This window comes from Tenrec ecaudatus, chromosome X (assembly GCF_050624435.1).
Source record: "Tenrec ecaudatus isolate mTenEca1 chromosome X, mTenEca1.hap1, whole genome shotgun sequence".
Taxonomy (NCBI): Eukaryota; Metazoa; Chordata; class Mammalia; order Afrosoricida; family Tenrecidae; genus Tenrec; species Tenrec ecaudatus.
In genome coordinates, this window is record NC_134548.1 from 57,256,041 (window position 1) to 57,328,129 (window position 72,089).

General features: G+C 40.1%; 1 non-coding gene across 1 annotated transcript; it reads left to right on the plus strand.

The window, feature by feature from the left end:
- Positions 1-28,099: 28,099 nt before the first annotated feature.
- On the plus strand, positions 28,100-28,225 carry LOC142435305 (small nucleolar RNA SNORD22). Its single transcript, XR_012781384.1, has one exon. It is a non-coding gene; the product is annotated as a small nucleolar RNA SNORD22 (small nucleolar RNA).
- The last annotated feature ends 43,864 nt before the right edge of the window (positions 28,226-72,089 follow it).

Consider the following 72,089-nt stretch of genomic DNA (forward strand, 5'->3'; position numbering starts at 1 on the left):
ACCACCTCCTTTCCCCCAACTCCCCCTCTCCCCGCCACCCCCCAAACCATTGGTTCCTTTGTTTTCTCCTCCGGACTATTCATTCAGCCTATGTTATCGAGATAGATCTGCAGAGATAATAATATGCACCCAAAAACAAAACCTAACAAGACAAAGCCACAAAAGAGAACACATGATGACAACAAAATAGAAAACCCGCGACCCAGAAAAGAATAAATTAATTTAAAATATTTTAAATAAAAAAAATGAAAGAGAACCCTGTAAATAGATCAACGTCTGATTTTTTTTACCTCTAGGCATGTCCTCCAGTCGAGCCCGATGGGGTGCCCCTCTCTGGCCCCAAAGTCTATACTGTGCACTCCCTCGGGAGCTTCTTGCTCTGTCCCTCATAGGGCCATGGATCAGGGAGGGACATCATGTCTCATAGTGGGTTAAGTCATATGGTCCACTCTGTTCATTGGCTGTTTGGAGCAGGGATATCGTCCTCCAGGCCGGGTAAGCCAGCATGTGCTCCACTCTCTCTTCCTCCCCAATCATTTGCTCCTGTGTGCTCTGATCAGACAGGTCCCTCTCTTGCATCTGCAGCTTCAGTGCCATTCTCTAAAGTAAATTATTCTGGGGTAAGGGCCAGTGGTCCAGGTAGCTTGTATTGGGACCAAACCCTCAGGCCCCTCCACTGACTTCCCTCTCCATGCTGGCACGCTGAATTCGCATCCTGGAACACCAGATTTAAGTCTGGTCCCTCTTTCCCTGCAGAGACACAAACAATACCCTCCCCTTGGGTGGATTAGTGCCCTATTCCCCTGCCACACATCTCCTTTTTCCCTTTCCTCGCCTCCCCTCTTTTTATTTGGCTATGATATGTACCCCTGGATTTGGTCTGGCCCCTGCCATACTACTTGGACCTCACCCCTGGAGTGTTTGTATACAGTAGCTTTTCCCCTGTGCCCCGTTTGCATTTTTCTTTTATTTTCTTTTTTAATAAACTTACCTCAGCGGACTCATGTTGTACTTGTCCTTCCGTGCTTGGGTTACTTCACTCAGCATAATTTCCTCCAGTTCCTCCCATGCAGCGATATGCTTCATACGTTCATCACTGCTTTTAAGCGATGCATAGTACTCCATTGTTATGTATGTGTGTTAGACAGGGTTCTCTAGAGATAAAACCAGATTGCTGATCATTTTTTATATATATATATATATATATATATATATATATATATATATATATATATAAAGATAGATATATAATACGCAAAATGAACAGTTAAATTATAAACAGATAAATATATAATACAAGAAATTAACAGTTAAACTATAAAGCAGTACAAATGGCTCTATGCAACTCACTCCCGTGAGAGAGTTGTGAGACACTGGCAGTCCTTCAAGTCTTGAAGGCCATCAGGTAGTCCTCTGTAGAGAGAGCTAGGCTATCCCAGCACAGGCAGCAAAACAGCAACTGTCAGCCAGGTCACCAACTGTCAATCCCCAGTTCAATCATGTGGTCTTAAAGGGACCTCAACTTACAGTGACACAGTCCACAGGCTAGGTGTCCCACAGGTAGTGTAGCCTGTAAATTGAGGCACAGAACAAGCAAGGAAGCCGCACACTGGTCCGATGATCAAAGAGTGAGAGACAAGAAAGGTGACGCTCACCCAGCCATTTATCTCTCCACCCTTCAATTAATCCCACTTGTGTTTATCAGCCAGGCTGGCACAATAAACTAACTATCTTAGTATATACAACAGTTTTTTAATCCATTCGTGCATTGATGGGAATTTGGGTTATTTCCACCTACTTGCAATGGTAGACTGTGCTGTGATGAACACTGGAACACAGATGTCTGGTAATGGTTTGTTTCTTTCCTCTTGTGGATATAAGCCCAATAGAAGGAATCCTGGGTTGTATGGTAGCTCAATTTCCATTTGTTTTAGAAATTGCCAAATCGATTTCCATAGTGGCTGTACATACCTACAGGTCCACCATCAGTGGATGACAGTTGCTATCTCACCACAGCCTCTCCAACACTTGTTGCTTTCTGATTTTTTGCATTGGGCTATCTTTGAGGTTGTTAGTTGTTTTAATTTGCATTTCTCTTATGGCTAAGAATCTGGAACATATTCTCACATGTTTATTGCCCATTTAGATTTTTGCCCTTGGGAAACTTCTGTTCAGGTCCTTTGCCCACCTCCTTAGTGGGAATTGTTGTTTTTCTTTCTTATTGTAAGCAAGCATAGTATTGTAAGTTTTACTAATAAGGCCTTTGTCCGAAGATGTTTTCTGAGTCTGTGGGCTCTCTCATTACTCTCTTGGCAAATTCTTTCCATGTGCTGGTCTCTTATTTGCCCTGTGTGAATGTTGATCTTCTGCCCATACTAGATTGGCAAGGATCTTTTGTAGGGCTGGGTTTCTTTTTATGTATTCTTTGACATTTTCCATTTCTTGGAAGGCTCTTATTTCTCCATCTATCTTAATAGATAATTTGGCCGGGCAAAGTATTCTTGTGTTTGCGTTGCTTTCCTTCAATTTTTGGAATATGTTACTTCATTCCCTCCTCTTCATCATTTCAGCTGATAGGTCTGAACACACTCTTATTGGGGCATCTTTATACGTGACTTTTCCCTAGCTGTTTTTATGCTCTTCTTTCCCTCATAGTTGGATAATTTGACTATCATGTATTTTGGTGACTTCTTGGGACTCAGTATGGCAGGTGTTCTTGAAGCCTCCTGAATGGTTGTCTAATTTTCATTTATTAAGCTAGGGAAGTATTCCTCTAAGAATTCACTTGCTATCTTCGCTGTTGACTACTTTGTTGTGTCTTGTTCTGGTAGCCCAATTATTCTAATATTCTTCCTTTTGCAGCATCAGACATGGCTCTCAGGTTTTCTTCAGCTTCTCTGACTATCTTATTTCACTGCTCTTCTCATTTGCTGAGGTCTTCTTGGTTATCCTCAAGGTCACTGGTGCAATTCTCTGCCTCCTCAAGTCTTTTGGCAAAACCTGTCAATTTGCCACTGGATTTTGTTATTTCATCTCTTGAGTCTTGTATTTCCCTTTGGTGCTTTGCCTTTATTTCCTCTATCATTTCATCCTTTTTCTGCATTTCTTACCTCATATCCTGTATGACTCCAAGCAGCATTCAGAAAATTTCTTTCTGTGGCAGGTCAATATCTGCTTCTTCTATGCACATCATTAGGTTCATGACTTTTTCCAGCATTGCTTTCTGTTTCTCCTGATTTTGCTTTGAGGCTGTTAGGACTGGTTGCTGTTTGTGTGTTGTTTTAGAGGAGCCTAGAGCCATCTTCAAGTCAAAGAGCACTGGGCTCTCTCTTGGGGGACTTGTATGAGTGCTTTTATGAACTACCTGCTGGTAGCTGTACTGAGGGGTTAGGCTACTGATATATCTTCCTGTGATATCCCTCTTACTCTAGCCGACCAGTATTCCGTTATTTGGAATGTGAGTTGGATAATCCTCTCATGTGACACTGGTTGGGTGTGTTGTGGGCCCACGACGGTGTTCCTTCACTGGCTGATCTCTAAGTAAGCCTCATGGTGCTTGAAGCACCTTGGGTGGCATGTGGTGTTTCCCTCTGCAACTGGAGTGCTGAGGAGGGTGTGTGGGTGTACTCTCCTTGGTGTAGAGCCCTATAGCTGGCAGGGGGGAATCACTGTAGTCAGAGAGATCACCTTGGAGGTTGGGTGGATGTTCCCACGGTAGCATGGAGCCCCACCAGTGGTGGGCAGGAGTTTCCCCAGTCACTTGTAGGGCTTTGGTGGTTAGGATGGAGTTCCCCGCAATATTTGAAGGGGAGAGCCCCCTGCTGCTTGGTGTATGGAAGAGAACTAGCGTGATTTCCCCAGCTGCATGTAAAGTCAACAAATGGGGGTGGGAGCTCCCCTAGTTGGGCCTTCAGAGTTGCCCTGGGTGGAAGGATGTGACCTAGAGGCCACTGGTGGCTTGTGAAAGGAAAGAGAGGGAGAGAAGAATAACAGGGGAGAAAGAAGGAAAAAAGACCGGAGCAACAATGCCAAGCAAACTAACACCACTGACACATACACACACACAAAATGCACAGACTAAACAAAAGTGAAGACAAGTAAAAAAAAAAGAAAACAACAACAAAAAAGAACTGAATCCACTGAGACCGTGGCAAGAAAGAGAGAAGAATAGAAGAAGAGGGGCAAAGAAGATAATTTGAAAGAAGAACAAAGAGAAAGAAAGAAAAAGAAAAAAGAAAGCAAAGGAGAGAAAATTTTAAAAATAGATAAAGAGATAGCCGAACCCCATGCCATGCTGTGTGGAGCACTGTGTAGGGCTGTGTGCAGCACTGTCTTGGAGGGCAGGCTGTAGCTCTCCCCACTGGGTGGGCAGAGTTGCCCTAGGCAGAGGGTAGGGGTCTGGAAACCAGCAGTGGCATGTGGAAGGAGAGAGAGGGAGAGGAGAGACTCATAACAGCAGAGATAAAGGAGAAGAGAACAAAGAAAGAGAGAATAAAGAGAAAGAAGGGGGAAAACCTCAACTGTGCTCACTAAGATTGGCTGTGATGGTAAAGAGGGAGGAGAGAGAGAAGGAGGGAATAAAGAATAAAGAGATAGCTGATCCCTGATTGCCTGAGTGTGGGGTCAGAGGGGTTTAAACCCTGCCCCACAATGGCAGGTTGGTGTGCCCTTTTAATGCAGGGACCCAGTAGTGCTGTGCAGAATTGCCCTAGTTGGTGAGATCACCTTAGAGGTCTGACGGAAGTTTTCTCAGCAGTGTGGTGCACTGTAGATGGTGTCACAGCTGCCTCGTGTGGTATACAGCACTCCCACAGAGGACAGGCTGGAGTTCCCCCTGATATTTGGGTTGATTTGCTCTAAGCAGAGGGTAGTGGCTTGGAAGCTACTAGTGGCATATGATAGGAAAGAGAGGGAGAGAAGAAGAAAAAGAGGGGAAAAAAGAAGAAGAAATGGGAAAAAGAAGAAAGAGAAAAAAACAACACAAACCTGAGCTTGTTGAGACCGACTATGGTGGGAAAGATAGAAGGACAAGTGAGTAAAGAGTAAATAGAGTGGTAAGTTAGGAGATGACTGAGACTTGATCACCTGTCCATGGGGCTTGAGGAGTTCCAACTTCTTATGCTGATTTACGTTAAGGGACCCCTTCTATGTGCTCCTTGGAACTAAACAATAAGGCTGGGGTTGAGTTTTACCAATAATATATATTTCACTCTTTTTTATATTATACATATGAGGTACTCTGATTTGGGGGCTATCACGCTGACCCCCAGAGGGGGAGATCCAGCTTATCAGGGGGGTTGTTTACTTCTTGGCCATTTGGAACTGAATTTGCCCCCTGGACTATGACTATCCACTTATTTTCTCCCACACCATGATCTGCCTCAGGTAAATTTCTGCTTTTTCTTCTACTCCAAATTATGGCTACCCATCACCCCAACTCCCCAGGCTATGAGCTCAAGGCAGCTAACAGCACTGAGAGCTCTGGTGTGGGCTTCTCCTTGTGTCTGGGATTATGTCCCCTTTAGCATGTCTTGGCAAAAGAGCGGGAGGAACTTTTCAGCTGGAGCCCATGAGCCCAGCTTGCCAAACTTAGAGCAATTTGGAGCATTCTTGGTTCACTTTGTGAGTGAAAATCACAAAAAAAGGGGGATCCAGGAGAGACCCTACCCTAATTCTAATTTCAGGATTCTGCCTCCCAGTTTCCTTCACCTTACCTCCCAATTTTGTGGTCTGGCAGCAGGAGCTCCAGACAGGTGAGTCTTAACTAGTTGCCATTTTCCCTGAGCCAGCAAAGAGTTTTTATCCAGAATTAATTCTATATCAAGGAAACATCATAACCTAGTCCAACTCAAGTCACACATTCAATACTGGTCTATAAATCCCTCTTCAGACTCACAGGCAATGCTGCAGAATGTAGAAATGTCACAGGTCAATGGGTGCAAAGCCATGGGAATTCAAGGGGGTGGAAACATGGCAGGGCTCGGGCACCTCTCAGACTGACCAGCAAGCAAGACAGTGAAGGCAGAGAGGGAGTTTCCCCAGGCCTTCCTTATGTGAAGGCAACACACACAAGGAAGCACCATCAGGTTGGAAACCGTAGACTGGATACCACTCCTACATGTTTATATATCTTCAAGTTGACATGAAATAATGCAACTACCACAGACCACCAACTTGTCGTACACAACTCTGTAGCCATACATAATTTTTAAACAAAATAATAAAATAATACTTGTGCTAGATATATTAAAATTTATACAAATAAAAATTCACCAGCCCCATAAGTGAACAACACAAAAATATTCTATACTTTACAATGTGAACACCTACACCATAATCCTATAATCCTGTGAATATGTTCCCCGACCTGTTAAAGTTTGTAAGCCAGTCACTTCATGCCTTTATCCCCCTATTTTGGGTATACAATTTCTATACTGCCCATTTATATCAACCCAGTGCTCGGAGGAGACAAACATGTTCTTTAATGTGAAGAATCTTAATTCAAGTTGGAACCTTGTGAGTCTGCATCCACAAATAAAGTCAAATCAGGGAAGCCCATCCATAAAGTCAGCAAGCAATGTGCACCAATTCACAACCTCAAAAATCTTGCTTTCATCTGTTCAGATTCTGGTCAACTCAGTGTGGGTCGCCTCTATTAACCTCAGCAGGGTAGCCATTCCTCACCTCACCTCTAGACCACGGGCCCATTCACAAATTCTCAACAACACTAGCCCCCTTGAGCTAGTTCATGCCATAGGCTCAGGTTTTGCAGACGTCTTTAACTTCAAACCACTCAGTTCACTCTCGCCTCGCCTCTAGTCTTTGTGAACCAGGTCCACGGGTGTCAGTGGACAGACTCAACCCATCTCTCTATAGCTGCGTTTCTCCCACTTCCACCCAACAAGTGGATCCAGGTGGTCACCTAGTGAACATTCCAGGCTGCCTGCAGGCTCCCTTTAGTTTTCAATCCAAGAGGGGAGAGTTCCTTCATGACTCCAGATTATTCCACCTTCAGGGGAAAACCCCTAGTTCAAAATTTTAAAAGCTGAAGTTACTGCCCCCCCCCCTTCAATCTGTCAACAGCTCTAGAGGCAAGTATTTTCAAATACAAATACCTAGAGTACTCAAGGCATTGGGTGGGGTTTACCTTTTCTACACATTCTTTGCTGTCATTTCTCATACCCATTTACCAGATCCATTTACAAACTCTCCCTTTTCTTATTTCTCAATAATCTTTTCTATCACCCGTGATATTGGTAACAATAGGTAGAATAAATCCATAGAATCGTAGTACAATCAGATCCTAAATACAATTTTTTCCTTTTCCTTTTTGCTTTTTTTAACAGTTTTATTGGCAAGTAATTTGCCTGTTATATAATTAATTAGTTCAATCATATTATGGGGAAGTGTACAATCACCCCTGCATCAATTTTAGAGCATTTCCCCTTCCCCCATGGTTAAATAGCCTTTAAGATGATTTACGCAATCACAATCTGTTCTAGTGTTCCCTCCCTGCTCCCTTCTTCATTAGCTACTTCCCAAATCCCCTTGCCTTCCCTGTCTCCCCCACTCCACCTCTGTGTTCTCTCCACTCCCTCCAACAGACACACACCTAAGTTTGCCCAAACTTAACCATACCCTCTTCCCTCCCCTGTGCTTCCCCTCCCAGTAGGAAGGCTCATCACTATGACAGGACCACCTCCCTCTCCAGGGACTTCACCCAAGATCCACATGGCTACCACTCAGTAGACAGCATCCCTCATTTTCCCCTGGCCATTTGATCCCAGCTGTCATGAGGTGCCCTCTGGACAAGTATCTACACTATACTTACTCAGGGCTGATGATGTCTAAACATAATTCTTAAAATGATCAGATTCAAGCATTTCTTATTTAAACTATCCCATTCATATGCGATATGGCCTTAGGCCTGTGACTGTATCGTCCAGAACCAGGCCTTCCTTCAACCATTTCTACTAAACACTATGGCTTTTTCCTCAGAGAAATTCAAGAGGTGTTTCAGTGCATGCGCGCACACACACGCACACCTTTCTAGGAGCAATTTAAAATTTACCTTCATATGTGCTATTTCAGTTAGGAATAACCAAGGACAATTTCTAAAAATTAAAACCTTTACTTTCCATACCCTTTTCAAAAAAGCAACCAAGTAAATCATGTGACGACAGCTGACCTCTCGCTAGTCAAAGAAGAAAAACTCTCATAAGGCGGAGGTCAGACAAGCCTCCACTCTCCATTGTCATGATTTGTTTCTCTAGTACTCCAGTCCTCTGGTACCATAATGTGTTAGGCTGGAAGGACCGAGAAACAAATCCAGTGACACTCATATATGTGTAAGAAAGAGCTCAATATCGAGAAATAATTATGTATAAAGAACACAGCCCAGTCCAGTCCAACTCCAGTCCTTAAGTCAGGTACTAGTCCATAAGTCCCTCTTAGACTTATACAGCCACATGCAATGACGCAGAATGCAGGAATGTCACAGGCCAGCGGGGCAAAATAGTGTGGGTCCAAGGTTGGTGGAAAGGCTGTGGCAGTTCTCAGAGTGGCCAGCCAGACAGCAGGAAGGGAAAGACCAAGAGACAGAGAGGTTCCCAGGGCCCTTCTATGAGAAAGCCACGCCCACAAGATATACCATCATGATGCACCAGCCTGATCAACAGGTTGGATACCATCTCTACACTTTTATATATCTTCAAGTTGACAGAAAATTGCATAGTACAACAGTATTGAAGCTTAAGTTATGAACACCTGGTTTGCTGAAGGCTATGGATGACTGTGATATGCTTGCTGGGTCCCTACAATAGTGAAGCCTCCAGTGAATCCCCTCTGACCATTGACCAGGGATGTGAGTAGCCTTGCTGTCAGGCAGAGAGCTTTGTAAAGTGGATTATGACAGATGGAGTCAGGTTAAAATGCAACCCCTTATCATTTGATGTCTCTTCTGACCCATTCTAAATTTGTTTCAATTTTTATTATTTTCTGCTTTCATTTGATTGAGGTTTTTCTTTATTTTGTCATTGTTTTGTTGTTGTTGTTCTTAGTCTTTGTTTTATATGTTTTTCTGTATATGAAATCTAGGCTAGGTAAATCTCTAGAGATGGTAATTGGGTTAATAAATTCCTAGGAGCGTGGCAGGATGGATTGGGGGAAATGGGGAGCCAACAGCACTGAATACAAGAAATAGAAAATGTTCTAACGCCCATTGTGGTGATGATTACATAACTCTTCTTAATATGATGCAACTATTGAATTATATGCTTTGTAAATTACATGCCATTAAAACTATTTTTAAAATTTGGTAATTCAGAATAGATGGCTTTAAAAGATCCTGATTGTGAAAGACCTACTACAAAGGCAGTGTTACTCTGTCCTATAAGACCACTATTAATCAGAATTGAATCAATGGCAAAAAAATCCCCACTAAAACAACAAAGAAAGATCCTGATAGTAAAATCTTACAGTGACCATACTAAAACAACAACAAAACCCACCTCCATGCATCAATTCTGACTCAAAGTTACCATAAAAGACAGTAGGAATTCCCCTTCACGTTTCCATGGCTTTACATCTTTACAGTAGCAGAAAGTCTCATCTTTCTCCTGAAGAGAATCTAGTGGGTTCAAATTACTGACCTTGGAATTGGTAGTCTACCTCGTAATGCGCTTTATCACCAGGGTTCCATACATTAACATAATCCAATGACTGTTTTCCTCCATAATGGCAAATGATTCAAAATGTGAGAAAGAGTTGGGCATATGAGGAAGATCATATTGATTGCGTATAGTATGAGCTGTGGTCTGATGGTGAGTACGGAGCAGAATACACGTTAGATTCTTTCTAAATCAGATCTACTGGTAACAGAAGCAGCATGACAGTTTAACTCTAAAGATCATGAGTTCACCAAACTTCACAGACCCTAAAGGATGCCTGAAGGAGTGGGTGGGATACAATTTGTCACAGATGACCTGAGCATACAGACAGGTAACAGCTATAATGAGAAGCAAGTTCTGCTCTGGCCCTTTGGGCCTCAACTTTGTCAATATGTCACTCCATTGGATTTATAGCTAGAAATCAAATGTGTTTCCTTCCTGGTGTGTAATGTATCTAGCACAAAGCTTAGCAAACAGTGATATTTTACCCCTTCTGCTGATATTTCCCATAATAATATTGGTAGTTCAGTAAGGTGGCTAAGATCTAAAGCAAAGAAAACATTAATGTCCCAGGAAGCCACCATTCAGAACCCTGAGCATGCCACCTCATACCTCCTCTATGTACTTCTGTCCCTTTGTGCATAATATGAGGAGAGTGACACTTTCTCTGTAAGACTATTATGAGGACTGAACAAGCTAGTGAGAATTAAAAGTGACTGGGCATCGTGTCTTTCTCAATCCTGGTGAGTATTTCTTCAGCTTATATTTGAGTCTTAGTCCCTATCTGTTAGGTACCCTGAGCTTTGGTTCTCCATTTCCACTTGATTTATTGACTACTGACCGAACTGCCTTTACTACCAAGCCTGATGCTAAAAACCTGATTTTGTTGGAGGAAGCAATATGAAGGCAGTCATAAAAGTATTGCTACAAAATCATAGAAATCCTTATTAAATAAAATTATCAAAATATGGAGGTTATGATTATCATAATAATCTTCATGCACGTCTGTACACTTCTGAAACAGTTCTCGAAAGAATGGTAAGCAATTCGATTTACATTTACACCACCATGTTTCTTTTAAATATTCTTTTGAGATGTGAGGATGAGACCAAGTGTGAAGGGGAAAAATCAGTGCAATAGAGTGGATGTGGGTAAGGCTTCCCAATGAAATTCTGAAACGAAAGCCTTTGTTGTGAACAAGTGCAATGTTGTAATGGGGGAAAAAATTCTTTGTTGCAATTTTCTTGGCATTTTTCTCACTGATGCAATTTTTCTATTTTCTTAAAATATCATAACAAGTCCCATGATCATCCTGTATCTTTTGAGACAAACTATCAAGATCACCCCCTCTGGAATTCTAAAAGACAGCTGCCATTGCTATAATCTCTCTGCCTTGAAGTTAACTGACTTAGCAGATCCCTAGAAAGCTAATACTTTGATTAGTCCCATTTTTAAAGAGACCCTAATGAGAATAAGACAAGCTTATTATTGAAAGAAATGGTCTATAGCTATCAACTGATTGTGGAGATACGTTTACACGTATTTTGTCTGGAATAAACCCATGCATATATGAACTAAAACCCTAGAAGTAATATTTTTTACTTACCCTCATATGTCCTAGAAAATATTCTAAACAAATAAATAGAAATAATATTCATTTTATATCTACATAATACTTTACTTCCTTATATTTCAAGTTGTCGTGTACCTTTAATTATTCAAGTTTTTGCTATGCCGTAGCAAAACTACAATAAAACTATGTTCTTACCTTTGCAGTGATCCTTTGATACAGATTTTGAGAACTGGAAATTTGAAGTCAAAGGGCCTATGCTGCTGCTGTTGCTGTTGCTAGATGCTGTCGGGTCAGTTCTGACTCGTGGCAAACTATCTACAACAGAACAAAATATTGCTTGGTCCTGGCCTATCCTCACAATTGTTGTGACGTTTGACTCATTATTGCAGTCATTGTGTCAGTACGTCTCCTTTTTTTCATTGACCTTCAACTTTACCAAGCACAATGACCTTTTCCAGGTGTTCCTGATAACATGACTAAAGTATGTAAGACAAAGTCTAACCACCCTCTCTTCTAAAGGTCATTCTGGCTGTACTTCTTTTTGGTATAAGCTAGATATTGCTAAATTCTCCTCCATAAGAATTTTGGCATTTTTCAGGAAGCCTGTCTTTTAAAAATTATTATGAATATGAACATCATATTTTATTGATAGTATATCTTCTTAATATATTTTATTAAAATTATATTGTTCGTATCATTTAGCCCATTCATAGATACATGTACATATTTATAAATAACTTTCTGTCATAAGATTGTTCCTAATTATACTTTCTTAACTGTTTTATTTGCATATAATTCACATGTCATACAATTCAGTGGTTTAAAAATGTGTTAGTCCAGGTACACTAGAGAAACAAATCCATAGACACTCCTATGTGTGTAAGAAAGAGCTTTATATACAAGAGCAGTTGAAAATTGAGAAAACATCCCAGCCCAGTCCAGATCAAGTCCACAAATCCGATATTAGCCCCTATGTCCAATACCAATCTATAAAGTCCTCTTCACACTCATGAGACACATGCAATGACTGTGAATACAGGAAGATCACGGGCCAATGGGTGGGAAGTCTTGTGAATCCAGTGGTGTTGTAAGCATCTCAGTGCTGGCAGGAGGCTCCACATAGCTTCTCTGGCTCTAGAGGTCTGTCTCCATTCTCTCCATGTGTCTTCTCCACAGAGATGTCTCACAGGGAGTGAGCCTGTCTCCTTCCTCCAGTGAGCTATTTATCTCCTTCGCACCTCCAAATGAGACCATCAAGCTACTACCTGATTGGCAGGCTAGACTCCACCCTTCACTCTTAATCCTCAAATTGACACCAGATTATGTAACTACCACAAAATATATTTTAAAGGGTTGTGCAGTCATCACCACAATCAATTTTGGATCATTGTCTTCATTCTTGTACCCATTAGTGTTAGCTCCCAATTTTTCGCCCAGCCTCCCCTACTTATTAATCTAGTTACTGCTTGGGTTACCAACCCTGTATTTTATATTTACAAAAACATACCCCCAAACCCCAACAATGAAAACAAAATGAAACACAGAAAAATCTCATCCAAAAGAAAGCAGAAGACAATATAAACAAGAAAAATTTAAAAATGAGTCCAAAGGAAAAGCAATTATATTTGCAGTAGTCCACTTTACAATGCACTCTATCTGAAGGCAAGACTATTCATATCCCTAGTCAATGGTCTAAGGGAGTTTATTGGAGGTTTAATCTTCATGGAGACTCTGCAAGTGGATTTTGACTTTTCACTGCCATCTATAGCCTCTTGCAAACTGGGTACTCAGAATTTAAGCTCTAATACAGTTCCCTCCTTGGATCTTCAATTTTATTATTTATAATCCTTGGATTATATGAACTGGTGTGCTCCTTCCTTGTGGAGTTAGCAGACACCTCACTTAAATAGCTGCTTGTTTTATGATCCACCCCAAACATATTCTTTCTGATAACCCAGCACTACGTGATTTATTAACTATACTGCGCTACAGTACTCCAGTCTTCAGAGAGCACATTATAAGGACAATTATTGAGAAAGGCCACCTTTTAGGAAAGCATTGAAGGTTAGACACAAGGAAAAATTTTCAGTAACACTCATTTATTAAGGCAAAACCATGTTTGTAGGACATGTCACAAAAGAAAAAAAAGTGTGAAAATGGGAAGTGTATGATAGTCTTAAGTTGTCAATTACTGGGCACCTTCAAAAGCAAGAGATTTGAAACAAATTCTACTGACTTCCAATTCATGATCTTTGGATAGCAGTCTTCTTCTCACACTGGTATTGCAGCTTTAAATCTAAAGGTGTGCTTAAGGTAAAGTCTGGTGCCCTTCATGGGGTTTCCAAATAAAATAATTCTGGAGTCGTCTTTGAAGAATACTGTACACATTGAAAAGACAAAATCTAAAATCCAGGTAGACAATAGCACATAGCCTCTGTTACTGAAGGCTAAAAAGAAACTTGATAAAATACATTGTTAGCAAGATAATACCGGGTGGTTTCTCCCAACTGGAATCCATATAAGTAATGTTAAGTATTTTCCCATATGGACAAAATACTGAATGGTACAGAAAACATCAAAAAAGATGGGGAAAGTACATAGAGTAACTGGAACAAAAAAAACTGGTCCACACTCCACCATTTCAGGAGGTAGGATATGATCAAGAAACAATGGTCCTGAAGGACGAAGGTCGAGCCGCACTGAAGGCATTAGCCAAAAGCAAGGCTCCAGGAATTGATGGAATACCAATTGAAAATTTCCACAAGCTGATGAAGCAGTGGAAGCATTTGTTCATCTATACCAGGAATTCTCTAAGACAGCTACTTGGCCAACTGAATGGAAAAGATCCATATTTGTATGCATTCCAAAGAAAGGTAACCCAACAGAATACTCATATTGTAGAAAAATATCACTGATATTGATAAATAAAATCATGCTGAAGATCATCCAACAATGGTGTAGCAGTACATTAACAGGCAGCTGTTCAAAGCTCAGGCCAGATTCAGAAGAGGACATAGAATAAGGGATTTTATTGCTGATGTCAGGTCTATCTTGGTTCAAATTAGAGAATACTAGAAAGAAAGATGTTTACTTGTGTTTTCATTGACTATGCCAAGACATTTGACTGTGTGGACCATAATAAAGTGTGGATAACCTTGAGAAGAATGGGAGTTCCAGAACATTCCATTGTGCTCATTTGGAACTTGTACATGGATCAAGAGGCAGTTGATCAAACAGAACAAGGAACTACTGCATGGTTTAAAATCAGGAAAGGTGTACAACCTATTAATAATATTAACAATAAGGTCTCACCACATTTATTCAATCTGTATGCTGAGCATATAATTAGAGAAACTGGATTATATGAAGAAGAATATGGCATCAAGGTTAGAGGAAGGCTATTAAAAACTTGGAACATGAAGTTGACTCATCCTTGCCAGCTGAAAGTGAGGAGGACTTGAAGCACTTGCTGATGAAGAACAAGGATTGTAGCCTTTAGTACGGATGACGGCTCAATGTAAAGTAAATCCAAATCCTCACAACTGGCTCAATAGGTAACATCATGATAAATGGAGAAAAGATTGAAATTGTCAAGAATTTTGTCTTGCTTGAATCCATAATCAATATTCATGGAAGCCACAGTCAAAAGGTAGATCAAAAGATGCATTTCACTCAGTAAATCTGCTGCACAAGACCTCTTTAGAGCATTGAAAAGCAAGAATATTACTTTGAGGGCTAAAGTGCTCCTAACCCAAGCCATGGCATTTTCAAATGCCTCCCGTGAATATATTTGGACATAGGATAAGGAGGACAGAAGAAGAATTGTTGTGTTTGAATTGTGGTGCTGGCAAAGAAAATTAAAAGTATTAGGGACTGATAAAAGGGCAAACATTTTTCTTGGAAGAAGTAGTGGCAAGTATGACAAGATTTCATGTTACATACTTTGGACAGTGCTGTCAGGAGAAAGCAATCCCTGGAGAAGGACATCATGCTTGGTAAAGTGGGGGGGGGGGCAACAACAAAAAGGAAGGCCCTCAAGGAGATGGATTGACACTGTGGCGGCCACAATGGGCTCAGGCACACGAACAGGTGTGAGGATGGGTGCAGAACTGGGCAGTCTTTTTTTCTGTTGTGCATAGGGTTGCTGTAATTCGAAATCCACACCATGGCCCCTAACAGCAGCAAGCATTTCCCCAGGGGCTGCCTACCCCTTCTTGGTTTAATTTACCAACCAACAGTAATTAAATCACATTCTCAGAACAGACATATCCTCCCTCCTCTGGTTATGAATTCTCATTGAAAGTCACTGATCACCAGTATAGGAGTGTCTATAAATTTGTGGTGATCATGGAACAATGCTATAGAGCAGGAATTATTTGGGCCTGTCTCTCTCCTCTCTAAATAAAACTGACCCCAGCCTCCTCTGGAGAAGTGGATTTTCAGATGTACAAATAAAGGGATAACGAGTGGATCATGGGCATTAGACTCATGCACCACCACATTGTTTGGGAGACTGGATTAAATTATTACATGATCTGAGAACAGATGGCTGTCTTTGATTTCAAGTATGTATTTATAATAATGGTCTATGTGTTAGGCCGGGTTGACTAGAGAAACTACCCCAAGGACATTCATATATGTATAAGAAAGAGTTTTATATCAAAGAGTAGTTGTATATTAAGAAAACATCCAGTCCAGATCAAGTCAATAAGTACAATATTATCCTGTAAGTCCAATACTAGTCCAAAAATCCTTATTCAGACTAATGCTATCACATGCAATGATGCAAAATGCAGGAAGATCACAGGCCGGTGGGCGAGAAATCTTGTGGATCGAGGGGCAATAGCAGCATCTCAGCGCTGGCGCAGATTTCCACATGGCTCTTCTAGCTCACAAAGTGTGGCTCGTTGACAGAAAGGTGAAACAGGGAGAGAGGGCTCTCACAGGGGCCAGCAAGTCTCCATGTGGCTTGTCCACAGAAGGACAAAGGCAGAGAGAGAAAGAAAGTTCCCAGAATTCTCCTGAGAAGATCACGCCCACAAGGAGGCATCATCAGGCTGTGACCTGATTGACAGGCTAAACTCCACCCCTACACTTATTTATCTAGTTGACATGTAATAACACAGTCTCATGTAATGTTTGTCCTTTGGGATTGACTAGCTTTGCTCAGCATAATGTTCTCCAAGTCCATCCATGTTGAGAGGTGCTTCCTAGTTTCATCAATGTTTTCAAGGATGCATGATATTCCATTGTCTGTATGTACCAAACTTTCTTTATTCGTTGTTTTTTGATGGGCTACTTCCAATGTTTTGCTCTTGTGAACAGTGCTGTCATATACATGGGAGTGAATATATCTGTTTTGTTATGTCTCTTACTTATTTAGGATCTAGACCTGGCAGAAGTATTACTGGATCATATGGCATTTTCATTCCCAATTGTTTTAGGTAGTACATCACTTTCCACATTTATACATGTTTACAGGCCTACCAGCAGTGTATGAGTTTCTTTACACACTTTCTACAGTATTTGTTGTTTTCTGTTTGTTTATTTTTAAATCAGGCTGTCATTATCAGTGTAGGATGATATCTCATCATTGTTCTGATTCCTGGTTCCCAGGTGACTAGTCACTGTGAGCATTTTTACTTGTGTTTGCTAGCCATTTGAATATCATTTTGGGTGAACTGTCTGTTCCTTTATTTTGGCCATTCTCTAATTTAAATTTTGGATTTTTCTTAGTAAAATCTTGCAGTATTCTATAGATTTTAGAGATCAGTCCTTTTTCCGTGATGTCATTGGGCTTTCTTTTTATTCTTTCAATAAAGTTTTTTGATGCATGTGTCTCCCAGTCATCAATTTCATCTTCTACTGCATGTGCTTCCTTCCTTATGTGTTATAGTATGTTTATTTCCTGCAATAGAACCCTGAAGTTAGTCTCTGTTTTCTCATTGATGATCTCTATAGCTCTGGGATCTACATTTAGGTCTTCAATCTACCTTAATTTTATATTCTTCCATTTGTATAGGTTTCCTTTGTTTTCTTAAAATAGTGTGAGGTATAGGTCCTTGTGGTGGTTAGAATTTATGCCAACTTGATGGTACCTATGTGGAGGTAGCAGTGGAATGCAGCCTGTCAAGCAGGTGGTAGTCTGGTGTTTCTTTGGGGAGACAATGAGAACTTCTCTCTCTTTTGCCCATTGACTTACTCCTTGCTTGGATTCAGTGTCTGCCTCCAGGGATGGTCCCATGTGTGTCATTGACTCTTGGGAGCTGTGGGTGCTCTACCATGCTCCTACAAACCTTGGATCCACACTACTCTGCACCCACTGGTCTGTGATCTCCCTGCTTCTCCCTTCACCTTTCTGCACCATTGGCCTGCAATTACATGAGTCTGAGAAAGTCTCCAGCTAGCATCAGACCCATAGACTTAAGTTGGACTGGGCTGGAATATCTTCTTGACAATAAAATTACTTCAAAATTACTTCTTGAGATTATATATATATAGATTATATATATTATATAATTGAGATTATATATATATATATTATATAATTGAGATTATATATATATATATATATATATATAGCATGTGTGTGTGTGTGTTTTACTGGTTTTGTTTTCCTAGACATTCCAGCCTCACACCGTCCTGTTTCATTCTTCTGTGGATGGAGATTCAATGTTGACAGCACCATTTACTCAGGAGAGGGTTTTTCCCATTTAATGTTTTTTGGCCCCTTGTCGAAGATCAGTTGCCTCTAGCAGAATCTTATTGGACTACCAATAAGATTTAAGTGGTTCCTCTTGATGGTATCCCATATCATTCATAGACTTTCTTTAGATCCCTTTGCATTTTTTCTTAATTGTTTAATCACTTGTATTTAAAAGAAATATCCTTGAGCTCACTAATTCAGTTTACATTTTCTTTTATTCTATTACTCAGCTTTAAAAAAACATGTCTAATTCTGTTATCTTATTGTTTCTTTCTGGAAGTCTACTTGCTGAAGAGGAGCCCTGGGTGGCATAGTAGTTCTGCATTAGTCTGTGATCCGCAGGGGTAGCAGTTTGAAACCACCAACTACTCCATGGGAGAAAAAGGTGGTTTTCTACTCCTGTGAAGAATTACAGTTTCAGAAATTCACAGGAGGCAGTTCTACCCAGTTCTACAGGCTGCTTTGCATCAACTAAATGGCAGTGTTTGGTTTTTTTGGGGGAAGGGGGTGGGTATATGGTTTCTAACTCCTCCATTCATTGAAGGCATCATTCTTCTGCATTCTATTTCTGGTACTTCAAGAGCCTCCTCTTCAGAGTAATACTTTGAGTCTGGGTGTTGTTGTTTATAGCACTTTTTCTTCATTTTTTTATGTGTACCTCAACTGACTGCTCTTTTCCCAGCTTCATGGTTCAACTATTAATCTTGACTAGGCTGCTGGGTCATGTGGGGGCATTTCGCTCTTGCAGGGTTACTGGGATGGCTGAGGCTTTCCTTGAATAGGGTTGTGGATGGCTGAGGCTGTCTTGCTGCATTGCTGTGATGTCCAGGGCCTTCTGTGCTGGGTCTCAAAGACAGTTAAAATCTTCCTTGCCAGGATGAAGAGACAGCTGGGGCCTTCCTTGTTGGGTCAGGGGGGTGGACATGACTTTCCTTTCTGGGCTGCTATGATGACTGTGGCCTTACTTGCGAGTGGGTGGGGACGATTGGGGTCTTCCTTTCCTGGGTGCAGGGATAGCCATATTCTCCCTCACTGGGTGACAGGGATGGCTGGAGCCTACTTTGCAAGAGGGAAGGGATGTCCAGTACCTTCCTTATTGGGTTGCTGGGATCTTCTTTGCAGAAGAGGGGTACTGGATCTTCCTTACTGGACTGCTCTGCCCACAGACACAGTGAAGCAGACCCGTTCCACACCAACTCACAACACAACATTTACACTGTTTTGGTGCTGGCGTGACAGGGGGATCTTGATGGAATTTTGTCCATTTTCTGTCACTCTCCCAGAGATCATCTGTAAGGATGAGTCGCTAACTTCCTCGAGGAAGAGACACCAGAAAGAAAATGGACATTCTGAGAGGACAGGGCATGGAGAAGTGTACTAGTAGGGGAACACAAAAGCGAGAATGCCAAGAAGCAGAAAGCAGTAAATACGGTTGGACTTTGTGATTCGACTGCATATTTGATAGCTGAGCCAGGTGACTCTGGTCTGGAGAATACACGGTATGGTGATGCGGGTACCAGAGAGAGCCTTCATGGGATAAGGGGTGGTGGTGGTGGTGGTGGTGGTGGGTGTGTGTGTTTTGGGGGTGGGTGGGGTGGGAGCATTAGAAGGTAAATAAAGGGAATACTTAGATTGCACTGCATAGCAGGAAGGATAAGGTGCTCCAGCAGATGTTCTGCTAGTTGGGGGCCTACCTTGCAGTGGGTAGGGATGCCTGGGGACTTCCTTCCCGTAGGGCTGGGACTTTCCTTGCTGGGAGGAGAAAATGGCTGGGGATTTTTTGTCAGGTCGTAGGGGCAGCTGAAGCCGATTTTGCCTGTCGGACGGAGGATGAGCAGGGCAGCTGGAGCCTCCCTTGCAAGGAGTCTTCCTTGTTGGCCTACTATAATGACTGAGGCCTTCTTTTTCAGGTCACAGGGACAACTGGGGCCTTCATTGCTGGGGGAAGGGCCAGCTGGAGTCTACCTTGCTAGGGGGCAGGAATGTCCAAGACCTTACTCATCAGGTTGCTCTCCAGATGTTTATTCTATATATTTCTACCACAGTGAAAAATATCTACAATGGTCCTTCAAGGATTGATAACCATTGATTTTAATAATTATTAGTTGGTATTTTTATTGTTGTTATAGGTACTAAATATATAACAAATTAGTGTAAAATTCATACTTGGTATCTCTATACTAGATCCAATATTAGTAGACATCAGGGACCATGCTACATTAATCTCTACATCTAAGAGGATACTAAAGAGCTAGGACACACTGACATTTACTAAAAGTGTTGAATGCTGTATGAGGTGGTTAAGTATGTAGGCATCATATTTGCTTGATTTCCCATGATAATTTTTATCTTAGCATTATCTTGCTCATATTCACTTATTATTTTCTTTAATCCCTCTTCCCACTAAAATAAAAATTTCAGAAGGGTACATATTTTTGCCTTTTTTCCTATCTACTATAACCAGAATATTGCAGAAGGTTTATAAAAAAGTAACTATTCACAGCCTGACAAGGTAGAGAATGTCAATAAAAATGCACAAGACGAAAAGAGCTGTTGATAATTGTTATAGCATATATAAAATTGTAACACTGGCAAACACCACCACAATATCAATGTGTGTATATGGACAGATGTGTATTAATAGCCATATATGGTGATGTGTATGTATATGTATAAGGGTACAAAATTATAGAAATGTATTAAAAATATATGATCTTTGAAAGATATGTTTCTCAATAGAGTTTCCATTTAAGTCTATAAACTTCTGTAAGTGAGGTTTATTTGTCTCTAATCTTTTACTGAAGAATTCTGTGCTCTTTGAAATACAAAATGACATTTTTGGCATCTTCAAAGAAATAAAATCATGTTCCTTATTTTAAATGTTCTTTGAGTTTGGGAAACAAAAAATATATAGGTTCTAGGAAACTTCAGTGTTCTAGATGAATAGGATAAGGTTTCCCAATGAAATAGCTGTAAGAGAAAAAAAATTCCTCATTGCTGTTTCCTTGGCATTTTCTTCACCAATGCAGTTTTCAATTTTCTTAAAACTTCTTAATAAAGACCATGAATTGATGAATGGATTGTTATAAGAGTTGTAAGAGCCCCCAATAAAATGATTTATAAACATTAAAAATAAGGCCCATGATTGTCCTGTGTCATTTTAGAGAATCTGTCAAGATTATGCCTTTGGAGTTCAAAAAGACAGTGGTCATAAATTTCTGATCCAATGTCTCTGTCTTGAATTGAATTGGCTCAGCAGATCTCCTTGGAAACAACTATTTTAATTGGACCGTTTTTAAAGAACCCTAATGAGACTAAGGACAGTGCATTCATAAGAAAACTTGTCTGCTTGCTGAGACATGATTAAACATGTTCAATTTGTAATAAACAGTACATGTATAGAAGACAGCTGCTTCGCAAACTGAGTGGAAGCAATATAGCTGTACCCATCCCAAATAGAGGTGACCCAACATAATGCTCAAATTATGGAACAATATTAAACAAAATAATTATATCACATGCAAGAAAAAATTTGCTGAAGATTATTTAACAATGGTTACAATGGTACATTGAGAAGGATCTCCCAGTGATTCAGGCCAGTTTCAGAAGAGGACATGGAAAAGGGGATGCCATTGTTGATATCAGGTGGGACTTGGCTCAAAACAGATGACACAAGAAAAATGTTTATTTGTGTTTTATTGACTATGCCAAAGCATTCAACTGTACGGATAATAACAAACTATGGATAATCTTGAGAAGGATGGAAATTCCAGACCACTTCATTGTACTCATGAGAAACTTGTACATGGATCAAAAGGCAGTTGTATGAATAAATACATTAAATAGGGTATGACATTAAGAAATAGCTTGGAACAAATTATAACAATAATACATCATACCAGAATTTTGGAACAAAGTAATAGCACTTATCAGAGGGCAATTTATAGCAAACAATGCGTACATGAAAAAAGAGGTAGTTGTTGATTGTTGTTAGGTGCCATTGAGTCGGTCCATAGGGATCATATGCACATAGAGTGAAACATTGCCTGGTCCTGCATCATCCTCACTATTGTTCCTATGTTGCAGCCCATTGCTGCAGCCATGATATCAATCCATCTCCTCAAGAGTCTTCTTCTTTTTCAATGTCGCTCTACTTTACCAAACATGATGTCTTTTGCCAGGGTCTGGTCTCTCCTGACACCATATCAAAGGTATGTAAGATGAAATCTTGCCATCCATACTTCTAAGGAGCACCCTGGCCATACTTCTTCCAAGACAGATTGGTTGGTCCTTTGGCAGCCCATGGTACATTCAACATTCTTTGCCAGCATCAAAATTCAAATGCATTGGTTCTTCTTCCTTCTTCTTTATTCAATTCCCAACTTCCACATCCATATGAAATCCAAAATCAACATCTTAACACAGAACTTCCAGCAACTAGAACAAGGACAACATAAACCCTTCAACAACAGAAGATAATAGATCATTAAAATTAGAGCAGAAATGAGGTGTCAATAAGATCAGGTATCAGGCATCAAAGACCCAGAACAAAAAATCATATCACTATGAATGCGGAGGGGTGTGCAGAGTGAAGACCCAAGGCCAATCTGTAGGAAATTAGTCATCCCCTTACAGAAGGGTCACAAGTCAGAGATGAGCCAGTCAGGGTAGAGTATAGCACCATTGAAACATACAACTTTCCTCTAGTTCTTTTATGCTTCCTCCCCACTATCGTGACCCCAGTTCTACCTTACAAATCTTGCTAGACCAGAGTATGTACATGGGTACAGATGTACAACTAGAAACACAGAGAATCCAGGACAGATAAACCCCTCAGGGTCAATATTGAGAGTAGCGATTCGAGGAGGGTAAGGGGAAGATGGGGAGAAAAGAGGGGAACTGATCATAATGATCTACATATAACCAACTTCCAGGGGGAACAGACAACAGAAAAGTGGGTGAAGGGAGATATAGGTCAGTGTAAAACATGAAAAAATAATAATTTATAAATTATCAAGGGTTCATGAGGGAGGGAAAGTGGGGGAGGGAGGGAAAAAAGGGGGGTGCTGATACCAAGGGCTCAAGTAGAAAAAAAATTTTTGAAAATGATGATGACAACAAATGGACAAATGTTCTTTACACAGTGGTGGATGTACGGATTGTGATAAGAGTTGTATGAGCCCCCAATAAAATGATAATAAAAACATTAGAGCAGAAATGAATGACTTGAAAAACAAAAACAACAGAAAAATATCGACAAGAAGTTGGGGGGTTTTTTTGCAAGGATTAACAAAATTGACAAACTTCTGTGAAACTCAGCAAAGAAAAGGAAAGAGAAGATGAAGATATCTAGAATTAGAGGTAAGTAGAGGTAATGAAAAGGGTAATGTCACAACACATCCAAATGAATATAAGAATAACAGAGTATTACAAAAAAAACTCCAAGTTCAATAATCTAAAAGAAATGGACAAATATCTAGAAATAAATCAGCTGCCAAAAACAACTCAGAAGGATGTAGAAAACCCGAACAGACTTATAACAAAAGAATAAATAGAGAAGGTCATCAAGAAACTTCCGTCCAAGAAAAGCTCAGGACCAGATGTCTTCAGAGGGAAATTCTACCAAGTAGTCAGGGAAGAACTGTCACAAATTCTATACAGACTATTCAAGAATATAGAAAAGGACAGCAAATCCCCAAACTCATTATATGAAGCCAGAATAAACTTAATACCCAAACCAGGAAAACATCCCACAAAGATGGAAAACTACAGACCAATATCTGTTATGAACATAGATGCAAAATTCTGAACAAAATTCGGACCAATAGAATCCAACAACATAAAAAATAATTAATCGTGACCAAGTGGGGTTCATATCAGGGATGTAAGGATGGTTCAACATTGGAAAAAAACTATCAATGCAATTCACTACATAAACAAGATAATACATGCAGGAAAAGCATGTGACAATATGCAACACCCGTTTTTAATAGAAACACTCCATAAGGTAGGAATAGTAGAGAAACTTCTCAACATAATAAAGATCATTATGGAAACCAAAGGCCAGTACCACACTTAATAGAGAAAAATTGAAAACAAGAACTAGGCAAGGATGCTCCTTATGACCACTCTAATTCAACATTTTGCTAGAAATCCTAGCCAGAACGATTAGAAAACAAAATGAAATCAAGGAAATACAACTGGAAAAGAAAGAAGTGAAAGTCTACCTATTTGCAGACCATATGATTTTATAGAGAGAGAATCCCAAGGACTCCACAAAAATTCTGTTGGAAACAATGGGGAGATTTGGTAAAGTAGCAACATACAATTTAAGAAGCAAAAATCAATCAGATTCCAGCAACAAGAGCTCCCAAAAAAATCAAGAAAATAATGTCATTTACAATAGTCACACAGAAGATGAAATACCTATGAATAAACTCAATTAAAGAAACAAAAGAACTGTACAAATAAAACTATGAAACATTATGAGAAGAAACCAAAGAAGACCTGCACAAATGGAGAAAATCGGATTTTCATGGATAGGAAGACTTAATATTGTGAAAATGTCAATACTACCTAAAGCAATTTACAAATACAACACAATTCCAATTCATATATCAACATAATTCTATAAAGAAATGGACATACTAATTGCCAGCTTCAGAAGGAGAGGAGAAAGACCAAGGATAAACAAAGAATTCCAAAAGAAGAACAAAGTAGGAGGTCTTGCATTACCCAACCTCAAATCTATTACACAACCACAGTAGTCCAAACAGCTGGGTACTTGTATAGTAACAAATACATAGACTAATGGAACAGGATAGAGAATTCAGAAATAGAAGCATCCAGCAACAGACAAGTGATTTTCGACAAAGGACCAAAATAAATAAATAGGGAAAAGACACCCTCTTCAATATATGGTGCTGGTAAAATTGTATCTCCATTTGCATAAAAATGAAACAGGATCCACACCTCACTCCAGACACAAAAAACAACTGAAGATGGATTAGTGACCAAATGTGAACCCCAGAGTTATCAGGGTCATCAATGAGAAAACTGGGACAGGAAGCACACACAATGGAAGACAAAATAGATAACATACTTATACATGCCAAAAGACTTCATCAAAAGAGTAAAATGAGAGCCCACTTATTGGGGAAAAAATCTTTAGTAATGATATAATGGACAAGGGACTAATTACTAAAATCTATAGAATTCTGCAACACATCAATAAGAAATAACTAATCCAATTAAAAAGTGGACAAACATCTGTAGACAATTGGACATCCCCTTACAGAAGGGTCACAGGGAAGAGACAAGCCAGTCAGGGTGCAGTATAGCACCATTGAAACTTTCCTCTAGTTCTTTAATGCTTCCTACCTCCCCACACCACTATCATGACCCCAGTTCTACCTTACAAATCTGGCTAGACCAGAGGATGTACATTGGTACAGATAAGAGCTGGAAACACAGGAAATCCAGGACAGATAAACCCCTCAGGACCAATATTGAGAGTAGCGATAACAGGAGGGTAAAGGGAATGTGCAGGGAGAAAGGGGGGATCAATCACAATGATCTACATATAATCCCCTCCCAGGGGGGTGGACAACAGAAAAATGGGTGAAAGGAGGTATCAGTCAGTGTAAGACATGAAAAAATAATAATAATTTATAAATTATCAAGGGTTGATGAGTGAGGGAAGGTGGAGGAGGGAGGGAAAAAGAGGGAGAGCTGATACCAAGGGCTCAAATAGAAAGAAAATGTCTTGAAAATGATGATGGCAACAAAAGTGCAAACGCGCTTGACACAATGGATGGATGTATGGATTGTGATAAGAGTTGTATGAGCCCCCAATAACATGATTTTTTAAAGACAGCACTTTAACAACAAAAAAGGTGGGCAAAGGACATGAATAGCCAAATCACAAGGATGACATGAATATTGATAACAAACACTTGAGGAAATATTCAAGCTCACCAGCTGTCCAGAAGATACAAATCAGAATAATGAAGAGATATCATCTTATATCATCTTATACCCACAACAATAGCCCAAATATATATATCAGCACAACTAATGCTGCAGAGGCTGTGGAAAGATTGGAACTCTTTGTTTAAATCATTTTATTAGGGGCTCAGACAACTCTTATCACAATCCATACATACATCAATTGTGTAAAGCACATCTGTACATTCATTGCCCTCATCATTCTCAAAACATTTGCTCTCCACTTAAGCGATTGGAACTCTTATACACTGCTGATGGGCTTGTAAATATGTGCAGCTATTGTGGAAAACAATATGGCAGTACCTAAAACAACTGATAATAAAATAGCACACCACCTAGCAATACCTCTGCTGTGCATATACCCCAAAGAAATAAGAGACAGAATAAGAACAGACCATGCTTCCCATGTTCAGCGAAGTACAGTTCACAATAGCAAGAAGCTGGAAACAGCCCCAATGCCTATCAGTAGAATGGATAAAGAAACTCTGGTACATACTTTCAGTGAAATACTATGCATCCCTAAAAAGCAGACATGAAACATCTCATGACATGGAAGGACCTGGAAACCTGGAAACCATTATGTTGAGTGAAGTTAGCCAATCACCAAAGGACAAATATTGTATATGTTCATTACTATAAGAATAAATAGCAAGATGAAGGCAGGCTCCTGCCCCCAAGACATGTACCTTCTAATCCAATTTCACAAGCAATGAGGTAGTGAGTCTGCATAGCATCCATGAAATATATATCACACCCTCTATTTATACGTCTTAAAAACCACTTTGACCGAGAAGACCTCACCTCAGCTGGGATCTGTTTCTCAAGATGTGGGGAGAGGGAGATCATTCAGTTGCTGTCATACAAATTGTGCTAAGATCACCCTAAAGTGTAATAAGGCAACCTAACTGAAATTCAAGTCAAGATGGAGGAGTGGGGTATGCATATCTTGGAGAAGGCAATTAAATTTCTGTTCTTAGGAAGACGGGGAGTAGCAACCTTCCATAGGCCAAAACAAGTGCTTAACAATAATTATATAGAACCCAAGAGGAGAATATGCCCAGGACTATGTTCATAATTGGATAATTTTGACCCAATTTCTATCCAGCCTTGGTGATCCAGGCCATGTGCTATAGACTACTGGGCCTTTAGATTCTGCCCTTTTGAGGTACCCACCATGCTTCATAGACTACACCAGAAGAACTAGATGTGAAAACCCACTTAAGTGAACTGGACTTTACCTCAAACTCACCAGTAGCCCATGGACTTGAGGTTGAAATTCCTTAGTGTGAGAAGAAGCAGATGATTGCTATCCCAATGGCATTTACTAGTAGACATTGGACTTTGGTTAGGACCTCTTGCTTTGAGGGTGCCCAATGAATGGTGGCCTGGAACTACTACATATTTAATATTTTAATGCTCTGCTTATATGCATTCATCTGGTAGGCATGGCTCTGCCATTGTGAGTAAATATATTTGAAAGTTTTGCCCTCACCAACCCCTATTATTTGTGTAAATGGTGTCCGGCCACTTAAGAGGTTAATCTGTACAAGTCAACAATTCATGTATGGTAGTTCATAGCTGGCATATATTCGTATAATTTCCTCTTACCAAAGTGTTTTAAGTTCAATACCACTGGCTAGATTAATTACACTATCAATAAAATATTTTATCACTATCAACAATTACCTTATGCCCCAAAGGGATGATTAATAATGTTCTCTAACTTAAAATGACAATGAGGTATCTCAGGTGAACCAGTTTTATATCTATATATATTATAAACCATAAATATATTAATGGATTGGGGCCTTGCATTTAATCTTATCCCCAATCTAAGAACAATTAGTTCTTATGACATGGTGCTGCTTGAAGCTCACCTTCATGAAGAGATCCCTGGGTGCTATACCAAAGTATGGTGACTAAAGTAGATGGAACTAGAAGGAACAATGTCTAGGGTTGTAAAGGCTTGCCTGAAAACAAGCAACCCTTTAAATGAGACTTCATCTAAGCCCACATGGAAGAAGCACATCTTTCTATGTGATCCAAGGATTGTAAATCATAAAACTCAAATCTGAAGGAGATGACATCAGATCTTAAATTATGAACACCTGGGCTGCAGAAGCCTATGGTCAAGAGTGAAAATGCCCCCAATGAGGAAACAATCACATGTCTTACCTCCTGTCCTAGCCCCAGAACCTGAAAATGTGAACCCACTGGGGCTGGCTGGGGGAGCGGAGGAGAACCTGTTCCAGAAGGAACTGTCTGAGGGGTCATGGGATCCATGCACACAGGCCAGGGAAGAGGGGAGAACACTCCACTGAGAACAAAAGAAAAAAAAAGAGTGAAAATGCAAAATTTATTCGCAGGGTCCACGTATGGATTAAACCTCTGGTGAAATCTCCTCTGAACATAGGCCAGGGTGTGTGAATAGCCTTGCTATTATGCAGCATGCATGAGAAAATGTATTATTGCAGATGTAGTTTCCTTAAAATCCATCACCTTATCATCTGATCTCCTTTTTAAACCATTTTTAATTTGTTCTAGTTTTAGGTTTTTCTCTATTTCACTTTGTTATGTTTTTAGGTTTTTAAAATGCTTTCCTGTTTATGAAATCAAGTGTAGGTAAATCTACAGCAACAGTAATTGGATTAATGGTTTCTTAGGGGTATGGAAGGGCAGGTTGGGGGGAAAATTGGGATCTAATAATGAAGAAAATATTCCAAAATTTACTGTGGTGATGATTGTACAATTCTTACTATGAATGACTTATTGAATTGTAAGATTTGTGAATCGTATACCAATAAAACTGTTGAAAGAGAGAAACCCACGGCCTTGGCATTGATTCAGACTCAACTACCCTATCTACAAGACAGAATAGAACTCTCCCAACGGGGGTTACTTTACACAAGCAGACTATTACATCTTTCTCCCTCTGATAGGGGAAACTAGTAGGTTTGTGCCATCTACCTTTTGATTATTAACTGAGTTTCCAATTCACTTTCATGAGCAAACGATGTGGTTGAGTAATAGGGTGAGTGCAAAATTTGGGATATGCGCTGGCTATACTGTTATTTAGGGGGATCTATGATGATTCCATAGGATTTTTGGTGGTTAGTGGTTGTATATGCGCAGCTAATTAAAAGGTCTGGAGTTCAAAACCACCAGCTTCTCCATGAGGGAAAAATGAGGCTTGCTACCCCCGTAGTCACAGTCTTGGAAATTCTACCCTATCCTTGGAGATTCTCTCTGAGTCTGAATCAACTTGTTGGCAGTGCCTTTGGGTTTTAGTATTGTTTGGGTTTCCTCTGAGGACCCTTAGTGGTGAAGTGGATTATACCTTGGGCTGCTAACCTGCAGTTAGCAGTTCGAAAATGCCAGCCGCTCAGCGAGAGAAAGATGTGGCTTTCTACTCTCATAAAGATTTAGTTGAGGAAACCCATAAAGCCATTTCTAGTTTTTCCTATAGGCCATTATGAGCTGGAATTCATATAATGACAGTGAGAGTTTTGAGTGTGTCTTTCAGTTAATTTCATGGTGATATCTTTCATACTCTTCTTAGTTGCCTTTCCTTTAACTGAATTTTCAGTTTTGTATTAGAAGTATTTTCTAACATTTCTTTGAAGTCACCTATAAAACCCCTCAGTCACTCAACATGAAAAAGTTGATACTTTCCGCTCCTATGAATATTTACAGCCACAGAAACCCAAAGGGACAGTCCTGTTTAGCCTATTAGTTTACTGTGAGTTAGAATCAACTTAATACCACTTGTTACCTAGACAATAGTGGATAAACTCATTTTACCCCCTTTTATTTGATCCTTTATGTTCTATAATCCTCTCTCAGAATTCATAACATATAATAATCTTTTACTCTGATGATCACCTTTGTTTTAATCTTTACACGTTACATTCACATTCCAATAAAGTAAAAGTTATAAATATCAAAGTACAAAGCAAAAAAGACAGATGATATAAGAAGTGTTTTAAATCATTCCAGTAGCAGACTTAACACAAGTTTAAAAGAAATATTTAATGGACAAAAATAAGCAAAGATAGGGGGGAAAGGGGAGCTGATATAAAAGAGCTCAAGTAGAAAGACATTGTTTTTAAAATGATGATGGCAACATATATACAAGTTCGCTTGATATAATTGATTTATGGATTGTTATAATATCTGTAAGAGCCCCCAATAAAATCCTTTAAAAAAAGATTCAAAGGAGTGAAAGCCAAAAAAGTAAACCAATATCTAGGATTCCTATCTCATATAAGCAATATATATTTTGGATATATGTCAAATCTTGATCATAGAAAAATACTTTGTCAAATACAGGGAATATCAATAAAACCAAACCATTTGGAATAGCATAAAGAAAATATTCTAAATCCAATAATGTAGATATAATTTACTGGCCTTCTTTAATCATAATTCAATGAATATATATATTCAAAGTCCTTCAATCAGGAGATTAATGGAGTGATTACCTGTTGGGCTGTGATCCACAAGATCAGTTTAAAACCACCAGCCACTCTTCAAGAAAGAGACACATCGATTAAATGGCAATGAGTGAGTGATTAAATGCTTCTGGGTGAAAGAGGAATACAAACAAAATCTGCATTATTTTAAAAAAGCAAAAAATCATGATAATGGAAACATTACATATCATGATATATTTAAGATATGTTGGCAGTGATTAGAATAATATTGTCTGAAATGCTTTGTCCTTTGTTTAGGATGTGTTCTCTAGAGAAGCAAAACAAATTAGATAAATAGATGATAGATAGATAGATAGATAGATAGATAGATAGATAGATAGATAGATAGATAGATAGATAGAGTTAGAGAGTTTTATCTCAAGAAAATGGCTCACATGGTTGTAGAGCTGGCAAGTCCCAAGTTAGACATCAGATTGGCGGCTACTTCTGACTCAAGTAGCTGCAGAGGCTGATGAATCAAAGTTCAGCAGGCAATATAGCAGGCCGCAGAATCAAGTCCCAAGAACTGGATGATGAGAGTTGGATGCAGAATCGAGAGGGTGCAAAAAGCTAGAGAGCTTTGCCAAGATGTTCATATATGTTTAATGCAGGCCACAACCCTGACTCAAGGTTGTGGCCTTAAAAAGGATGGTACTTCCCACCCTAAACCCTTTACATCATATCAGGGCGATTACATCAGAACACATCATGTGGGATCAGTACATCATTACATACTGCCACTGTCACTTTACATTATTACATAACTGGAGTTAAATTAAAGAATCTTGGTCCAGTCAAATTGACAAACTTCCCCATCACATACCTATAGCACTTAAAATTTTTAATTGAATTAATAAATTTACTTTTTGACTTTTATACTTAAGGTAATAACTCTATATATATATATATATATAGAGAGAGAGAGAGAGAGAGAGAATCACAAAACTCTGGTACATATATATGCATCCCTAAAAAGCAGCGATGAACGCATGAAGCACATTGCTGCATGGGAAGAACTGGAGGAAATTTTGCTAAGCGAAGTAAGGCAAGCACAAAATGACAAGTACAACATGAGTCCACTAAGGTAAGCTTAGAAAATGAGGCATAGAGGACAAGCTACTATGTACATATACATTCCTGGGGTGAGGCTCAGGCACTATGGCAGGGGTCAAACCCAATCCAGGGATACATATGGCAGCCAACTAAATAGGACTGGGAAAAAGTCATGGGTAGGGAGGAGCAGAGCAGTAACCCACTCAAGAGGAGGGTACTGTTTATCTTCAACTAGGTGTGCCAAGATGTGAATGCAACACACCAGCAAGTAGCATGGAACCAATAGAGAGGTCTGCAGGGCAGACCCAAATCTCACTATGTGGACCTCACTCTCCCCAAAAAGAATACACTTTAGAGTACAGCACTGAAACTACCGCTTAGGGAGAGGGCACGTCTGATTAGAGCACACAGGAGAAGCGAAGTGGGAAGAAGAGTGAGTGGAACACATCCTGGGCCACCACAACCCGAGGACGATATTCCAGCTCAGAGCAGACAATGCACACAGAGGACCATAGGACTGGGCCCACCACGAGGCATGATGTCCCTCATTGAATCATAGCACTACGGGAGACAACACTGGAGACACAGTGCGGGAATTGTGCCCAATCTGACCCCACCACACTGGGGAGAAACACTAAGGGGAATAAAGTGATGAAGTCCCCAGGGAATACCAAAAATAGACTTGGGGACAGAGTGTGGCGCCCCATCAGTCTCGACTGAAAAATACTCCTAAAGGTCAAAAAACAGACCTGGAACTATTTATAGGCTTTTCCTTTTTTTATCAGTGGCTTTCTTTTTGTTGTTATTTTGATTTTTGTTGTTGCTTGGTTGGTTTTGTCTTCCTTTGTTGTTTTGCTTGGCTTTGCCTGGTTTTTGTGCTTATTAATGTCTCTGCATGTCTATCTAGATAAAATAGGCAGGATAAACAATTCAGAGAAGAAAATAATGGGACTGACGGTTCTGGGGAGAACATGGGAGAAGAGGAGGCGGGAGAAAGGAAGGGGGAGGGGTCCACCAACCCAGGGACAAGAGAATAACAAGTAAACAAAATCAATGGAGAAAAGGGCGTAGGAGGCCTAGGAGGCCTTAATCAAGGGCAATGTAACAGCGAATAATTACTAAACCCGAATGAAGGCTGAACATGATAGTGGGAGAAGAGGAAAGCAAAAGGAAATAGAGGAAAGAACTAGGAAGCCAAGACATTTATAGAGCTCTAAATACAGGCATGTATGTGTGTAAATATATTTATATTTAACAATAGGGAAATAGATTTTTGTACTTATATTTATATGGTAAGTATTAAGGTAGCAGATGGACATTGGGCTTTGACTCAAGTACTCTCTCAACACAAGAACACCTTGTTCTAATAATCCATCAGTCTGTGATGTTCACCTTCCCGACAAGATCGCTGAAGATAAAATCAGTGCATAAGCAAATATGGTGAAGAAACCTGATGGTGCCCGGCTATCAAAAGATATAATGTCTGGGGTGTTAAAGGTTTTGAAAATAAACAAGTGACCATATAGTTGAGAAGCAACAAAGTCCACATGGAAGAAGCACACCAGTCTGTGTGATCATGAGGTGTCGATGGGATCAGGTATCAGGCATCGAAAACCTAGAGCAAAATCATACCAATGTGAATGGGGAGGGGGCATGGAGTGGAGACCCAAAGCCCATCTGTAGACAATTGAATGTCCCCTTACAGAAGGGTCACATGGTAGAGACGCGCCAGTCATGATGCAGTATAGCACTGACAAAACCTACAACTTTCCTCTAGTTCTTTAATGCTTCCTTCCCCGCTCCCACTATCATGACCGCAATTCTACCTTACAAATCTGACTAGACAAGACCATGTACACTGTTACAGATAAGAGCACACAACACAGGGAATCCAGGACAGATAAACCCCTCAGAACCAATAATGAGAATAGAGATACCAGGAGGATAAGGGGAAGGTGGGGGGAGAAAGGAGGAATCGATCACAAGGATCAACATATATCCCTTCCCAGGGGAGAACATGGGTGAAGTGAGACAGAGGATGTTTTAATATATGAAAATAATAATCCATAATTTATCAAGGGATCATGAGGGAGGGAGGGATGGAATAAAATGAGGAGCTGATATCAAAGACTCAAGTAGAAATAAAATGCTTTGAAAATGATGATGGCAACATATGTACAAATGTGTTTGACACAATGGATGAATGTATGGACTATGCTAAGAGCTGCAAGAGCCCCAATAAAAGTATTTAATATTTTTTAAGTTTGTACAACTCTTCTTGATATGATAGAATTGCATGGTTTGCGGATGAAGTGCCAATAAAACTGTTTAACATGTTTTTCCAAAAAAGAGAGAGAGAAGCAAACATAAAGATTAAAAAGTATCAAAAATATATGAAACGGAAGATGGTGGTTAAACTTTATGTCAACTAGACCTACCTCAGGATTCCTGGTCATATAGTGGTTACACATTGTGCTGTACTCCATACAGTTTGAAGTTTGAAACCACCAGAAGTTCCATGGAAAAGGCTGGGCTTTTGGGTCCCTGTAAATAACTACAGTCTCAGAAACCCACATGGGGTCTCTTTGAGTCAGCATTAACTCAATGGCAGTGGGGGACATACCTGGTTGAAGGTAGGAGTGGAGCCCAATCTATAACGAAGATAGCAGCCTGATAACATTTCCTTGCAGGTGTGGCCTTTTTTTTTTACACTTTCTTTTTTTTTAATTAATAAATATTTTTATTGGGGCTCATACAACTCTTATACATCAATTGAGCAAAGCACCCTTATACATTTGTTGCCCTTGTCATTCTTTTTTTTCTTTTTATACATTTTATTAGGGACTCACACTACTCTTATCACAATCCATACATATACATACATCAATTGTATAAAGCACATCCGCACATTCCCTGCCCCAATCATTCTCAAAGCATTCGCTCTCCACTTAAGCCCTTTGCATCAGGTCCTCTTTTTTTCCCTTCCCTCCCCGCTCCCCCCTCCCAATGTGCCCTTGGTAATTTATACATCGTTATTATGTCATATCTTGCCCTATCTAGAGTCTCCCTCCCCCCTTCTCTGCCATCCCTCTCCCAGTGAGGAGGTCACACGTGGACCCCTGTAATCAGTTCCCCCTTTCCAACCCACTCGCCCTCCGCTCTCCCAGCATCGCCCCTCACACCCCTGGTCCTGAAGGTATCATTCACCCTGGATTCCCTGTGCCTCCAGCCCACATATGCACCAGTGTACAACCTCGGCCCTATCCAGCCCTGCAAGGTAGAATTCGGATCATGGTAGTTGGGGGGAGGAAGCATCCAGGACCCGGGGGAAAGCTGTGTTCTTCATCGGTACTACCTCGCACCCTAATTGACCCATCTCCTCTCCTGAACCCCTCTGTGAGGGGATCTCCATTGGCCGACACTTTGACCTTGGGCCTCCACTCTGCACTTCCCCCTTCATTTAATATGGTATATATATATATACACACACACACACACACACACACATATATATATATATATATACATATACACACATATATCTTTTTTTTTTGCATGATGCCTTTATACCTGGTCCCTTTGGCACCTCGTGATCGCACTGGCCGGTGTGCTTCTTCCATGTGGGCTCTTTTGCTTCTGAGCTAGATGGCCGCTTGTTCACCTTCAAGACTTTAAGACCCTAGACATTATCTCTTTTGATAGCCGGGCACCATCCGCTTTCTTCACCACATTTGCTTATGCACCCATTTGTCTTCAGCGATCCTATCATGGAGGTGTACAGACAATTATATGATTTTTTTGTTCTTTGATGCCTGATAACTGATCCCTTCGGGACCACTCGATCACACAGGCTGGTGTGTTCTTCCATGTGGACTTTGTTGCTTCTGAGCTAGATGGCCGCTTGTTTATCTTCAAGCCTTTAAGACCCCAGTCACTATCTCTTTTGATAGCCGGGCACCATCAGCTTTCTTCACCACATTTACTTGTTCACCCACTTTGGTTCCAGCCGTTGTGTAGGGAGAGTGAGCATCATAGAGTTCCAATTTAATAAAAGAAAGTATTCATGCATTGAGGGAGTGTTTGAGTAGAGGCCCAAGGTCCTTCTGCCACCTTAATACTTAACCTATAAATATAGACACATCGATCTATGTGGCCTTTTTTTTAATAATAGAGAAGCCCTGAGCAGAGCTGAACTCCCTTTTGTCTTCTGCTGAAACTGGATTCTGCCTCTGGTTCCTCCATCTCCTGTTGCATTGCCTGCCAGTTCCTGGAATCATCAGCGGACTGCTGGCCTTGGATTTATTGGGTCAGCCGCAGATTCATTTACCTCTAAATTCACCAGCCTGTGTCCCTCTTGGTTCCCCTTTCTGTTTCCAGTTCATCAGCTCCTGCTGAATAAATCCCACCACACACAATTGAGGTGATTAGTCCAACTATGGCACCTGGGACTATAGTTGGAGAATTTCCTGAGACAGAAATTTTACAAGTAGGGCTGCATGTTACTAGGAAACATCCTTCCGACTAAGTATTGCCTCTAGACCTAAAACTAGATTTAAATCATGAGTTCCCAAAGGTGAAGTCTAGATAGTGACCCAGGAAAAAATATGCTATACTCTTTAAAAATATTGCTAGAATCTTCTAATATGTACAGACAGAAACCTAGAGAACACGTATGGGAATGGTTACTAAAGGTGTCGGATAATGGTCAAGGAATAGAAACTTAGATTGGTCTGAGTTTATTAATAGGGGCCCACCAAGGTCAAATTCTTCATTAAATGTCTCAGCTTGAGCAGTTAAGAGAAGATATAATAGTTTATTTTGTTGGTTCAATGAAGCATGGGTTTTAAATGGCCTAAATTAAGTCAAGTTGAAATAACAGACCTCCTTGGCATATTATAGAAGAAGGTATCCAAAGGCTTAGGGAAATTGGTGTGTTAGAGTGGATTTATCAGTATATACCCATAGACCTACAAAAGCAGTGCCCTGAGCTTTTACCAAAACAGTAAGAAACAAATTTGTGAAGGGAGCTCCAGCATCTCTGAAAAATCCTGAGAGTGTTATTTTATGTCAGTCAAGCTTGACAGTGGGAACTACCCTAACTGAATTAAGACCTTTGCCTACAGTGGGGTTTCTTAGGTCCCGTTCGGCTAGGGGCCAAGTGGCAGCACTCAATCAACAGAGACAAGGTGGGTAAGGTTACTGTAAAGGACAGCAGAGTCAAAGTACTGAGCAGAGTAGTCTGACTCATGACCCTATGGTGTTGGCTACTTAGGGTGTCTCTATGAGTGAAATAGTTGGGAAGTCTACTAAATACTTGACCTATACAAGCACAAAAATTTTAGATTTCATAACTCCAGAATAGAGTCATGACCCTCAATCAATTCCCAGACTTGAGCCAGTTTACAGACCCACGCCCCTTGAATGAAAGGGGTCATTTTAGAGGAAGAGCTCCTCTAAAGCGCTGAAGAGCTATACTGTTTGTCTTTCACCTATTATTCCCCAAATGGGATGTGTTCATTGGGGAAAGAGAAATAAGCAGACTTTTCAGGATTACTAGAAACATGCTGTGAATTGACTCTAATCTCAGGAGAGCCAAAACATTTTGGAGACCCATAACTGAGAATAGGAATGTAAGGAGGCCCAGTTATTAATGGATTCTTAGCTGAGGTTCATTTCACAGTGGGTCCAGTGGGTTCCTGAACCCATACTGTAGTAATTTCACCATTTCCAGAATGCATTATTGGAATAGATATGCTCAGCAATTGGCAGATCCCACATATTGAATCTCTGAAATGTGGAATAAGGTCTATTATACTGCGAAAAGCCAAGTTAAAGCCATTATAACTCTCTCTACCTAGAACACTTGAAAACCAAAAGCAATACTGCATTCCATGGCAGAGATTAGTGCCGCCGTCATGAACTTGGAGAATGCAGGGATGATGATTCCCACTACATTCCCATTTAACTAATCAAATTGGCCTGTGCAAAAACCAAATAGAACTTGCTGATAAACAGTAGATTTTCATAAACTTCACCAAGTGGTGGCTTTGTTTGAAGCTGCTATTCCAGATGTAGTTTCATTGCTTGGGGAAATTAATACTTCTGCTGCTACCTGGTATGCAGCTGTGGATCTGGCCAATGCCTTTTTTTTTTTTTTTTTTTTAGCAAATCCAGTTTCAAAGGGCCACCAGAAGGAGTCTGCCTGCAGCTGGTAACTCTCCAGGACTATGCCATAATTAATCTTCAGGGGCCTTGCTGGTCTTTCCCTTCCACAAAATGTCACACTGGTCCATTACATTACTGATTAGACTTACTAAGGAAGAAGTGTCAATGACTTTAAGGAGCTCTGGTGGCATAGTGGTTATGTATTGGGTTGCTAATCACAAAGTCAGTGGTTCAAAACTGCTAGGCACTCTGCAGGAGAAAGATGGGGTTTTCTACTTCCTTAAAAATTTAGTCTCAGAAAATCATGGGGACTTTTCTACCCTGTCCTACAGGGTCGTTGTGAGTCAGAATCAACCCAATAGCAGTCATCTTTCACCCGCATCTAAGTACCAGAGGGTGGAACTCTAGAAACTTCACCGAGGTGGAAGTTTTGTCAGTTTAACTTCCCATCCTCCGTCTGCCTGACAAAAAAGGTGCTTCCACCTCAGTGAAATTTCTAGCAGTCCTGTGGAAATATTCTGGCTAAAGTGAAAGATAAGCCATTGCATCTAGCTCCTCCCACAACTATAAAGGAAGCACAATACCTGGTGGGTCTCTTTTGCTTTTGGAGGCAACATAGCCCTCATTTGAGTGTGCTACTCTGGCCTATATATGAAGTGACTAGAGAGGCCACCAGCTTTGAGTGGGGTCCAAGCAAGAGAAGGCTCTGCAACAGGTTCAGGCTGCCGAGCAAACTTCCCTGCCTCTTGGACCACATGATCCAGCTGATCCAGTGGTGCTTGAGGTGTCAGTGACAGACAAAGATGCAGTTTAGAGTCTTTGGCAGGCCCCTATTGGAGAATCACAGAGCAGACCCTTAGAATTTGAGAGCAAAGCTCTGGCATCTTCTGCAGATTCCCTTTTGAGAAACAGCAAAAGACTCCGTTACTGGGGTTAGAGGAGACTGAAAACCTCATCATGGGGCACCAAGTCACCATGTAGCCTGAGCTTCCCAACATGGACTGGGTACTGTCTGACCCACAGAGTTATAAAAGTGGACATGCACAGCAGCACTCTATCATTAAATGGAGGCAGTATATATGAGTTGGGGATAGAGCAGGGCCTGAAGGTACAGAAAGCTGCACAAAGAAATGGACCAAATACCTGTGGTCTCCACTCCTGTCACAGTACTATCTTTCTCCTAGTCTACACCTATGACCTTGTAGGGATTTTCTTATGATCAGTTGAATTAAGAAGAGAAAAACTATTCTCGCTTTACTGATTGTTCTCCACACTATGCAGACAGCACTTGAGCATGGGCAGCAAGCAGCAGCATTACAGTCACTTTCTGGGACTTCCTTGAAGGATTGTGGTAAAAGGAATTCCTCCCAATGATTAGAACTCCAAGTGGTACACCTGGTCATGCAGTTTGCATGGAAGGAGAAATGTCCAAATGTGGCTGGATGACCAGGGTCTTGGAAAGAGCATGAGTGGAAATTGGTGACAAGGAGGTGTGGGGAAGATGTGTGTGGATAGAATTCCATGAACGAACCAACAAAGATATTTTGTCCCATGTGAATGATAACCAAAAGGTTACCCCTGAAGAGGAGAACTTTGACAATCAAGTGGGTAAGATGACACGTTCTGTGGAAAACAGTCATCTTCTTTCCCCAGCCCCTCCTGTCCTTGCCTAATGGGCACATCAACAAAGTGGCCGTAGTGACAGGAATGGAAGATACTCTTGGACTTCCACTCACTAAGGCTGACTTTGCTACTGACACTGCTGAGTGTGCAATCTGTAGCCGCAGAGACAAATATTAAGTCCAAGATATGGGACCATTCCTGGATGGGATCAATTAGCAAGCTGGTGGAAGGTTGATTATATAGGACCACTTCCTTCATAGAAAAACAGCATTTTATTCTTACTTGGTTGGACAGATATTTATTCTGAATATGGATTTGCTTTCCCTACACACAATGAGTCTGCTCAAGCTACGATTCATGGATTTACAGAATGTCTTATCCACTGACATGTTATCCTGCACAGTATTGCTTCGTATAAAGGAATTCACTTCACAGCAAATGAAGTGTGGCAATGGACCAGTGTTTATGGAATCCACTGGTCTTAACATGTCCTCCATCATTCTTTTTTTTTTTTTTTTTTTGGCGACCGCGGCAGGACACGAACATCATTCTTTTTTTTTAAAGTCATTTTATTGGGGCCTCGTACAATTCGTATCACAATCCATACATACATCCATTGTGTCAAGCACATATGTACATTTGTTGCCATCATCATTCTCAAAACATTTGCCTTCTACTTGAGCCCTTGATATCGGCTGTTCATTTTCCCCCCTACCTCATGAACCCTTCATAATTCATTATTATTATATTGTCATATGTTACACTCACTGTCCGATGTCTCCCCCCACCCTCTTCTCTGCTGCCCATCCCCCAGGGAGGAGGCTATATGTAGATTCTTGTAATAGGCTCCGCCTTGCTACCCCACATTCCCTCTACCCTCCAGGCATCACCACTCTCACCACTGGTCCTGAAGGAGTCATCCGTCCTGAATTCCCTGTGTTTCCAGTTGCTATCTGTACCAATGTACATCCTCTGGTCTAGCCAGATTTATAAGGTAGAATTGGGATCATGATAGTTAGGGGGAGGAAGCATTTAAGAACTAGAGGAAAGTTATATGTTTCATCATTGCTACCTTGCACACTGACTGGCTCATCTCCTCCCCAAAACCCTTCAGTAAGGGGGTGTCCGGTTGCCTACCGATAGGCTTTGAGTCTCCACTCTGCACTTACCCACATTTACAATGATATGATTTTTGTTCTTTGATGCTTGATACCTGATCCCTTCGACAGATTGTGGTCACATAGGTTGGTGTGTTCTTCCATGTGGGCTTTGTTGCTTCTGAACTAGATGGCCGCTTGTTTATCTTCAAGCCTTTAAGACCCCAGACGCTATATCTTTTGATAGCCGGGCACCATCAGCTTTCTTCACCACATTTGCTTATGCACACGTTTGTCTTCATTGATCGTATCAGGAAGGTGGGCACCCACTGATATGATTTTTAGTTCTGTGATGTCTGATAACTGGTCCCTTCTACACCTCATGGTCAGACAGGCTGATGTGCTTCTTCCATGTGGGCTTTGGTGCTTCTCAGCTAGATGAACGCTTATTTATCTGCAAGTCTTTAAGACCCCAAACGCTATATCTTTTTACAGCTGGGCACCATTAGCTTTCTTCATCACATTTGCTTATGCACACATTTGTCTTTAGTGATCATATCAGGAAGGTGGGTACCCACGGATATGATTTTTGAGCTGGCTTAATAAAATGATGCAATGGACTTCCAAAGACACAATTACACCTCCAGCTTGGTGTTAACACCTTGCAAGGTTGGGACTATGTTCACCAGGAGACTAGCTATGTATTCTTTAATCCATTGTCCTATATATGGTATTCTTTCTCCAATAGCCAGTATTCTCTTATCCAGTAATCGAGGAGTGGAAATGGGAGTGGCACCATATTCCTAATGACCCACTCACCACAATTTGCTTTCTGTTCTTCTGGTCTGAAAATCTTAGTTCCAAAAAGAGGAATACACACGTCTGGAGCTACAGCACTGATTCAACTGTAAGTTAAGAATGACTCTGGGGCATTTTGACCTCTTCATGCCTCTGGATCAAGAGGCAACGAAGGGTTTTAATGTACTGATCCTGATTACCAACAGGCAAGTGAAGAGTGGAAGTAAAGAAGAATATGTCCAGAGTCCAAATGATTCCTTGGGTTGTCTCTTAGTACTACAATATTCTGTGATTCAAGTCAATGGGAAACTACAGTACCCAAATTTGGATAAGACTACTAATAACCTAGACCCTTCGGGAATGGAGGTTTGGTTCACCTCACTAGGCAAAGAACTAAAACCAACTGAGGTACTTGTTGAGGGCAAAAGAACTACAGAAGGGGTAGTGGAAAGGAGTTCTAAATACCAGGTATGGCCACATGACCAGCTGCAAAAAAGAAGACCATCATTGTGGTGAGTAATCCCTATTCGTCTATATGCATCAAGTGTTTTTTTTTCTTTTGTTCATTAACAAAATAAAAGATGAAAATGTAGTTAATGTGTTTATAGTTGTATTGTGTTAATTGTATCCTATTAGTCTCAAGTATGATTTTATTATTGTCTTTTCTTGGAGATTGTGTATGGTTAAAGATGACAAGCTGATAAGGGGTGCTTTGTCAACTACACACACTTGGGTGAAGGTAGGGATGGAGTGCAACCTATCAGTCAGGTCAAAGCCGGATGAGATTTCCTTGCTAGTGTGGCCTTTTGTATAAAAGATAGACCATGAAGAGAGAGAGCCAAGCTCTCCTATGCCCCTTTGACTTCTGTTGGATCTGGATCCTGTATTTGGTTTGTTGCTCTCCTGTTGTGTTGCCTACTGATTCGAGGAGCTGTCAGCAGACTGTCTACCTTAAATTTATGTGGTTGACCTTCATTTCATTTGGCTTTGCATCTACCAGTTTGTATCGCTCCTGCTTCTCATCTTGTTTCCTAGTCATCAGCTTCCAAAGCTACATGAGTCAGAGATGCCCCCAGTTTATATCTGACCTACAGAGTTGAATTATATGGTACTTATATACTTTGACAACTGTATAACCCATTTCTTAATATGAATCTCTTTTTATATAAATATAAACCTCTTTGCTATAAATATATATTGGTATAAATATATAGTATCACTGGTTTTGCTTCTCTAGAGAACCCAACCTAACATACACACATACAAATAACAAAACTAAGTAAATAAAATAATATATTCTTTAAAAAAAAAGAACTAGCAGTCACTTCTTGTAATCAAGAAACAAGGAGGAAAAAACAGAGAAGGGGAAAGTAATTAAGATGATATACAAGACTTATTTGCACAATAAATGGAAACTTTAGATTTTTTTCTTTTGTAACTAGCATTATATTAGTTGTTTTGAGATCAATACAGAGACATTATGAATAATTTGTTTACAATTCTTAATGCACTTACAGAAATCTTAAAATGGCATGCATATACAATTAGTTTCTGAATTCCAGTGACTTTCCAACTTTAAATTTGGAGGCAATTTTTAAAAAGAGTTTATCGAGTATCATTATCTTCAAATGTTGATAAGCTGTTACATCTTAAGTCCCACAAATTCACAATTTAATATTGCACACACTACACACTCAAATGTTCAACCTTTCACAACACAAAGCAAAGTTATCAGGAAAACTGGATTACCACAGCCAAAGATGCTACCGAATGCACACAGTCCTGACAAGAAAGCCATGACAACAGAATAGTTTTCAGACATGATTCTATTAAAAAGCAAACAAACACAGAAACAAAATTTTAAATTTTAAAGTCATACAAATGCATGACTGTGTCTCCAAATTGCCATTAAGAATGTTTTGCATAAGGGATACAAAACTTCTCCCTCCCCCATCCCATGGAATGTTATGTTAAGACAGATTAGCCTTCCCACAATTCATTTACACTTTAAAAACTGGGATGAAGTGGGATTTCCTCCTTTTTAAAAATGTTTCTTTTTTTTAACTTTTTTTAAAAAGATCATTTTATGGGGGCCTCTTACAACTCTTGTTACAATCCATACATCAATTGCATCCGACATATTTGTGTATATATTGCCATCGTTCTTTTCTAGACGTTTGCTTTCTATTGTGCCCTTGGGATCAGCTAAAAATGTTTCTAAAGCTACTAAAAAACTTGCATTTACAAAATAGTTGATAAAAATATCCCTCTGCGTTGTACAAGAAGGGAGATGTGGTAGATCAATGTTAATCACACTTGACTTCTTTTTCTCCTGCTTCATCAAAGGTTGGACTCCCCTCCATTTTCAATGCTCCACTTAAATCTTAGGGAAATCTTCAGTTTCTTGGTTAGCCTGTTTTCCCTTTGCTCCCCCTTTTAACTTTTGTTTGCGCTTTTTGGTCTGAAATTGTATCCTTTCCTGCTACCCTTTTGAGCTTCATATCCATTTTTTAAGGCACAGGTTTTGCTGACAACCTTAGCTATTTCCTCTTTCTTGAACTCCTCCTTCACCTCCACTTCCCTTGGAGCTGACCTTCCTTTTGGGCATCATGTCTGTGGCCCTGGGGGGTGGGGGGGGTGGAGCAGGGGGCACCAGAGAGCCTTCTCCAAGCTGGCTTGGGAGCCCACCCCATCCACTCTCTCCAAAACTTAAGCTTAATTTACAATTTCATAGGGGAGGGGGGAAGATTATGAAAATTCACTCCAATAAAGATAGAACATTGATACCAACTCCTGAAGACCACAAGATAATAAAAGAAAGCCATGAGTCTATCTCAATTATGAATATCGATGCAAATATCTTAAATTAAATGCCAGTGGACAGAAGCTAACATCACAGTAAGAAAGTAATATATCATGAACAGATTCTAGGTAATCATAATATCTATTAATAAAATTCACTTTATAATAGGTCTAGCAAAAATCTCACTAAAATATCTAAAAATCTGAAAGAATTTCAATGAAATTTAACATGTTTTCTAAACAACAACAGCAAAAAAAATCCCGAAAGCATCAAAAAAATGCTCAATTAAAAAGGGGGGAGGAGACAGGATAAGACAGTGAGAGATTGAATACGTTGTTTAAATTGTTGAATACAAAAATAATGATCTGATACCTCAGACACACTTGTAACCTGAGGACTTACGTTGGAAAATACATGGTGTCTGAGGAAGCAGAAAACAACTGTACCAAGACCATTAGACTGTTGGTAGGCAGACAAAGATCATTGTGTTAGTCTGGGTAGACTAGAGAAACAAATCATAGATACTCATATGTGTGTAAGAAAGAGCTTTATATACAAGTGCAATTGGATATTGAAAAAACATCCCAGCCCAGTGCAGATCAAGTCCATAAGTCCAATATTACCCCATATTTGCAATACAAATCTATAATTCCTCTTCAGACTCACACAACATATTCAATGACTCTGAATGCTGGAAGATCACAGGCCAGTGGGTGGAAAGTCTTCTGAATCTAGTGGCAGTGGAAGCATCTCAGTGCTGGCAGGGGTCTCCCCGTGGCTCTTTCAGCTCCAAAGCTCTAGTGTAGCTCCATGTGTCTTGTCTGCGGGAATGTCTCACAGGGAGTGAGTGTGTGTCCTTCCTCCAGCGAACTATTGATCTCCATAGCACCTCCAAATGAGGTTATCAAGCTTTGGCCTGATTAACAGGCTAAACTCCACCCCTTCATTTTTAAGTCTCAAACTGACAACAGATTATATAACTACCACAATGATCTTGCTACACCAATGCCCTATGTGCTGTATTAAGATATGGATTATTCTGGCAAACCTATGACTGACATTATCAGTGATTTTTATTGCAAATTTTCCCTGACACACCCCCCCATTTTGTGGGAATAGCATCCAGCCATGATAGGACTGATTCTGTACAAGTGAATAATTCAGGTACTATGATACAGAGTTAGCCTACATTTGCCCAATATCCCTCTCTCAGCGGGGCTTTAAAATTTTAGTACCAGTGATTAATCAAAGACAATATTAACAGAAGTTCATTATGCCCCAGGGGATGATCAATAAGACTCTACCATAAATTAACAAGGAGATCTCTAAAGGGAGCCAAAGGCAGATAAAAACCAAACAACCAAACAGATTCAGGAATGGGTTCTGGGCTCACACGACCTCCTAGCTCCAACTTAAGAACAATTAGTTCTTACGTCATGGCCCTGCTTGACACTCACCCGCAGGAAGGGAACACAGAAGATATGGGTGCTACAGCAAACTGTGATGAAGAAATTAGATGGTGCCGAACTATCAGATAAAATAGTGTGTGGTCTATTGAAGGCTTGTTTCCAAACAAGCAGTCAATAGATGCCAACTAAGTCCATATGGAAGAAGCACATCATCAGTCACAAAAGGATTGTAAATCACATAATCTGAGGTCGAAGGAGGGATTAGTATCAGAGCTTAAATTGTGATATTCCAGTGTGCAGAGGGTTATGGATGACAGTGGGAGCCAAGATATATTTGTGGGATCTACATAGGAAATAAGCCTCCGGTGATTGATTCCCTTCTATCCAGAATAGAGGGATGGGAGGAAAGTAGTTTCTAAACAAAGCGCATTGAAGAGATGACTTGAACAGTTCAAGCCTTGTCAGTTGATTCCCCCTTCCGATGCACATTAGAGCAGATCTGATTCTCAACATTTCCTGCATATATATTTTTTTTATTTGATTGTTCATATTTGGGGTTTATTTTAGATGTGTTATGGCATTGGGGTCACCTTCCTGAATTTTTGTTATATGTTTTTCAGTACATGAAACCCAAGAGTGATGAAGCTATAGGTACAACAAGTAGAATAAGGGTTTCTTGGGGGGGGTACAGTAGTAGTGGCAGTGGGTGCGGGGGGTCGGTGGGGTGGGTAAAAGCCAGCGGATGTCAAGGAGTTTAGAAAGGAAAAGGATGTTCTAAACTGATGTAGTAGCAATTGTACAATACCGCTTGATGTACTATGGAATGACATGATATCTGTAGTAACTCCCAATAAAATGGTTTTGGAGAGAAAAAAGTAATTACAGTCTCAGAAATCCATAGGAGCAGTTCTACCTTGAACTATAGGGTTTCTATGAGTCTGCATCGACTTGATGGCAGTGAGTTTGTGTGGGGAGGGATCAGCTGCTTACAGACATCCTCCCTGAGGGCAGCTAGTCATCAGACTAGAGGGTAGGCCTTGCTCCCTGCTGGGTGTGGGGGACAATAAACTATTTCTCCCTGAGGCCTGGAGTTGATCAGAGTTGTGAGGAAAAGCCAAAAGCTGTGATTGAATCAGAAAGAATTAAGAGCGGTAATTGGAGTCTGCTACCTAAAAAACTATAGGATGTTTATTAGGAAAGCCCAACCTAAATTCTCAAGGTGTTGCTGGAGTTATTGGTCTGGATTATGAAAAAGAAATTAAGGCAGTGATAAATGCTCATATATCATGGTTTATAAAAGAAGATCGCTTAAGCCAATTTTTGCTTCCTTGCATTCCTAGAGTAAAAATGTATGTCTATCAGGAAAGAGTACTTGAAAAGTCTGACCACTCTTTAAATCAAGGGGTCTTCTGGAATGCTGTTGTGGGGAAACAACAGCACCCCCACATGGAATTAGAAATTGAAGGGAAAAGGTTTTTAAACTTTGGATATGGGGTCATTGCTTTAGATCATTCAGAAGCGCCTAAGACCCTCCCATTAACTTACTCTAAATCCAGCATGGAAGGAAGGAGTGAAGTTAACCAAGAGAGAGGATTGCAAGTTTGTAAAATCATACAGTGTGAGAAGCCTGAAGGGCAAAGCGGCTTAATTGAGCCTGTAACCTTATTGGTAAACTTGGAGAAAAATGTCTGTTTGGTTCAAGAACAGCTGAACAAGTTTATTAAGAATTTTTTCAGTCTTTCAGAGTATGGTTAGAAGTTCTCCCAAATAGTCAGCTCTCTTAATTCTCTGAGAGCTGGGAGCAAGATTTTACATAACAATGAAGGCTAGCTAACTAGTAGTTTTCCTGGGTCTAAGCCTAGCAAATCAACTGAGATTGCCAGCAATGCTTTAAAATCTGAACTGTTAAAACAGAAGGGGGAGAAGAGGAATCTTATATATGACAAATTTCATTTGGTCAATTTAACCAAAAATAATTTCCTCCTTACTAAAAACGTTGAACAAAATTAGGGCAGATAAACATGTTTTCACTTCTACAGAGAGAATTGATCCTAAGAAATCCGAACATGATGGAAAACACGTTTGGGATCCAGGTCCATTCACCTGGAGAATAAAACTGATGGACTCCCTTTAAAAGGACGCAACCACGTTTGGAGAACGATGGACAAAGAAGAGATGGAGAAGCCACCCAATCTTAATCATAATTCATTTTTCAGGTTAATGACACCCTGAAGAGAGGGGCTATTCGTTTATATTTTCACAGGCAAAGTAGATAGGTGGATTTCTCTTCAGCCAGCAAGACCCAGAGGAAAGCAGGGAAGTTGATGTGTGACCTGGCCCCCCTGTCCGGTTAGTGAAGTTATTCCAAACATCAAGAAGACCTGGCAGATTCCTGAGAATGGACGCTGTCCCTCTGGGACTGTGTCATAACTGAACATTTTATACAATAGTAACTGGACTATTACTGCAGACTGTTTTGCTGAAAGATCAAGATTTTGGACTTGTCAATACTATAATGTGATTGGAATGTAACTGATTTCTGTGTAACTCCTTACCTATATAATGTAACATTGCATGGTTGGAGTTTGATTAGGAAACATTTGCAAGGGTTTAAGGGAAACATTTCATTAGACGTTGATCAGCTTAAAAAGGATATTTTCTATACATTCAAAGACAGACTTGAGGCATCTTCTGGCTCTGATGTGATTAAGCAGTTGGTGAAGGGCATGGAAGAGTTGGACCTGTGAGCTTGGGTGCAAAGTATCTCACATAGCTTAAGTTCCAGTCTGACTGTGTTGTTTATCATCATAATTGTGATGCTTGCAGTCTTCTGTTGCTTCTGTAGGAAGCTGAGAGATATGAAGAGAGACCATGTTGCCTCCATTACACTATTACATCTTACAAATAATGCAGAGAGGGGAAATGTGGGATACTAGCACTGTAGGGAAATAAAACTGGGACTTGTTCCCTCATTGGAATGGAAGGGAATCTGGAAGACTTCCATGGCTAGAAGACCGCCACTCTGGTAGTTGGAGATATAGTCCAAGTTCATGTTCCTGCGGTAGTCTATCATTTCAACAGTTTCTCCCCCTTAAGCTGTGCTGCAAAGTGAGCACATGGTTGATTCATTCTCCCTATAGAAGCAGACATTCCTATTTGGCTCTATTTCTTCCCGCCACAGTATCCAATCTCTCTCATACCTTTCTCCAATAATAGATGGGTATAAGGGGAGTTTACCCCCAGTGCCTGGATTTTATGTTTCTATTAAGCCTAAAATTTTGGCTATATTAATTGGATCATGAAGTTTTTCCTTGACAACCTTTAATGTATAGAAAATAACTGTATCGCCCATGTGGCTTTTGAATTTTATATATAAAACAAAATGGGGACTTGTGGGGAGGGGGAGGTCAGACGCTTACAGACATCCTCCAGAGGGCAGATAGTTACCAGACTACAGGGTAGGCCTTGCTCCCTGCTGCGGGGGACAATAAACTATTTGTCCCTGAGATCTGTGACCAAGCGACCAAGCATTCCCAACCTACCAATAATGGCATCTATCAGTTGAGCCAGGGAACAGGCCAAACTGGCTCTGTGACATCCAAAGTTAAATTACCATCCTGTATCTAGGATCCGCCCATCTTGCCACATGTATACCCCAATCCTCCTCTTCCTATTACGTGAAACCCCCTAGATCATCCCCCCCCCCAATTCCTGTGACGTATGTCTTCACCTGTAATTAGGGGGCTTGCATGTCCCCAGAGAATATAAAAGCCTGGGCTAGCATGTGGACCACCTCTATGTGGACCACCAAGCGGGGCTGAGGTGAGCATGCTACCATGAATTGTGTCTGACTCCATTTATTCAATACTTCTATCTCTCATGCTCTCTATAACTTTACTATGATCTTTACTTATTATCGCTGTACAATTGTGCCTACCGGACCCGTAATGATGTGTTAGGGGCTGGCTTCTCCTGATACGTTTGGTTTTTAATTTATTTCTTTGAAATAATAGTGTGTTAGTTTATATACATGCAAATGATATAAAGAAAAGTAAGAATTAATTTAAATTAAAATAATACTATAAGTTGAACTTTCATTCTGTTATAGCTAAGGTCTCTATGAGTCAGAACCGACTTGAAGGCCCCTAACAACAACATAAATTTAACAGAAGATAAAAATAAAATGTATAAAAGAAATTCTTCTCTCAGGATAACTGTGTCATATTGCTTTCATTTACACCTTACTTCTAGAACAAAAATCTAATGCAAAAATATTTTTGCAATTTTAATTCTTGAAGTCACTAATATCTAAATTCCATCTTAATGCCTCATTGAGTATCCAATTATTATCCGTTATTTTCTTTTAACTATTTTATGTGCTCTGTATCTCATTCAATTTTTTGTTTGTAACTTGAAAACAACAATACTGAGAAAAGATGGTTTTCCTGATTTGCTAGGAGGTATTTAATTGACTTGTTAATATAATATCTGTATTGGGAAATTTTATTCCTTATGATCTGTTTGAATAAATTCATTGTTGAACAAAACTTTTTTATGCTTGTTAAAGTAAGACCTGTTTTTTAAAATCTAGAAATGCATGGAGAAAATAAAAACCACAATCCTAAATGAATAAATGACATGGATGGAGAAAAGCTTTTGGGGATAACGCCTCCTGGAACTTCATTTGCTAAGGGGCATAACTCAAAATGAGAATAAACAGTTGCGAAAAATTTAATACTTTGAATTTGGAATGTTGTTGTTGAAGTGTTGGTGTTAGGGGCTTTCGATTCAGTTCTGATGCATAGTGACCTTATATACAACAGTACAAAGCACTTCCCAGTCCTACACCAACATCACAATTGTTTCTATGCTTGAGCCCATTGTCACAGCCAGTATCAATTTATTTCCTTGAGGGACTTCCTTTCCTTCACTGCTCCTTTACTTCTCCAAAATGATGTCCTTTTCCAGGGACTGGTCTCTCCTGGCAATATGTCCAAAGTATGTAAGACAAAGTTTTTCCATCCTTGCCTCTCACTCTGGCCACACTTTTTCCAACACAGTTTTTTTTTGTGGTCTTAGCCATCCACGGTACTTTCCATATTCTTCTCCAGCACCGCAATTCAAATGCACCGATTTTTCTTCAGTTTTCTTTATTCAATATCCAACTTTCACATGCATATGAGACTAATGAAAATACCATGGCTCGGGTCAGGCACACTGCAGTCCTCAAAGTAACAACATGTCTTGCTTTTCAAAACTCTAAACATGTCTTGTGCAGCAGATTTACCTAAAACAATATGGCTTTTGATCTTTTAACTGCGGCTAAACATGAAATCCTTGACAACTTCAATCTTTTCTCAATTTATCATGATTACTGTGTCAGGCTGGTTGACTAGAGAAACAAATCTTTTCCAATCTGTTGGCCAATTAGCTGTATTCCAAATTTCCTGCCATAGAACAGTGAGAAGAATGTGTCATCAGAAGTGAAGGAATGTGTAGAGAACACAAACTTGCTTACTGAAAGTGAGGAGGACTTGAAGCACTTGCTGATGAATCAAATATTGCAGCCTTCAATGTAAAGAAAGAAAAAAATCCTCAAAATTGGACCAAAAGATATCACCATAATAAATAGAGAAAAGATGGAAGATGTCAAGGACTTGTCAGTGCTCATGGAAGCAGTAACTGGCTTCAAAAGACTCATCTCATTAAGTAAACTTGCTGCACAAGGCATTGTTAAAGTGTTGTAAAGCAAGGGTGTTACTTTGAGGTCTAAAATACACCTGACCCAAGCGATATTTTCAGTCTCCTCATATGCATGTGAAAGTTGGACATTGAAGTCTGAAGAAGCATCTATGAATTTGAAATATTGTGCTGGAAAAGAATGTTGAAAGTATCATGGACTACCGAAAGAACAAACAAACCACAATGCTCCTTCAAGGAATGTACTTTGGACATGCTATCAGGAGACACTAGTCCCGGGAAAAGGACATCATCCTTTGTAAAGTAGAGGAGCAGCAAGAAAGAGGAAGACCCACACAGGCTGGATTGATACAGTGGATGCAACAATAGGCTCAGACATAACAAACATATACAGGATGGTGCAGAACTGGAACTGTTTCTTTCTGTTGCCTAAAAATTGCCATGAATCAGAGCCCTCTGAAGTCACCTAACAACAACAAATCCTTATTGCAGAGCCCTAGTAGCTCAGTGATTCAGTGTTTGGCTAATAATTGAAAGATCAATGGTTCAAACTCATAAACTCCTGGTACTCCATGAGAGAATGATGTGGTCGTTTGCTTCAATAAAATTTTAGTCTTTCATGACCAGAAAACACTCATAAAGGTCAACAAACAGACCTGGAACTATTTATAGACTTTTCTTTTTTGTTGTTATTTTGTTTTGTTTTCTTTTGTTGTTTTGTTTTGCTTTGTCTTGTTTTTGTGCTTATTACTATCTCTGTATGTCTATCTAGAAAACATAGGATAAACAATCAGAGGAGGACATATTGGGACTGATGGCTCTGTGGGGGGGCATGGGAGATGGGGAGATGGGGTAAAGAAAGGGGTGCCTACAAACCCAGGGACAAGGGAACAAAAGTGATCTAAAATAGATGGTGAGGAGGGTGTAGGATGCCTGATGGGGCTTGATCAAGGGCAATGTAGCCGAGAGGAATTACCAAAACCAGAATGAAGGCTAAATATGATAGTGGGACAAGGGGAAAGTAAAAGGAAATAGAGGTAAGGTCTAGCAGGCAAAGGACATTTATGGAGCTCTAAATACAGCCATGTACATATGTAAATATACTTATATATAACGATAGGGAAACAGATCTATGAACAGATCTATTTGTATGTTAAGTATTAAGGCAGTAGACGGATATTGGGCCCCTACTCAAACATTCCCTCAATGCAATAACACTTTTCTAATAGCCCAGCATTCTGTGATGCTCACCTTCCCTGACACAATCACTGAAGACAAAATGGGAGCATAAGCAAATGTGGTGAAGAAAGCTGATGGTGCAGCTATCAAAAGACATAGTCTGGAGCCTTAAAGCCTTGAAAATAAACAAGCAGCCACCTAGCTGAGAAAGCAGCAAAACCCACATGGAAGAAGCACACCAGACTGTGTGATCATGAGGTGTCGATGGGCCCAGGTATCAGGCATCAAAGATCCAGAACAAAAAATCATATCAATGTGAATGATGGGAAAGTGCAGAGTGGAGATTCAAAGCCCATCTGTAGGAAATTGGACAACTCCTTCAAGAAGGAGCACAGGAAGAGACGAGCCAGTCAGGGTGCAGCACAGCACCATTGAAACATACAACTTTCCTCTAGTTCTTTAGTGCTTCCTCCCCAACGCTATCATGACCCCAATTCTACCTTACAAATCTGGCTAGACCAGAGTATGTACATTGGTACAGATAAGAGTTTGCCGCATAAGGGAATCCAGGACAGATAAACCCCTCAGGACCAATAATGAGAGTAGAAATACCAGGAGAGTAAGGGGAAGGTTGGGGGAGAAAGGGAAACCGATCACAATGATTGATATATTAACCCCCTCCCAGGGGACGGGCAGCAGAAAAGTGGGTGAAGGGAGACTGCAGTCAGTGTAAGACATGAAAAAATAATTTATGGATTATCAAGGGTTCATTAGGGAGAGAAGGTGAGGGGAAGAGAAAATGAGCTGATACAAAAGACTCAAGTAGAAAGAAAATGTTTTCAGAAAGATGATGCCAACATATGTACAAATGTGCTTGACACAATGTGTGGATGGCTGGATGGATTGTGATAAGAGCTGTATGAGTCCCAAATAAAATGATTTAAAATATAAAATAAAATATAGGAGCTTGGACCATCAAAAAAAGGAACTGTAAGAGACCCCAATAAAATGATTTAAAAAATTTTTTGTCTTGCAAATTCTACTCTTTCGAATAGGGTCTTGTGTTAGTCTGGGTTGAATAGAGAAACAAATCCAAAGAAACTCATATGTATATAAGAGATAGTTTTATATCAAAGAGTAAATGTATATTAAGAAAGCATCCCAGCCCGGTCCAGATCAAGTCCATAAGTCCGATATTACCCCCTATGGGCAATACCAATCTATAATTCCTCTCCAGACTCACACAGCACATTCAATGACACTAAATTCAGGAAGATCACAGGCCAGTGGGTGGAAAATCTAGTGGATTCAGTGGCAGCGGAGGCATCACAGTGCTGCCAGGGCTCTAGCATAGCTCCATGTGTCTTGTCTGCAGGAATGTCTCACAGGGAGTGAGCATGTGTCCTGCCTCCAGTGAACTATTTATCTCCTTAGTGCCTCCAAATGAGGGCATTAAGCTGCGACCTGATTGACAGGCTAAACTGCACCCCTTCACTTTTAAGTCTCAAATTGACAAAAAGATTATGTAACTACCACAGATCTCTATGATTCTGAATCAAGTAGAAGCCAAGGAGGTTATTTACCTTTATGTTTGTTTATTTTTGAATCTATACCCTTAATGAGCAATTTATTACTTTGCTATTTCTCCTACAATTTGGGTAGCAATTGGTGTGCTACATCTGCTTCACTGTGTGTGTGTGTAAACTTATGCAGCTACTTGCTAGTAACAACAAGCAATTCTAGATGCAATCCTTTCCTAATTAGCACCAAATGTCCTGGAGTCTCTGACAAAAGAGTTCTAGTGACTGTATTTTCTCACTCTGGAGTGACAAAGCAAACGGGTGCCCTTGACTGAGGGAAAAACTGCTTTTGCAATGTCTATCTAAAGGAGACTGGGTCAAGTGCCTGGGTTGCCATAGTAACCACAGAATCAGATGCATCATCTCCCATAGCAACTGCACTGAAGGGTTTCAGTGTCTCAGTAGAGATGTTTTCTCAGTGTAAGACCTTGTTTGAAACCTTATCCACATCTATACTGTGGGGCACTAGCAACAAGGACATTTACAGAATACAAAGGATGGAATTAAGATTCACTTTAGCCACTTATTTACAGAAACCAGGACCTATCCTTTCACCCTCAGAAATAACTGAAATTCCTCGTGACTAAGTACCATAGTAGCTATTATATATATTTAATAAATGTGTGTGCCAAGTATAGGATTAAAAGGAGAAAATATACTGTAAAATCAATTCCTCTATACTTTTACGGTCTGTTCTTTCAGATAAAACTGAGTAAGTTAAAGGGTGGTTAATTCCCCCACATTCCCCCCAAAAGTCTTATATGACAGCCTGAATTTCAGTCATAATAAGCACAGATGTTCTACATAACCCAAAATTTGCATGATTCATAAATATTCCAGCCATCTTTTGTTAAGCTCATTTCACAACACCATGTTAACCCCATATTACAAATCAGAACATTGAAGTTTGAAGAGAAAAGATGCCAGTCATCAAGACTCCCGGTGACTTATATGTTCAAAATGTCCGAAGAAAAGTTGTTTTGGTAGTGGTGAGGATCTGTGTTTTGGAAAGAGAAGATCTGAGCTAGTAAGTGTTCTAGATAGTATAGTAATCACAAATTATACCACAGACTAGCACAAAACGAAGAACACGAGTGAGAAATAATGATGATGAAAGGAAATGTGTCCCTGCCAGCGGGACATCAACAACGTGGACCTGAAAGAGGGACTGGGAATGAAGATGGGCAAGGGCGCGGAGAGATGGAGGCAAGACAGGAATCTGATCAAGCCTCATTTTATTGAGTTGAAAGCAGAGGTTTAAATAGCCAGCGAGGGGCTGGCACCATTACGTCACATGTAAAATAAGGTACAGCTGAGGTAGCCAATAGTCGTGCATCTCCAAACAAGGAAGGAATGGCGGGCAACTGATCAAACAGGTAAGTATGCTAATGAAGCATTCCTGGTGAGCCTGGGGGGATATGCCATCAGTCATGTATTGACCAATGAGCATAGCAGCTGCTAGTGAAAGATCACCAATCCTAGCAAGGGTCAGGACAGCCACCCTCTGGCGGGAATTGAGACAAAGGGCAGTAAAACCTCAGGGCAGTTTGTATGGCAGGAAACCGAGAGACAATCCATGGCTTAAATCCGGGGTAGGGAGACACGCAGTTCCTTACAGAAATGAATGTGATAAAACATTAATCAAATCTGAGTTCAATAAAACAAGGGAGGCCATGATATCTTGTTCTAAGGCTTTGACCCTTTTTCTTCAATTTTGCATGGGATCCATATAAATCAAGGATGACTCTATGGCCACTAAAGGCAATGATATTAGATGATACAGAACACGTGTCACCAACCAGTGATATTCCTGGATTATGCATCATGCATGTGACTGTGTGAATCTGAAGGGGGACTTATGGACTAGCAGTGGACTTAGGGACTTGAGTTGGACTTGGCTAAGATGTTTTCTTGATACATAATTATTTCTCGATCTAAAGCCCCCAATAAAATGATTTTAACATTACTATTGGCAATCTTAAAATCATAACTGAATGAATTAATGGTAGAATTCATTAAATAAGAGAAAACAAAAAACCAACCAATTGTTATCAAGTCAGTTCCAACACATAGTTCTATCTTGCAGAGTAGAACTGCTATTCTTCATACATTTTTTATGGGTACAGCCTTTTAGAAGCATCTTCCCCAGGTCTTTCTTCCCAGATTCCTCTGGTCGAGTTCAAATTGCCTACATTTTGGTTAGTAGGAGAGAGCACTGACCCTTTCCTTCAACAAGGAATTCAGACAAGACAAAAGAAGGTATATTTAAATATAAAAGATACCATCTCCTAGAAAGATATGAGATATAAATACAAAGAAAGAAAATACAGGCATAAATTAGCAGTGTAAGAAATGGGACGATCTTTATTGCATGACAGAGCAAATGCACACAACAAATAAAAATATATCATTAAATAAATGAAGAATGAGATAGATCTAATTTATATGTATTAATGTGTACTCAATAGAGATTATAGCCCTGATATTCTGATAAATGTGAAGCAAGATGAAAGAGTTAGTGTTCCTACTGAGAGTAACTAAAATCCTGGAAGAAATACATATTTTTAGAAAAGTATTTTTATAATGAGCATTGTTCTACAAGAATAGTGAGGTATGTGGGACCAATTAACTGGGACATTTGCAAAAAGCCAAGAACATAGAGATATACTGAAAACTGCTATTGCCCAAAATTGTCTACCTGAAAATAAGCAACAGGAAATTTTTTCACAGAGCTAGAGATAGAAATTCCTCAAAGTTAGTCAAAGGTAAAGATGCCGGTAAACCACCCCTCACATTAAGCGGAGACTCCAAAATAGTCCATTGCAGAAGATTGCCTCTGGTGAGACACTTGTGTTTCACAGAAGCTTGGTGATGTACTGGAGTTCCCATGGTAATCAAGCACATCATGGAGACCCAACTCACACCGAAACTTCAGAAAAAGACTTTCTGTAAAGATGAGGCCTGGATCTTGGGGGTGTGAGGGTTTGTGCCTATCTTATAGATACTGTCCACTTTTTAGCAGATCCATACCCAGTTCACACATAAAAGTGCCTTTTCTGGTGCCATTTTCAAGTGTCTTTGGATCACTAGTGTGAGATGATTGCAGCCATTTTAATTTTGTTAGCCATGCATCAGTATACTCAATTTTGCTTAGTGCTTCATATATATGCTTGAGTTGTTTCCCTAGGGTTCAATCAGGTGTTTGAAGTGTTACCTCATGTTTGAGGTACTTGACCCCCAACTTTCCCAGTTATTGTATAAGGTATGATCACAAGTAAATCTGCAAAGTAGGCATAAAGTCTTTCTCTGTGTTCACCATGTCCTATGACATTCTTGTGCTTTGTCATGTTCCTTGAAAATTATAGGATATGTATATATATATATATATATATATATATATATATATATATATATATAACTGGTATTGTTAGAAAAAATGTTTCTTGTTAAGTGAAAAATTATATAAATGTTGCTTGTAAAATCTGGATACACACTAAAGAATATCTGTTGTGATTGTATGCTCCACTTGATTGACTTCCTTATAAACAGCATTTCTCTTTCTCTGTACCAATTGCAGTGCTTATTGATTGGGCTTAATCACTCCAAGGCACTGTACCCAATATAGGGGATAACAATTTGGCACCCAACATGGGACTTCACTTTGGCTTTGTCCCTGAGTGTTTGCGTGTTTGATTCAGGGGCAAAGAGAGACAGAGATTGTACCTCCTCTGCTTAGGAGGTCTCTGGTCTAACTAAACCAGTGATGGAGGAGGATTCTAAGGCATTTCCATCACATGAGAATGGAGAGAGACTGACTGGGTAAGAAATTCCATGAGTATAACTCCCTGGTAAAAGTTAAGTCCATGGATTCCCTTCCAAGAACAAATTTTAAGTCCTATGAGGAAGCATACAAACAACTGATCTTTGATAAGGGGCCACAACCTATCCAATAGGAATCAGATGCCCTCTTTAACAAGTGGTGCTGCAAAAAAATGGACATCTACCTGCAGAAAAATGAAGCAAGACCCTTATCTCACTCCATGCACAAGAATAAACTCAAGGTGGATCACAGACCTTGAAATTAAACCCCAAACTATTAGGGCCATCAATGAGGGGATTGGTATCAACTTGAGAACTTTGGCACAGGGAATACACAGGCTATCAGAAATAGGGAAGGACACAAACACAGGGGAGGCACAAATTGACAAATGGGATATACTGAATATAAAACACCTGTGTACATCTAAAGAATTCACCAAGAGAGTAATAAGAGAGTCCACAGACTGGGAAAACATCTTCAGCAATGACACATCAGACAAAGGCCTTAGTACTAAAATCTACAATGCTCTGCTAGCTTCCAAAAATAAAAAAACTAATTGCCCACTGAGGAGGTGGGCAAAGGACCTCAACAGAAGTTTCACAGGAGCAGAAATCCGAATGGCCAACAAACAGATGAGAAAATGTTCCCGATATTTAGCCACAAGAGAAATGCAAATTAAAACAACAATGAGGTACCACCTGACACCAGCAAAGATAGCCCAATTCAAAAAATCAGAAATCAACAAGTGTTGGAGGTGCTGTGGGGAGACAGGTCTATCATTTTCTTATTAAGCTATTGAAGTTTGCCCATGATTTTTGAGATTGGTCTCTTGTCTGATATGTCACTGTCTATTTTTTCCCAGTCTGTGGGTTCTTCTTTTTCTCGTTTGGTGTATGTGTCTAATTTTAAGAGGTCCCAATCATCTATTTTGACTTCTGTTATGTATGTTTTGTTAGTTCTGCTTAAGTATATTTATGCCATGTATTAGGGGTCCAAAACTGGCCCTATTTTTTCACTGATGATTTTAGTGCTCTGGATATTACATTTAGGTCTTTGATTCATCTTAAGTTTATTTTTCTGGATGTAAGATATGGGGTCTCTTTCATTCTTCTGTAAATGGAAGTCCAGTTTTCCCAGTTCAATTAGTTTAAGTGACTATCTCTTCCACATTTAATGAATTGCAGCCCTTTGTAAAAGATCAGATGTCTGTAGGTAGGTGGATTTACTTCTGGGCTCTCTATTCTATTACATTGCTCTATGGATTTATTCTTGTACCAGTCACAAGCTGTTTTTACTACTGTGGCTTTGAGGTAAGTAAATGAAAGGTCTCCTACTTTGTTCTTCTTTTTTAATAATGTTTCACTTCTCAGAGTTCTCTTTCCTTTCCATACAAATTGGTGGATTGGTTTTTCATCTCTTTAAAGAGTGATGTTAAAATCTGAATCAAAGTTGTGTATCTGTATATCACTTTGTTAGTATTGACATTTTCACAATATTTAGTCTTCCTATCTATAAGAATGGCATGTTTTCCATTTATGAAGGCCCTTTTTGGTTTGGTGTGGTAGTGTTTTGTGGTTTTCATATGCCACCTCCTTAAATAGTTGATTATCTTCTAGTTCTAGTACAGTGACTCTGTTTTCTTTCCATCTACTTGTGATGCTTCTTGCATCATTCAATATTTTGCCCACAGAATCTTTTCATATCGATTTAATTTTTTTCTTGAGTTTCTTCAACTACAGATGCACTGAGCATGTTCTTCCTTTTTGAGTTTCTAACTCTATTTCTTTACACATTTCATTACAATATTTTACTTTGCCTACTTGGGCTGCCCTTTGAAATTTTCTATTTGCTGGAGTCCAGCTCCGGAGGGATTGAACTGGATAGCTGAAGGAGGTGTGGAGTTGGAGAGCACAGATGAGACAGACATGAGAGATGTTCTGGTGGAAGCAGTCTCTGCTAAGTTCTTCCAAATAGCTTTAATTATGCCATAAAAAGTTTTACAAACTACTACATAAAAAGAGTGCTTTATGATTAACTCCAAAATCACCCTTATTATTTCCACTAAAACCTGATAAGAGACCATTATAAAGTCTGTACTTTTTTCTATCACTTTCTGTCCTCTTCCTGGTTCTTTCTTTCTGTACTGTTTGTCTTATAAGTTACATGCTATTCTTGATTGAGTTGTTCAGAATATTTGGTTAGACTCGTCCCCTATTTTTGCTCACAATGTTTCTTTCCTGGTTGACTAACTTAACACAATGAAACCACCTCATGTGCTATTTCAAAGCCTACCTTATTCTAAAAGTATTTACAAGCAGAATTAAAAGCTTCTCAAATATTTTCCTTTATAAGCTCTCTTATGGTAACTGTTCCGTAGTCCACCTATGTCTCTTTTATTTTTGTACTGCTGAGGCACCATGGGGAGACAAACCATCTGATTCTTTGCCAAAGGCTTAATGTTTCCCCTTTTACGTCTTTTCTATTAGTGTTAACCATTCTTTCTCCTTCTGTGTAAGCCCCTGTCCAAGGTAAAGGGGCCTCAGTTGGGGGAGGCAGTCTATAAGGTCCTCTATATTGGGAAGTCCAAACGGAGTCTCCTACTACCTAATCTGAATGGAATCCAGGGTTTTTTGGTGGGTTTCATTTTCTCCTCTGACCTCAACTTTGGGATCTCTTCCTCACTCAATTCCCACATAGCCTTCTCAGAATTCCCAAAGATGTCTCGACATCTAAGCCTCTCCAATGCCTCAGTTATGGAAAGCCCCATCATATTGAGGCAAGTTTAGATCTGCTTTCATTCATACTTCTCAAGACTGCCCTCACATCCTCTCCTGGTGTGGTAAACATGACAACGCACAAAATTCTCAAGAATGGATTTCACAACAGCAAATATTTGAGGGATGTTGGAAACCCTCCCTGGGAAGCTCTGCTCTGCAGATGCTCCTTCCACCAGGCTGGAGCTTTGCTAGACAGCATGGTTAGGATGGCTCCCAACATCTATTCAGCTCTTTTACTTCATTATTTCTTCCATGTGACTTAACTACTTGTGGTAGTTATATAATCTGTTGTCAATTTGAGAGTATTACAAGTGAATGAGGTGAAATTTACCTGTCAATCAGGTCACAGCCAATGAGGCTTCTGTGTCGGCATAGCCTTCTCCTGAGGATTATGGGAACTCCTGTTTTCCCCTTTGGAGACGGGAGACACTGTCTAGACGTACTCCCTGAGAGACACTCTACTACAAGACACATGGCACTACACTGACATAGCCCATGCCCTGGGAACTGGAGAAGCCACATGGAGACCCCTGATAGTGCTGAGATGCGTACACCACCACTGGATCCACAAGAGTGTCTAATCATTGGCCTGTGATCATCCTGCATTCAGTACCATTGCATCTGTTCCGTTAGTCTGAAGAGGACTTTATAGATTGGTATCAGACATATGGGCTAATATCGGACTTATGAACTTGGTCTGGAGTGGACTGGGATGTTTTCTCAATATTCAATTGCTCTTGTATATAAAACTCTTTCTTATATACAATGAATGTCTATGAATTTGTTTCTCTAGTCTATCCAGACTAACACACTACTCTATGCTTAAGAGTAAGTTTGAGAGTCTCTTTTGACTTCCACTTTGATCCTTTCATTCCTATCATTTTAATGACATTTTGATTTCTTCGATGTCAACAGGTTTTCTATCATTAGTGTTCAATGCATCCAATCTGTTATTGAGAGCTTTATAAAATTCAAGTGGGATAAACTCAGTGTCTTTTGGGCTCTTGTGGTCTTGTTTTACTTTTCTTCAGCTTCCACCTGAACTTACATATGAGCAATTGATAGCCAGTTCGACAGTCATCTCCTGGTCGGGTTTTAGCTGCTGATATTGAGCTTCTCCATTGTCTCTTCCCACAGATGTAGTCTATTTGATTTATGTTTATTCCACTTGGAGAAATCCATGTCTTGTTGAGAAAAGGTATTTTCTATGACCAAGTCATTGGTCTTGAAAAATTCAATCATGTGACCTCCAGCGTCATGTCGATCATCAAGGCCACATTTTCCAACAATTGCTGAAAATAGTTCCTTCCTCTTTGTCTACAACTTTGCATTCCATTTACCAATAATTATCAATGATTCACAATTGCATGTTTGATCAATTTCCAACTAAGATGTTGGTATAGTTATTTAACTTTTTTATCACTAGTGTTCATAATAGTTGTAATGATTGAATTTCCTTGAATGATGATACATATAATTCTATCACAGACAGCATTGTGCTTCAAAACAGATCTTTTCCATTTTGACAATGAATACAACCCCATTTCTCGTTACTGTTTTATTCTCATATATGTTATCATTGCATTCTCCAAATGGATATTCATAATTTAAGATCTATTAAAATTCCCTCCTCCTGATTTGATTTTATTATTTACAATTCTTGGATTACATAGGCTGGTGTTCTTCTTCTGTGTGGACTTAGCTGATGCTTCACTTAGATGGTTGCTTGTTTGAAGGTAAGCCTTCAGGCTCCTGACTCCATCCTTTCTGATAGCCTGGCACTATCTGCTTTCTTCACCACACTGATCTTCAGTGATCACTTCATGGGGCAGGTGTTGAGTAGGTCCATGTCATAAGAATTAATTGTTCTGAAATTAGGGCTACAAGTAAGTGCAAGCTCAAAATCTATCCATATGCCTATGGCTTATATATGTCCCTAGTTCACTTTAAAGAAACAATTATTATTTTATTGAAAGATATTATAAATTATCCTCATGTGGTATATGGTAGTTCTATTGATATTACCATTAAATTAGACAGTTGTATAGAATTTAAAATACTGTTGAGGGGAAAGAAGTACACATGTATAAAATAATTTTAGACCAAAATGCATGGACTGTTGGTTTCTGTAGATTAATAACTAGATGTCTGGGCACTTTATATAAGCAATGAAGGTTGACAATGGGGTGAAACCATCAATGATACTCATTCACAAAGTCTGTACTGGACTGAATATGTCATAAAAGAACAAAGAAAGTATAAAATAGCACATATATTGTAGTATTGAATTACCATTTGGGGGACACCCTCAAGGCGATAATTTTGAACCAAAGTCCAATTACTCACATCCATACACTTGGGATAATAATCACCTGCTTCTCACACTAGAGCATTTCAGCCTTAGGTCAATGGTAGTCCTTCAGCACCTTTAATCTGCTACCAGTGTATTTAAAGTAAAGTCAGTTCACTTAGTGGAAGATCCAAATCAGATTCTTCTGGTGTGACGTAGGGAGGTTGTTGTGCACCTGGAAACACAAAGTCGAAACTACTCATACACAGCCTAGTCAACAAGGGCTGAATTAAAACTGTCAAAGGTGCCCAGTTAGGGACATGATACAGAGCTTATTCTCCCATTGGTGGTCTATATACTAAATATTGAGTGTTTTTCACAATAGCAGGCTGCCCCACTTAGTTTGCCCACTGCCACAAGTGTAGTCACCTTTTCTTAGACAGATATGCCCTCCATCCCGCCACCTCTTGACTTGGATTTCCAGTGTTTCACTAATTACTCTTGTAGGAATGTCTGTTAATTTGAGGTAACCATAGAATAACGTTACAATATTGAGATTCTATGGGAAAACTATTGAATAGCATAGGAATCATCAAAAGAAGATGGAAAGAATACAGAGACACTGTACCAAAAAGAACTGGTAGACATTCAACCATTTCAGCAATTAGCATATGAGCACGAGTCGATGGTACTAAAGGAAGAAGTTCAAGTTGCACTGAAAGCATTATCTAAAAGGAAGGCTCCAGAATTGATGGAACACCAATTGAAATGGTTCAACAAGCTGATGAAGCACTAGAAACATTCACTAGACTATGTAAGGAAATTTGAAGACAGCTACTTTACTAACTGACTGGAAAACATCCATATTTGTGCCCATTCCAAAGGGAGTGAGCAGAATGCTCAAATTATAGAACAATATCATTGATATCACATGTAATTAAAATTTGGATGAAGATCTTCCGACAATGGTTGAAGCAGTACAGTGAGCTACCAAATGTTCAGGCTGAATTCATAAGATGATGTGGAACAAGGGAAATCACTGATGATGTCACATGGATCTTGGCTGAAGGGAGAGAATACCAGAAAGATGTGTATTTATGTTTCATTGACTATGAGAAGGCATTTTATTGTGTGGATGATAACAAACTATGGATAGCCTTGAAAAGAATGGGCATTCCAGAACACTTCATTGTGCTCATGTGCAACTAGTACATGGATCGAGAAGCAGTTGTGCAAACAGAACAATGAAATACAGTTTGGTGGAAAACCATGAAATCTTGGACTGGTTGTATCGTCTCACCATATTTACTTTATCTGCATGATGAGCAAATCATCTGAGAAGCTGAATTATATGAAGAAAGATGTGACATTAGATTGGAGGAAGGTTTATTAACAACCTATGATATGCTGATGACACAGCATTACTTACTAATGAAAATTGAGGAGGATTTGAGGCACTTACTGATGAAGATCAAGTATAGCAGCCTTCACTATGGATTAAAACTCAATGTAAAGAAAACAAAAATCCCCTCACAAGTGGATCAATAGATAACATCATGAAAAATGGAGAAAAAGTTGAAGTTGTCAAGGACTTTGTTGTGCTCATGGAAACAACAGTCAAGAAATCAAAAGATGTGTTGCATTCGACTGGAGGTATTAGCTACCAGTATAAGGCAAAGAAAAGACATCAAAGGTATTCCTCTGGGGAAGGAAGAGTTTAAACTCTTATTATTCGCAGATTATATGATTTTATATATGCCAAATCCCAAAAGCTCCACAAGGGGAGTGCTAGAAGCGATAGAGGAATATGAAAGAGTGGCAGGATACAAGATCAACAGACCTAAGACTATTGGACTGATATATACATCAGACAAGACCACGAAAGAGGGATCGGAAAGGTAGTAGCCTTCATAACAGCCAAGTATAAATTGAAGTATCTAGGGATATACCTGACTTAACAAAAAGATTTGTACTAGGAAAACTGCATAACATTATTACAAGAAACCACAAATGGAAGGATATCCCATGCTTGTGGATCAGAAGACTCAATATAGTAAAGATGTCAATTCTGTCCAAGGCACTATATAAGTTCAAGTTATCCCAATACAAATGCCACCATCTTTCCTCAAAGAATTGTGAAAACTGATTACCAACTTCATATGAAGGGGGAAGAAATCCAGAATTAGCAGAAAATTCCTCAAGAAGAAGGACAAAGTCGGAGGGCTAGCTATAACTGGTTTTAGCACCTATTATACAACCACAGTGGTCAAAACAGTGTAGTATTGATATAATAATAGATACTCAGACCAATGTAAAAGAACAGAAAACCCAGAAACAAAATCATCACCATAGAGACAACTGATCTTTGATAAGGGCCCAAAAATATCAAATGGGAAGCAAATTCCCCCTTCAATAAGTGGTGCTGGAAAAAATTGATATATACCTGCAAGAAAATGAAGCAAGACCCTTGCCTCACTCCGTGCACAAGAATATGCTCAAGGTGGCTCACAAAACTCCAAACTATTAGGGCCATCAATGAGGAAATTGGGACAAACCTGAGAACCTTGGCACAGGGAATACATAGGCTATCAGAAATAGAGAAGGACACAAATACAAATGAGTCACAAATTGACAAGTGAGACATACTGAAGAAAAAGCACATGTGTACATCGAACAAATTCCCCACGAGAATAATAAGAGAGATCATGGACTGGGAAAACATCTTTAGCAATGACACATCAGACAAAGGCCTTATTACTAAAACCTACAATACTCAGCTTACTTACAATAAGGAGAAAGCCAGTGCCCACTGAGGAGGTGGGCATCTGTGCTCTAGTGTTCATTGCTGCCCAGTTCACAATTGCAAGGAGTTGGAAACAACCCAAATTTCCACCAATGGATGATTAGGTTAAAAAATTGTGGTACATATATACAATGGAATACTACATATCCCTAAAAAGCAGTTATGAATGCATGAAACACACCACTGCAAGGGAAGAATTGGAGGAAATTATGCTAAGCAAAGTTAGCCAAGCACAATAGGACAAGTACAACATGAGTCCATTGAGGTTAAAAAAAAAGGCAAAGAGGGACATATGGGAAAAGCTACTATGTACATACATTCCAGCAATGAGGTTCAGGTACTATGACAGGTGTCAAACTCTACCCAGGGATATATATGGCAGCTAATTTTAAAAAGGGTGTGTGTGTGGAGAGACAGGGTAGCTGGGGAACAGGGCACTAACCCATCCAAGGGGAGGGTGTTGTTTATATCTTCACAGGAAAGGGAGAGAGGGACCAGACTTCAACCCAGCCCATCAAGACATGAAAGCAACATACAGGCATGAAGCAGGGAACCAGCAGAGAGGTCTATGGGACCAGCCTCCAATCCCAACAACGTGGGAGCCCCTTTGCCCCCACCCCAAAGGAATGCACTTCAGAGGAGAGCACTGAAACTTCAGCTCAGGAAGTAGGGCGCCTCTGGTCAGGAGCGAACAAAGAGGGAAGGAGAGTGTGGAACACACATGGGCCCGCCAAGCCCTAAGGACAATATTCTTGCTCAGGGCAGTCAATACACAGAGAGGACTACAGGGCCGGCCCCATAAGACATGACGACGTCCCTAACTGACACACAGCGCTAAGGAGGACAGCACTGGGGACACGGTGAGGGAGATGTCTGCGACCCGACCCCACCGTACCGGGGTGAAACACTGAAGGCATAGAGCGGAGCAGCAAGGGGAGCAAAGCAGCAAAGTCCCGAGGAGTGCCAAAGGTGGACTTGGGGCCCAGGGCATGGCACCCCAGCAGACTTGACTGAAAAACACTCAGAAAGGTCAATGGCCAGACCTCGAACTGCTTGAGAGCCTTTCAGTATTTGGTGTGTTTTTTTTAATTTTTGTTATATTAGCTGTTGTTGATTTCTCTTTTGTCTTCTTTTATGTTATTTTTGCTTTGCTTCGTTTTTGCATGAATTATTGTCTATGCATGTCAATCTAGACATTCATAGATAGGCGGGATGAACAATCCGGAGAGAACAATAGGACTGACGATTCCAGGAGGACACAGGAGAGGGGGATGTGGGGGGTGGGGGGAAAGAGGGTGAAAACAAACCCAGGGACAAGGGAAGGATAAGTGGTCTAAAATTGATGGCAAGGAGGGCATAGGATGCACGGGGGGGAGGGGGCTCAATCAAGGGCAATGTAGCCGAGAGGAATTATGAAAACCCGAATGAAGGCCGAACATGATAGTGGGAAAGGAGGAAAGAAAAAGGAAAGAACTGGGAGACAAAGGACATTTATAGAGGTCTAAATACAGGCATGTATATATGCAAATATATTTATATATAGTGATAGGGGAATCAATCTATGTACATCTATTTATTTTTAAAGTATTACGGCAACAGGTGAACATTGGGCCTCCACTCAAGTACTTCCTCGATGCAAGAACAATTTGTTCTACTAACTCGGCACTCTGTTATGTTCACCTTTCCTGACATGATTGCTGAAAACAAAATGGGTGCCTAAGAAAATGTGGTGAAGAAAGCTAATGGCACCCAGCTACCAAAAGATATAGCGTCTGGGGTCTTAAAGGTTTGAAGATAAACAAGTGGCCATCTAGCTCAGAAGCAACAAAGCCCACATGGAAGAAGCACACCAGCCTGTGTGACCATGAGGCGTTGATGGAATCAGTTATCAGGCATCAAAGACGCAAAACAAAATGAACAAACAAATCATATCAGTGGGAATGAGGGGAAGGGCAGAGTGGAGACCTAAAACCCAACAATAGTCAATTGGACACCCCCTGGCCTAAGGACCACAAGAAAGAGACGAACCAGTCAGGGTGCAATATAGCACTGATGAAACACACAACCTTCCTCTATTTCTTTAATGCTTCCTCCTCCCACCCACTATCATAGCCCCAATGCTATCTTACAAATCTGGCTAGACCAAAACATGTACACTGGTACAGATAAGAGCTCAGAACCCAGGGAATCCAGGACAGATAAAGCCATCAGTATCAGAGCAGGGAATCCAGAACAGATAAACCCCTGGTATCAGAGCAGATATAGGAGGGGAAGGGAAGGGTGGGAACCGATCACAATAATTAACGTATGGTCTCCTTCCCAGGGGGATGGATAGCAGAAAAGTGGGTGAAAGGAAACAGTGGTCTGTGTAAGACATGATTAAAAAAAGAATAATTTATAAATTATCAAGGGGACACAGGCGAGGGAGGATGGGAGAGGGAGGGGAAGAAATGAGGAGTTGATACCAAGGGCTCAAGTATAAAGAAAATGTTTTGGAAAAGATGATGACAACATAAGTACAGATGTGTTTGACACAATGGATTGTGATAAGAGTTGTAAGAACCCCCAATAAAATTTAAAATTTTTTAAAGATATGTTGTATTGGATAAATCTTTACAAGACCTCTAGAGTATTGAAAAATAAGAATGCTACTTTGAGGAGTAAAGTGCACCTGACCCAAGCCATGGTATTTTCCATGGCCTCATATATATGTGAAATTGGACATTGAAAAAGGAAGCCCAAAGAAGAATAAATGCATTGGAATTATGGTGGGAAATAAGAATATTGAAAATACCATGGACTGCTAAAAGTACAAACAAATCTGTCTTGGAAGAACTATGGCGAGGGGGCTCCTTATTGTCCAGGTTGGAGAAATGTTGTCTTACATACTTTGGACATGTTGTCAAGAAAGAGACCAGTCGCTGGAGAAGGGCATCATGCTTCGTAAAGCAGAGAGGCAACGGAAAAAGAGGAAAGCCCTGCCTCAGTGAAATGGATTGACACAGTGACTACAAAATGAGCTTAAGCATAGGAACAATTGTGAGGATATCAGAGGACTGAACAGTGTTTGGTTCTGTTGTGCCTTACAACAACATATCGCTTTCTACAATGGTTGTACGTGTTTACAAGCCCACACATAGTGTATAATAGTTTCAATATCACAGCCAAGTGGAGGACAGGCCAAACCCAAGGATGTACATGCCACTCCAACATGAAGAGGAAAGGGGGGAAGGGAGATGGAGAAAAGCGGGGGAAAGGGGGAAGGGAGATACGATGGCACTGGGGGAGCAGGGCACTAACCCACCCAGGGAGAGAGTATTGGTTAAGTCTCCAAAGAATTGGGAGTGTGCGTGGAGACCCCACCACAATGCACCAAACCTTGAGGGCAATGCAACCACATAGAACAACGCATGTACACAGTGGGCTATAGTGTTGACCCCAATCAGAGCCAAACTAACCACCTTCCTAGAAGTATGTGCTACAGAGGAGAACACTAAACCTACAGGTTGGGGAGAGGGACCTGCCTGCCATACCCACATGGAAGCAAAGAAAAAAAGAAAAAGAGAAAGTGAGGTTCTAGACCCCATATTGGCACATCAAACCCTAAGGACAATGTCCCTGCACAGAACTGCTTAGGCACAGAGAGGACTATGGGGCTGACAACAGCTCAAGACACAATGACCCCTCACTGTAGCATAGGGTGACAGAGGACAATACTGGGAATACATGGCAAGAAGTGAGTCCAGTCTGAACCCACCACAGTGGGGCAAATCAAGAAGAGAATATAACCGATCAGCAATGGGAGCAAAGCCAAGCCACAAAGCCCCTGAGGAGCCCATAAAATAGACCCCAGGCTTAAAAAAAATAGACTCCAGGCTAAGAAGGATCATTGGGGAGGTAGTCATAAAGATCAGCAAACAGACCTGGAATTATTTATGCTTTTGGGGGGAGGGGCGGTGCTAGTTATTATTTTTTCTCTTTATTCGAGTTTTTGTTTTCTTTTTGTATTGTCTACATTATTGTTGTTTTGCCTAGCTATATAAGAATCAAGCCTGAGGAGAATGCAATGGGACCAAAGGTTCTGGAGGGACTTAGGGGGAGGAGGGCGTAGGGGAAAGGAGAGGTGAGCAAACAACATCATAGACAGGGGAACAAGTAGGGAATTAAAATCAGCAACAAGGATATAGAGACCCTGGGGTGTTGGAGCAACAGCAATCTAGCTGAAGGAATTACTAAGAGGCAGAAGAAGGGAGAGCGTGATGGTGGGGCAGGAAGAAGGTAAAAGGAAACAGAGGAAAGATCTAGGAAGCAAAGCTATGGATAAAGGTATAAACATAGGTGTGCACTTAAGTAAATATATTAAATCAAAAAAATAGAAGTATTGGCACAGGTACATATATTTATATGGCAATAAATTGAGGAAGTGGATGGATTTGGGGCCTCTGCTCAAGCCCTCCCTCAATGCAAGAACATTTTGTTCTAGTAAGCTTGCATTCTGTGATGTTCACCCTCCCTGCACAATCACTGAAGACAAAACGGTTGCACAAACAAATGTGGTGAAGAAAGCTGATGGTGCCCAGCTATCAAAAGATATAGCACCTGGGGTCTTAAAGGCTTGAAGGTGAACAAGCGGCCATCTAGCTCAGAAGCAATAAAGCCCACATGGAAGAAGCACACCAGCCTGTGCAATCACGAGGTTTTAGATCAGAAGACCCCAAACAAACAGACAAAAGAACATATTGTTGAGAATGAGGGAGGTCAGAGCAGAGACCCAAAACCCATCTATAGACAATGGGACATCCCCTCACAGAAGGGTCAGAAAGAAGAAATGAGTCAGCCAGGGTGAAGTAGAACACCAGTGAAACACACAATATTCCTCTGGTTCCTTGAGGCTTCCTCATTCCCCAATGTAATGACTCCCAATCCTGCCTTTCACTGCAGACTATGCTGGAGCATGTACACAGGTACAGATAAGAACTCAGGGCACACGGAATCCGGGTCAGATAAGCCCCTCAGGAACAGAAATGGGAGTAGCAATACCAGTAGGGTAGAGGGAAGGTGGGGAGAGGAGGGAAGGAGAAAGAAACTATGGGGGGGGGGGAGGAGAGAGCGGCCAGTATAAGATATGAAAATAATAATAATTTATAATTTGTTAAGGAGTCTTGAGGGTGGGAGGGAGGAAGAGAGGGTAAAAACGGGAGCTGATACCAAGGGCTCAAATAGAATGTATATGTTTAGAAAATATTGATGGCAACATATATACAAATATACATGCTACAGTTGATGTATGGATTGTTATAAGAGCTGTAAGAACCCCCAATAAAATGATATTTTTAAAAAAGAGTTTCAATATCACCACATCCTCTTCAGCATTTGTTGTTTTCTGTTTTATTTTAATCCGGCTACCATTGTAGATAAGAGGCGATTTGATAGTCTTGTTATTCCAGTTGGTTTTGTTTTGATGTTGCCCATTTCATTCTTAGTTAGTGTTACTTGCATATTCTCCTTTATCTTTGTTAAATTTCCCAGTAGTTTGCTACTTTTTAAAATCCTTTCAAGGAACCAATTTCTTGTCTTTTTTATTCTTTCTATTGTTTTCTATTTTATTTACTTCTGCTCTAATTTGTATTAATTCTTGTCTCTGGTGCCTGTATTTTTTGCTGCTCTTTTTCTATTTGTTGAAGATGTTGGGTTGGGGTATTGATTTAGCTTTCTTCTTTTTGATGTGTGCATTTATTATTGCAAATTGCCTTCTGATAACTGCAGTCTGAGAACTGTCCAATTGTATTGGTAGGTTGTGTTTTCATTCTCATTAGTTTCAAAGGATTATTATATTTCATTTCATTTCTTCTAATTAAAAATCTAGTAGTTTTTAAATAGGGTATTATTCAATGTCCATGCATTTTATTTTTTACTTGTGTTCCATTTGCTGGTTTTAAATTTTCTGGTATTGTGATATGGACGAATGGATCAAAAAGCTGTGATACATACATACAATGGAGTACTATGCATCCCTAAAAAGCAGTGATAAACACATGAAGCACATGGGAAGAACTATAGGAATTTATGCTAATCAAAGTAAGCCAAGCACAAAAGGACAAGTACAACATGTGTCTACTGAAGTAAGCTTAAAAATGTAAAACAGACATAAGAGAAAAGCTACTATATAAATAAATTCCTGGAGTGAGGTCCAGGTACTTCGGCAGGTTCCAGACCCAATCCAGGGATACATATGGCAGCCAAATTAAAAGGAGGGGGAAATAAATAAAGAAAAATTGTAGGCATGGGTAGCGAGGGAACAGGGCACTAACCCACCCAAGGGGAAGATACTGTTTATATCTTTACAAGAGATGGAGAGAGGGACCAGACTTCACCCGGTGTGCCAAGACATGAATGCAACATACCATCATGACACAACAAACCAACAGAGAGCTCTGCAGGGCCAGCCCCTATCCCAACTACGTACACACACACACACACACACACACACACACACACACACACACCCCAGAAGAATGCACTTGAGAAGACCACTCTGAAGCTGAAGTTGAGGGAGAGGGGTGCTT